Source organism: Lactuca virosa, chromosome 7 (genome assembly GCF_052849685.1).
Source record: "Lactuca virosa cultivar CGN04683 chromosome 7, Lactuca_virosa_CGN04683_v6, whole genome shotgun sequence".
Classification (NCBI taxonomy): domain Eukaryota; kingdom Viridiplantae; phylum Streptophyta; class Magnoliopsida; order Asterales; family Asteraceae; genus Lactuca; species Lactuca virosa.
In genome coordinates, this window is record NC_136432.1 from 98,390,800 (window position 1) to 98,462,888 (window position 72,089).

The window sequence follows — 72,089 nt, forward strand, 5'->3', positions numbered from 1 at the left end:
GATTCAATAAATATCTATTGGAGGAAGCTTGATATTTCCAATATGACGCCTATAGTAGACGATAATATTTCTTGCGGTGATGTAGTTGAAAAATTTAAAGAAAACTTCAACAAGCAATCAACAGCCGGGAAAAAAGCTTATTTGAGAAGGATAAAATAGGTATATGATCTTCATACAACTAACGTTGGAGAACCTACAGTTAAAAAAAAACTTGTGGACAACCAAGTGTGAAGTAACAACAGAAAAAGAAAGTCAATCCTCCAAATCAAGCTCCTCGTACGTGCACCTTCTCAACTACACCAGAGTTTGTTGGGTTGGATTTAAACAAAGAACCTGAAAGACACCACTATTCGTACGAGATTGACTTAAATGATGAACCACCGAGCCATGCTCCATTTCAAATGGAAAGTATTCCAGATATATTTCATGATTACATCAACGATGTACAAGATGTAAATAGTGATGAAAATTATAGGTTCAAGCAATAGTTGTTTGTCTATGGTACAATGAAGACTGATGGCTATACATTCGACTAAAAATGCTTGAAGAGTTAGAAAGCCGATATAACGAATACCATGATGTTTTTATTGCCGGATTCAATGAGGTATACAAGTCATTGCATTGGTTTGAATCACCCGCACCTTTGCGATATTGGTTGCATATGTCTTTGACTGGTTATCTGATTGCTAACAAGTTTTGTGCGATTGTTTATTGTTTAAGCCACGCACAATCTACGACTTGCTTTCCTCTGTGGAGAGGTCCTGAAACAATCCATTACATTGGCACATGTTAATGGAAACCATTATATATCGGTGTCTTTGAAAAGAAATTACCAAATGCCTCATCTCATAATGTATTGGAATAACCACATAAACCCGTAAGCATCTGCATGACAAACTATGTATTGGTTGTGTTTTGAATTATACAATCAACTTAGGTCTCGTAATTTTGTAACACCTTAGATACATATCAAAAATTAAATGCGAATGTATTTGAACTTTTTTATTATTCATTGCATCGAAATATTGTTTTATTATTGTTGTGTCTATTTTAGTTTTTTTTTTAAATTAAATATAATTCTTTTATATAAAATAATTTTATTAGAACTTTTTTTTTTAAAAATCGCAAATCTAACCTACTTTTACATTACTTCTAATTTCACGTAATTTTATTAGATGCATATAATAATATATAATATAAGTTTTTTGTTTTATTAATTTAAAATATAATTTTTTTATTAAATAGATTAAATAGATTGATATAAATAATATATATATAATACATATTTTTTGTTTTATAAATTTAAAATATAAAAAATATTTTATTAAATAGGTTAAATAGATAATTAATTATTTTTATATTAAACAAAATTTATTAATTATCACTTTATTATTACCTAATAATTATAAGTAGAAATATAATCATTAGTAAAAAAAATAAATTATTATTTAATTATTTTAATAATATAATGATTAAGGATAATGTTAGAATTTGAAGAGAGTATTGATATCTTTACCATTTCAGATTTTATAAAGACTAAATTGCGCAAATGGTCCCTGTGGTTAGCTCAAAATTGCCTCTTTGGTCCAAAAATGTTTGGACTAGCACCACAGGTCCAAACTTTTCATTTTGTTGCGAGTTTGGTCCAATTTGTTTTAAACTTTTTTCAAATGACGATTTTACCCCTATTTTTTATTTTTCAGTTTTTTATTAATTTCTTTTTGAACAAATTACATGAATGGTCCTTAATGTTTTGTTTTTTTTTCCTAAAGTAGTCCTTACGAAACTTTTTCCCTCAGATGGTACCTACAGAGCAAACCTTGCACACAAATGATCCTTATGACTAACTTTCTTAATAGATTCTGTTAAGTGTGTGTGAAAAGACGAAAATGCCCTTTGTTTTTATTTATTTATTTATTTATTTTTAATATTTTGTTAATTAGAAATTAAAAAAAGTGGCTCTCTCTCTCTAACCTATAGATCTCATCCACTTACCCCTTTTATCCCGTCTCCTATTGAGATTTGTTCTTGCTTGATTGTTAAAATCTAAACCTGAAAATCAAAATTGAAAAGCAACTGATTTGGGTTTGTTCTTTCTTGATTTCTTTGTGGAAATCAAAGCCTAGATTGCAGAACCTGCTCCACCGGCGATCTTTGAAGTCATGGGTGAAGATAGTGACGCTGAATGTTGAACTACAGATCCATCTTCTCCGGCGGCGGTCCTGAACCACAAAATCGTTGTCTCCGCTGAATGTGGCTTGATGTCTATTTTATTGTTGAATGTGTTGGATTAATGTCTAAGTCCATAACTATAATTGGTAAGACTTGACCCGACCCAGCATGGTCCATTTGGGTTGCATGGCATCATGCATTTGGATAGACTATAATGAGAGAAATAACACTTAAGGTTGGTTAATATATTATAAGTTCTAATATATTAATAAGGTTATTTAATTAGTATTGATCAAGAATTAATTTGGAATTAATTAAGTGATCAAAAGGAGACTAATTAAATATATGGGTTGATTGTGTAAATCATTCATTCTTATATATGTGGGCTTGGGATCCAAGATTCCTTAAGTTGGACTAAGTCTATGGGGTGACCCATGGATACTCCATGGAGGTTAAAATCCATGGAGCATAAGGAATGGGTAAAGTTATGAGTTACATGGTGTAACCCTAATAGCCACCATATAAAAGAATCCCATGGCTCAAGAAATCGTGCACTAATGTGTGAGTGTGAGGGCTAGACGATTTCAAGGAGTGTTCAAGTTTCTCTCAAGTTATTCCAAGTGTATTTGGTGTTGTGTGAACCATTTGAGGTGTCACACTTGGGGCACTAGGCACTCAAGCTTCATGAAGACATTCTACATCAAAGAGGTATGTATTCTATCTTGTTATATTTATTATTTTGTATGCTAGATTAGGATAATACCTTGGATGTTCATAATTGTATGTATAATAGAGAAAACATAGATCCAATGTATTTAGGGTTGCATGTACACTTAGGAGTGTTAGAATGCTCATAACCCAACAGAATGGTCGATGCTGCAGAAGGTGGCTTGAAGAGAACAAATGAGATCGATGGTGGTGGCGCATCCATTAGAGCAAAAGTGATTTGAGGGCTAGGGTTCAACTTCCCTGACGTCTTTTTTCCATATCAGCTTCTGCTTCTTTCAATCTTCATCATCTTCTCTTCGATCTTCTTTTCATTTCAGTAATTCCTCAAACTCCATTTTCTGTACTTGAACTCTTGTTTTTGTTAGGTTTCTACCGGTTAAAGATCAAAATCTCACGATTTTTTTATTAATTGGAGCTTTTTCTAGTCGTGATCACATCAGATTAGAGAAAAATTCTCTATTTTTACTTGTTGCTTGTTGCTCAAGACTAGATATTCTGATTGCTTGATCTGATTTCGTTTATGTAAATGGAAGAGAGTGGGGGTGAGGGTTTTTCTTTTCATCTGCTCAATTTTGATTTCCTTTTCTCAATTGCAGGTATGGTTAGAGTAGCTTGGTTTCGTGGATTTAGAAAAGGAGAAGAGAAAGGGAACTAGTCGGGCGGGGTGGATCGCAAACAATGATTTTGGTTATAGGGAGTATAGTTTTTAATGTCTGTATATGTGTTCTTCAAGATCGAGAGAGAGAGAGAGAGAGAGAGAGGACCATCTGTGTGCATAAAACAAAGGGTATTTTTGTCATTTAAAAAAGCTTAGCAGAATCTGTTAGCAAAGTTAGTCACATGGGCCTTTTGTGTGCAAGGTTTGCTCCGTAGGTACCATCTGAGGGAAAAAAGTTTCATAGGGACTAATTTAGGGAAAAAAACAAAACCTTAAGGACCATTCGTGTAATTTGTTCTTTCTTTTTCCCTTTTTTTATATGACAACAACTAAGAAAAAAATATTGAGTGTTTATCCCCAACCCCATTCCTTCTCTCTCTCTACATTACATATGAAGAACACTGAAACTCTAAGCGTGCACATCACCGAACCTCCGACTCCGACAAAGGCTGAATCGTCGGACCATCGCCCTTCTCGCCGGACCTCCCTCTTCTCACCGGAATGCGACCTGAACCACCAACACCATCCGGAAACCGCCACCACAACCGTCGTTCTCTCTCTACTCCGTCTCTCTTTCTCTCCACAGTCTCTCTCCTTCTCCGGCGTTACCTAACCGACGTTGAAACATCTATTTCTGATTTCGTTGGAGTTTTGCTGTGAAAACCCTTATTGCCGATCTTGTTTGAAGATATTTTCGTCATAGATCTAGAACACCGACGATCTGCAACACGACCATCTTCTTCTGAGCTCTAACTCCCTACCATCTTCGGAGACGAACAAATCTGATTCGAGGCAGCAACGGAACCTGAGGCCAGCGATCGAGGAGGAATCCAAAGTGGTTTCCGGTGAAGTCGAGTTACAGAAGGCGACAAAACTGCCCCCCTCCCAAACGACGAAGACGATGACGCTGTCAATGACGAAGGAGGGAGAGAGAGAGAGAGAGAGAGAGAGAGAGAGAGAGAGAGAGAGAAGGGGAGCCCTTCGTCTTCGCTGTTGCCCAGATCTATAAATAGAACCATCACCACCAGCCATTTAGGGTTTTCTGACGGTAGATTTGAAACCCTCGCTCTTTCCGACGAGCATTTTGACTCCTCTGACGGTTGTATAGAGAAGGTGATCGAAGCAGCAGAAAAAAGAGAAAGAGGGTGGCACCGGGAGTGGTGGTTGTGGTGATGGTTTCCAGCAGGTGGCGGCGATTTATGGTGGGTGGTGTTTTTTTTCCGGCAGGTGGTGGTGTTTTCCGTCTGGTGGCGATGGTTTCCGGCTACATAGTGGAGTGAGAGAGATAGGTAGTATGTATGTTACAGAGATAGTGGGTGGGTGTAGTAGTATGGGTGGGTTTTTTTTCTTAGTTTTTTTTTTTAATCTGGAAATTAGATAAATAAATAAGAAAATGGAAAAAGAAATTAATAAAAATAATAAAAAAACTGAAAAATAAAAAAATAGGGGCAAAATTGTCATTTGAAAAAAGTTTAAATCAAATTGGACCAAACTTGCAAAAAAAATGAAAAGTTTGGACCTGTGGTGTTAGTCCAAACCTTTTTGGACCAAAGTGACAATTTTGAGCTAACCACAGGGACCATTTGTGCAGTTCAGTCTTTTATAAAAACAAAACTTATACAAAAAGAAAAAAAAAATTAACACAAAACACATTAAAAAAAAATCTGTTTTGGAACGAGCGTCAGAATCCTAATCCGGTGTTCCTAAAAGCGCTCCAGAATGTTTACCACCCTCATAGTACAAACCAAATATATATTTATAGATATTGTTGTTTTTTTAATACTTAACTGCTTAATACTAGACACATGGTAAAATAGGTTATTTAATATCATTCAAATGGTTTTATTTGTTCAATAAAAAAACATTTTATATAAACAAATATTATTATCCATTCAGCCACCGCCACTTTACCATTACATAAGTGTCGGTCGGCAGGATGACATGATTACAATAATCGGGTAACTGTTATTTTCGTAGTGGAAAGCAATTTAATAGGATGACGACACAAATTTATCACATCTCAAACAGTAACTTATAACGTTATAATAATACTTGGTCTGTGTGTGTGAGAGAGAGAAATATGTGTTGCCCCTATATTAAAATAGGTTCCTACTACTCTACACAAATCTTTAACCCCCCCCCCCCCCCAAAAAAAAAAAACGTTGGCCTACTACTCTACAAAAAATCTTTACCCCCTCCCCCCCCCCCCCCCCCCAAAAAAAAAAAGCCTAGATTCAAATATCCTATCCAAGATTTTGTATAGAATCCCATGGATAACGAAAAGAATTGGCTGAACCTTAACATGGGCAAAAGCTTCAAGATTCACATTCAAGATCAAAACCAATTTCAAGGAGGACATGCCATTTTGCAAGAAGTTGTATAGCCCACAATCACTTGGGGGCACGAAAATGCTCACAAAAAAGAGAGATGGAGCAAGAAGATACCACTTGCTCACACAATGAGTTTTCAATTCACCGAACACTTGGTGTGCATTCCCACTTACTTAATGAAGGAAGGCCGAATGATAAGGAGGGAGTGGGTTTAACAGATTATTTGAAAGAAAAAAAAAGCCTTTTTTGAAAGAGCTTACTTATATAGATTAAATTACTTAATTTCATTTTTTTTAACTTCAAGGACCAATGATCTAATTATGTCTTACAATTAACTTTTGTATTTAAAAGTAGATTAAAAAATGTATTACAAAGTCGATATAGTCATGTATATATCTATTATTAAACAAAAAATTAATACAAACAATTTTTTTAATATGATTATTAAAATTCAAATTCCAAACCACATCCAGAAAATTACATACCAAAACAAATCCAAAATATTCCAGAAATATGTACAAACCAAAAGATTGGGAATCTTTATCAATGCAAATTACCTCTCCAAAATCATCGATGATTCAGTGATCAAAAAAAAAAAATCGATCTGTAACTTGTAATAGAATCAAATAGGATGATTAAGAAAATCAAAAAACAATCTTGGTACAAAACAATTAAAAGTGTAAAAGTATTTCCGAAGACCACATATTCGTTAAAATGCAGCAAAAAAATCCAAATTAATATAAGTGTAACCAATGAATCAACAATAAGGGGGTGTTTGTTTTAACTTTTAAAATGACTTTTACTTTTATCTTTTAGAAAAAGTCAAAAAGATGTTTGTTTAACGCCTTGTTCCCCAGTTTTTTTTTAAATTTATTAAAGGAAATGGAAGAAAAATTTTGACCGAAAGAAAAGGAAGGGAAGGAAAATATTCGTTATACCGTGTTCCCGAGTTCGAAGGAAATGAAAAGAAATGAAAGTAAAATTTTAGACAAAATTGCAAAAATGGTCCCCATGGTTTCTTATTTTATGTGGTTATGGTCCAAACGTTTGAAAAGTTGCATATTTGGTCCTTTTCAACAAGTTTTATTGTGGTTTTGGTCCCTCATCCGTTAAGTTTAACTGGTTGGCTGTTAACTTTTTTAAAATGACAATTTTACCCTCAGGGACCATTTTCGTAGTTTTGACTTTTACCATACCATAAGGACCATTTTTGCATACATTCTTTTTTATTTTATTGAAGTATTATATATTAATAAATATTATTTTTATTATATAATATTATATATTAATAAATATTGTTTTATTGGATTATTAATTTATTATAGTTGATTTTTTTTTTTAATTTTTTTTTGTTAGAGTAATTCTTTTTATTGAGTTATTATATATCAATACATATAGTTTTTAATATATAATATTTATATCATAATAAATATATTATTAGATTATTAATTTCTTTTAGTTAATATTTTTAATTCTTTTTATTTTAAATTATTTTTATTGGATTATTTAATTTATTATTTTCTTCATATACTAAATATTGTTTTATTGGATTATTAATTTATTTTAGTTAATTCTTTTTTTTAAAAAAAAACAATTGTCGAAGTAATTATTTTTTATTGAATTATTATATATCAATAAATATAGTTTTTAATATATAATATTTATATCATAATAAATATTATATTATTGGATTATTATTATCTTTTAGTTAATTTTTGTAATTTCGTTTTTTAAACTATTTTTATTGGATTATTACTTTTAATTTATTATTTTCTTCATATACTAAATATTATTTTATTGGATTATTAATTTATTTTTAATTATAATAATAGTTCTTGTTAATTTTATTGGTTCCACCACAAAGTCATGGGATACGCAAAACCGTCGTCTCTCATCATCGAAATCGTTAGGATCGCTGCCAAACACTTTCATTTAATCTAGCTTATAATGAGAAATCATAGGGAAAATACCACCACCATCACTCGGTCACCACCACCACTTATAAATGTTATAGGGGTTTGTTGCGCATTATGTGGGATATGAAGGATTCCAGTGGATTATGAAGAGGTTGTCGCATGTGGCTACCATAAACGCTAGGTGGAATAGGGTAGGGTATCTATTGAACCTCCAATGAAGGTGTTTGGAGGTGATCTTGCCAATTTTTGACGATGATAAGCGACACTTTTACGTATTTCGACGACTTTGTGGTGAAACTAATAAAATTAAAAACAATTAATATTATACATTAAAAATAAAATAATAACCCAATAAGATAATATTTATTGTATTAAAAAAATAATAAATTAAAAGTAATATTTCAACAAATTAATAATTCAAAAAAACAAATTACAAAAATTAATAATCCAATAATGTATTATTTATTATGATGTAAATATTATATATTAAAAATAATATTTGTTGATATATAATAATCTAATAAAAAAAATTGCTCCAACAAAAAAGAAATTATAAAAAGAATCAAGTAAAAGAAATTAATAATCCAATAAAATAATGTTTTGTAATATATAATAATCGCATAATATAATATTTATTATGATATAAATATTATATATTAAAAACTATATGTACTGATATATAATAATTCAATAAAAAAATTACTCCGACAAAAAAATTAAAAAATATATAAATAACTAAAATAAATTAATAATACAATAAAACAACATTTAGTATATGAAGAAAATAATAAATTAAAAGTAATAATACAATAAAAAATAATTAAAAATTACAAAAAATTAACTAAAAATTTGATAATCCAATAATATAATATTTATTATGATATAAATATTATATATTAAAAACTATATGTATTGATATATAATAATTCAATAAAAAAGAATTACTCTAACAATTTTTTTAAAAAAATCAACTAAAATAAATTAATAATCCAATAAAAAATATTTATTAATATATAATATTATATATTAAAAATAATATCTATTAATATATAATACTTCATTAAAATAAAAAAGAATATATGCAAAAATGGTCCTTATAGTATAGTAAAAGTTAAAACTGCGAAAATGGTCCCTGGGGTTAAAATTGTCATTTTAGGGAAGTTAACGGATGAGGGACTAAAACCACAACAAAACTTGTTGAAAAGGACCAAATCTGCAACTTTTCAAACGTTTGGACCGTAACCACATAAAATGAAAAACCACAGGGACCATTTTTGCAGTCTTGTCAAAATTTTAAGTTTTTGTGTTCTCGAGTTAGGAGGAAAAAGAAAATAAAACATGAAATTTTTCTTCCCCTTTCTTCCCAAATCCGCCCAATTTGGGAGGAAAATTTAGAAGGAAAATATGACTCCAAAATCCTTCCCCTCCCCTCATTTTCCTTCCATTAATGAAACTCGGGAACACGATTTTTCCTTCGACACCCCTCACTTTCCCTCCGTATCCTCCCATTTCTCTCCTTAAGTAGAACTCGGGAACAAGGCGTAAGTGAAAATGACTTTTGGAAATGACTTTTCCAATAGAGTAAATTGAGCATTTTTGAAAAGTCACGATTATGTGACTTTTCCCAAATTTTCAACAGTAAAAATATTAAATTACCAATATACACCCATCTATCTTAATCAATTCTTCATTCACAATTCCCTACTCTCTCCTAAAAGTTAACCCAAACATTTTAACTTTTGACTTTTCCTTTCAAAAGTTAATCCAAACACATTTTAAAAAACAACTTTTATAAAAAGTCCTTTTACAAAAACGACTTTTGCCCCACAAAAACTAAGCCAAACACCAGGTTTAACTTTAGAATATAAATGAGGCTCAGATCTGTTTTACTATCGGAACAAGAGGATTAAACCGCCATGGCTGCAACGACAGAGGTTGCATTCTTAAAATTTGCCTTCCTCCGATTATGCCCTGCCAAGCTGCAGATAATCTCAAATCATGTCCCGATTTTGACTCGGATCACTTTCAATCATCATAGCCTCGTACATTGGGTCTCTCTCTAGTCTCTATCTCTCTGTATATGCATACAGATACACATACATACTTGCATACATTCATACATTATATGGTTAGATTACTCAATTTATCTTTATATATATACATATATCATTGCTACAAAAGAAAGGCGAAGCCTTTCATGAGAGCTAGACTTGTCAGCAAAAGCTGAAGTAGAGGGTTGTCGAAGTTTCAAAGAAGACGCTGGAAATCATGCGTGGAGAGGCGGCAACCACCCTCAGAAACCTTTTGTTCCTCTCAAAGCCTCATTCTCTGAGTCGTAAAACAATATCCCTAATTTTGACTCGGTTACTTAATTTATACTACGGGCCTCCGATTTGGGTTTCCAAATGGATTTCTGATCTAATTTGTTATTAATCTTTATGTAATATAGTATGTCATTAAATATTTGATAAAAATAATTAATTAATAAATTAATTAAAATTATTTAAAACTAGAATATAATTAATGGGTAAAAAGAAATATGATTAAAAGATGAGGAGGTTAAATATACTAAAAATGAAAGTATATTGACCGCTCAATAAATTTATTGAGTGGTCAATATAAAAAAAGCAAAAAAACACTTAACTTTAATGATAATAAGTGATAAAAAAAAACATAAAACAAATAGTAATAAACTCTCTGAGATGCTCTTAGTTAGGTGGCTAATATGAAACGTAATGTTTTTTTTACTTGGTTCTTGGTTTTTTTTTCTTTTAGGTGGCTAATATAAACAATTTTTTTCTATTCATAAAAATTTATGTTTTATAGAGTTGTACAATGAAATATTTTAATACATAAATTGTTATGTATGAAAAAAAATTATTGTGTACAAATCAGTTCTCTTATCTTAGTGAGTATGAGTCATCTCCTTCATATTATTTATCACTCTCCAAACCACACTATTTTTGCTAGGAAATGTCGAAATAGTCATTACAACACCACACCAAAATAATTTTCATGTCTTTTTTGTTAGTTTAAAATTTTTATTTTTTCTTGATAATTTTAAAAATAAATTAAATAATTTCATAAAAAACAATTTTATCTTAGCCACTAAATTCTAACACTTTAATCTAGTTTTAATTTTTTTTCCAATTAAAATATCTAGTTATGGGGCTGTTTGATTTATTGATGTCCGGGTTTGATCAGTCTAGTCTGATCAGATCTTTCTAGCTGACTCAGTTGGTCAGTACATTTAATAACCCCAAACAAACCACTTACTCGGTCAACTAATCTCCTAACCATCTCTTACTAGGTTCGAGAAAAATAATAGTTGAATGGGTCATTTGTCTTGATTGCCCCTTGCTTACCCGAACGCTTCACTTCCACATCAATCATCACACTTCCAATGAGGCTTCTACTCTATCAACCCACTAACAACATGTACACTAACTCATCCCATCCCCAACCTACTTCTTCGTCCGCTTCCATATGACGCCGTCTCGTCTGAGATCCGAGATCCGACCTTCTTTTCAGCTGTATGAAAAACTCTTTCTTTTTTCCCTTCTCACGCCACTGAACAGTTCCATCTATGTATATTTTGATTGCATTTGTTTCATCTTCAACTGCATCGATTAGTGTGATCAATTGTATTTTTTAGCAGTCTTGTGTGTGTTGAACATTGATTAGTGTGGCATTGCATTACAAATACTCCAACAAGTGATAAAATAAGGCTTAACCCTTAATTCTCTTGAAGGTGGTCATGTAGGGGGCAAATTAAAGCTTTCCATGTTTTTTGGGCAAGTAAATAAAATGTAAGTGGAGATTAAACTTTATATAAATAAACAAACCCGTTGAAGAAAAATGATGTCCCTAGAAGCAAACAACCCAAACAAGTTCCTGCTACAGAAACCTTAAGAAAAAAAAATCGATTTATATGTTTTGGTTATTACTACATTTAACTTTATTTGTCCAATGTTAGTCAAAAAGAGTTAACTTATTGCAACTCACTTCCATTTACTTCTTTATTAGAGCATCCTACTTTAATTTATGTCTATTACTTTCAATTTGTTAAGAGTATAAGGTATGGGGCATGTTGCATCTCGTTGTTGCTGAGGTGGAGCATCCACAACGCCGTTAAGATGCATCAACACCACCCCCCTTCTTGTTGTATCTAGTTGTGTTGCTTCTTGTTGTGGCCATGACTAGATGAAACGTGATTTTCTATTGGTTGCACAAATTCTCTCTCTCTCTCTCTATCTCTCTCCTCTTAACATGATGTTATAACACCATGAACATCACCCCCTCTTCTTGTTGCTTCTTGTTATAACACCACTTCAAGTTGCCCATACCATATGCTCTAAGGCACTTTACGTTGAATGTTGTAATATGACAAAACGAAAGTAGGATTAAAAGTTTGTTAATTGATTATGCTATATTAGTATCCATCTACTTGTTTATGCCACTCATTTCTAGTATTTGTTTTTTTTTAATTCATTATCTTTTTCTATTTATATCACTTATTAAGAATTAATAGTTGGGATCAATTTCTTATCAGGTAGCAACAAGTAAATTGGTATTCTTTTACCACAAGAGAGTTTTGGAAATTCGAACTAAGTCCTTACATTTGTAGAAAATGTGTTTATGGAATTAGAGGTGGATAGCTAAAATAGAACTAATATGGCTGGAAGATATAAGCGACATTTTCTTTGCTATTTGGGTCTATTAGACCATCTGCTATACTCTTCACGACAACGGTTGTGGAGAGCTTCCAGACTGGCCACCACGAGCCACCACTCTTCCATGGAGTACTCTTCACGATGAAGAAGAAAATAACGAAGAGAGAGAGAGAGAGAGAGAGAGAGAGAGAGAGAGAAGAAGAAGAAGTAGAAGGGTGAGAGAGAGAGACGCCTCCGTTGTTGTTCGTCGTCTGCATCACGACCTATCACGAACACGCCTAACCACTCATGGTCGGGGTAGTGTGCACGGGCGTTTTTCGTGGCCACGTAGACCATGAGCCGGTTCGTGTAGTGTACACCGGACGACCTTAGTGTGTTAATAACTTGAATGTATAGTTGTTTATGTTTAATTTGGAAAAGTTATAGACTTTGAAATTGTTTATGTTTAATTTGGATTTGTGTGATATTTTGTATAACTATTCGTATATTTTATGGAATAAATACATTTTATTCGGTACAAGGGTAAAATGATCATTTTCAACAGTCAACCCTGATATGTAATCAAATAAAATGGTTTCAGTTAGAGGCAAATACAATTAGAGCTTCAAACCCACTCTTGATTTAGTCATATCAGTCAGACTTAGTCAGCAACTATCAAACAATCTCTATCTTTCAAGATCCAAACAAAAAACAGTTAGTGAAAATTTTAAAAATATAAATATATATCACCCTCTAATTTTAATGTTTTTTTTTCTATATCATAATATATTCATTTCATTTATAAATTATTAATAAATATGATATTAATAAATTTAAAACTGATAACATTTTGATCTTGTTAACCACAACATTCCAATAATGTAATTTGTGAAAACTAATACACACTTTCATATGTTATTAACTAGGTAATAAGTCTTGTACTACATGTTTAGTTGATGGAGTAGAAAATATAGAACTATAAAAATCGTAATCATTAACCATACATTCGCAAACAATTTATTTTTATACATAATTTGACCTTTTGTCCGTAAGTATATCATCGTTAATTTTAATAAATATGTAAAATAGTTTCAAAATATTAAACCATGCTCTTTACTCCAAGATTAATAATAAAATTATCATGTTGTATAATAAAATTGATGTGAAGTCGATCACCGAATTTTGCTTCGTTAGCATAACGTCGTGGTGAATTCGAGATCTAGATCACAATAGAAGGGAATCCGTTAGCGTGATCCGAAAGGAGGTATCATGAGAACATTTTGACGGTTAAGTTAGTCTCCGGTGGAATGCCAAGCGAGCAAAATGTGAAAATTTGTTAGATCCAAATCACATGTATCTTGCTATTATGCTTAAAAGCCTATTTTTATAGAATGTGTTCCCAAAAAGACAGTTGCATTTACTTTTTTCCACAATTCATTTAAGTCAAGTCTCACTTAAAGAAAAAATAACCCTTTAGTAAATCGAGCGAAACAAAAATCAAATAAGAGTTGCTCGCATGAAAATACAAAGAAGTAGATGCGGTGAAAGTAAAATAAGCATAGTTTTATAAAACTACAAAGTTAAATCAGATTTTTTTTATTTTTATTTTTATTATTATTTTTATTTTTTTTGTTTTGTGATTTCTACACACATAGATCAATTTACAAAATCAGACACACATGACTTAAAGAAAATAAATAGAAATCATATTCTTAATATACAATGCTTTACTTATTACATTTTTTTTATGATTCTTAGAAACATATAGCGAGTGACAAAATGAAACAAACATGAGTTTAAAAAACAAACACAAATCGTTTTCTTAATAGTAAAATGCTACAGTTATTAAATAATACAGAGTATAATGGCATGGTAATCAATGGTATAGCGGTAATAGAAGAATTGTTATTACTAACATGAAGGTCATGTTTGACATGTAGCGTTTGAAAGTGTTTGGGGACTTCTGGCTTCTAGCGTTTGACAAAACGCTCAATTTCAAACAAAAAATCTCGTCTGGCACTACAACCTTTTAGCGTTTAGTTTAAACAAAACGTCTCAAATTTAAAAACTATCTCACATAACTTTTAACAAAACGTTATCAGCTACCAACTAATAACTTTCTTTTACCCGTTGGTTTTCCAAACACATCTGAAATCAAAGGTAGAACGAAAAATTCTTCAAATCAATGTCATAAATCTATTTTAGTCAACTTGATATCTTATTTATATAATAACAAAGTATATAAACAAAGGAATGAAACCTAGTATCGTTTTTAATTGTTGATAAGATTACAATTCATGATTTATTGCCTAAAATCCTTTGAATCAGTAGATAATTACTTTCATGATTTATTGGTAAAAGATTTCATGCTTTATTTCCTAAAACTAGCTCTGAGACCTATATACTATACAGGTTGATTAAAAAAAAGTTATATATGAAGATATAAATATTAAGTATTTTTTTTAAAGAAAATGTTAAATATCAAGGTGTAAACATTAATTATTTTTTAAAGTAAAATTTTAAAATAAATACAAATAAAATGATGATGAAATAAATAATTCAATTTATGCTAATAAAACTAACTATAGAGAAATAATTATATTTTTGTCATGTTTGTGGTTTAACCATTTTTTTTAGTTTTATCAATGAAAAATAACGAAGTTTGATTATTTTTCCTATGTAGACCATTTTTACCTAAAGTGACAATGCACTTTGAAAGAAACATGTCAATTTTGAATTATATATATTGAAGGAAACATATTAAAATTTGAAAATATAAAGAAACAAGTTAATGACACATTAATTACTTTCAATAACCTAAAATTAGAATAGTTAATTAAGAAAATTGCTACCACAAAATGACAAGTGTAAATTTATTTCTAAGAATTAACCACAAATTATATGTGTCAAAATTAATGAGAGTGTGACCTGTGGCAAAAAATATATTTATTTATTAGAGTAGATAATAATTACTTTCAATAACCTAAAATTAGAATAGTTAATTAAGAAAATTGAATACTACCACAAAATGACAAGTGTAAACTAATTTCTAAGAATTAACCATAAAATTACATGTGTCAAAATTAATGAGAATGTGACATATGACAAAAAATATCTTTATTTATTAGAGTAGATAATTACTTTCAATAACCTAAAGTTAGAATAGTTAATTAAGAAAATTGAAAACTACCACAAAATGACAAATGTAAATGTAACACCCAGAATCCAGAAGAACAAGAAAGGAAAGAAAACCCTAAATCAAGAAGGCTACTCGTCGAGTCCAGGGAGGAACTCGACGAGTAAAAGTGGATTTTGGGTCGCGGGTTAAGTGATCTACTCGACGAGTTGGAGGACCAACTCGACGAGTAGGTCTGGGTTTGGGAAACCCTAATTTCGGGCTTATGTACCCTATTTAAGCATCTCATTCTCTACCCCTTGGCCTCATTTACAACCCCTATTGTCCAGAACCTAACCCACGAAACCCTAGAGTTCTTATTGAGTGTGTGAGCCATTTTTGGGTGATATAAGTTGTTCTTGAAGCATAGAAGAAGAAGAAGGAGTTTGAAGGTTCAAGGAGAAGTTGTAGATCCAGGAATCTCGCCCCATTCTTATCACTTTCTGGTAATCAAGCTCCTATCTTGCCTTGTAGTTTCTTAGATCTCCTTATGGTCACCTTTATGGAGTTTTTGTCCAAGAAGTATGATTTATGAGTCATGGATGCCCCAAATTGATTATACTTTCAGATCTGAAGTCTTTGAGGGTTGTGAAGGCATAAAGGTGCAAACTTTATGCCATTGGAGTTCCATGCAAACCCTAAGTATGTTGGTATGGCCTTTTAAGCCCCAAAGGGCCATGCATGAAAGTAAAGGTTGAGGCTTTACGTGTTTACTGGGTGTTTAGGGCTTAGGTCTTGGTTCTTCTATTTTGGATTGGAGTAATAAGGTTGTTGGACAAAGATTTATGCCTTAAGGAGCTAAGGTTTTGAGCTAAACCCATTAAGAAGGATTTGGAGTGGGTAAAGTTACCCTTAAGAGGTCATTTCTAGCATGTAGAGGAAGTTTGGGATTTAGATATGGAGTGTAGGGGCTTAATCTATTAAGATGGTCCAATCAAACTAAGGGACTCGTCGAGTCCAGGAAGGGACTCAACGAGTCGAAGTGGATTGTTCCGTTTTCTGTTATGTTAGAACTCGACGAGTTGATGTGATAAGTCGCGACCATGAGTAGTCAGGGAACTCGACGAGTCAGGGGCTGACTCGACGAGTTGGATCGCGAATTCAAGAATCTGAGTTTTAGAACTCGACGAGTTGATGGAGCAACTCTGCGAGTTGAGTCAACCCGGAGCGTTGACTTTGACCGTTGACTTTGAATTTGACTAAGGATGACCTAGTTTGACTTTGAGGGCATTTTGGGACTAAGTGTCGTTTTCGTTACTGATAGCTCGGGGAGCCGAAGGAGCAGCAGTTCGGGGAATTGCAAGTTAGCAGCCAGAGGAGTATCAGCAGGACTTCAGCAGTGCAAGGTGAGTCTCCTCACTGTGTGCATGGGTCTACGGCCACAATGCCGACCCATTATGTTTGTGTATAGTAGGAAGACCCGGGGGTTATCCCTAGGACTTTTTATGATATATGTTCCGGATTACGATCCGATGCCGGGCGAGGCCCGAGGTATGTTAGTATGCTAGAGGTCTTTGTGATTCTTGCATGTGTCGATATTGTAGTTTCCGGACTAAGGTCTGATGCCGGGGTAAGCCCGAGGAATGCTTATATGGTAGTATGTTCCGGACTAGGGTTCGATGTCGGGGCAAGCCCGAGGAATGTTAATACGTTGCATATTAGATTATACCTGTTGTCTACGTGATACTTGTATGTGCCTGCTAGGGAGGCGAGTGTGGGCGAGGTCCCGTATCTCATCACTAGCTGAGTATGGACGGGGTTCTATATCTCATCATTAGCAGAACAGGGGCGAGGCCTATGGTAGGAGAGAAGTGAGTGTGGGCGGGGGCCCGTATCTCACTTACAGCAGGAGCATGGATGGGGTTCCATGACTCATCAGTAGCAGGACAGGGGCGATGCCCAAGTTAGGCGAGGCCTTATAACAGGAATACATTAGAGTATGTTTCTTTATGTGTTAGTATGTTTATGTTATTGTATGTAGATAGCGGGCGAGGCCCAGAGACAGGTGGGGCCTAAGAGAAACAGATCTGTATACCGAGCGGGGCTCGATGCCAGGCGGGGTCTGATGCCGGAGCAAGTCCGATGCCGGGCAAGTCCCGATGCAGCAGGCGGGGGCCCAGTGTATGTGATTGTATGTATGGTATGTGGTAGATTGGGGAACTCACTAAGCTTCGTGCTTACGGCTTTCAGTTTTTGTTTCAGGTACTTCCGGTAGCGGAGGGAAGAGCTCGGGATGACTGCATTGCACACACCAAGATGTTTTAGCCTGAGATGTTTTACTCTGATATAATGAACATTTGTTTTGATATGATACTCTGATTTGATGTGGTGACTTATGATTTTGAAGGAATGATTTTAATAACTATGGTTTTATTAATGATTTGAAATGAAATTTTTGGACCGTATTTTAGGGATGTTTCATTAAATTAATTTCTAAAAATCAACCACAAAATTACATGTGTCAAAATTAATGAGAGTGTGACATGTGACAAAAAATATCTTTATTTATTAGAGTAGATATTAATTACTTTCAATAACCTAAAATTAGAATAGTTAATTAAGAAAATTGAAAACTACCACAAAATGATAAGTGTAAATTAATTTCTAAGAATTAACCATAAAATTACATGTGTCAAAATTAATGAGAATGTGACATGTGGCAAAAAAATATCTTTATTTATTAGAGTAGATAATTACTTTCAATAACCTAAAATTAGATCAGTTGATTAAGAAAATTGAAAACTACCATAAAATGACAAATGTAATTAATTTCTAAAAATCAACCACAAAATTACATGTGTCAAAATTAATGAGAGTGTGACATGTGACAAAAAATATCTTTATTTATTAGAGTAGATATTAATTACTTTCAATAACCTAAAAGTAGAATAGTTAATTAAGAAAATTGAAAACTACCACAAAATGACAAATGTAAATTAGTTTCTAAAAATTAACCACAAAATTACATGTGTCAAAATTAATGAGAGTGTAGTATGCCACAAAAAATATTTTTATTTATTAGAGTAGATTCATAATAAGTTTCGTGGGATAAAAAAATCGTTTTAAAAAATCAATTGCTTATTTTAAGGGAATAGTAATTGAGCAAAAAACAAAGCTCGGAGTGAAAAGAGGGAGAAGTGGCGGTTAAGGTACTCTTTACTTAAGTAAAAATGTTTTGGCATAAAAGAAACTTTTGAGAAAGATCATAATGAGAAACATTCTGTAAAACCAAGGGTTATAAATGAAAATTTGAACACTATGTGCAAAATACGTGTGCGCCGGCGGCGCTTGAAGCTGGTTTATCAATTTGAACATCGCAAATTGGCAAATCGACATTAATGGCATGGGCCCTGTAATCCCCATGCCACTAGAATGCTTTGATTTGTTTACCACATTCATGAATTTGGAAATACTGGATGCTTTTATAAAACTTGAACTACATCTACTTTAAACATACCTAGCTTTTCTCCATCGATTTATCTGTATACAATGGCAAGCTCATCAAACCCTCTTCCTCTTCCTTCCCCTCCTTATGCTTCAGAACAAATACAAGACCATAACTACTTGTACGCATCAATCGCCAACGTTTCCAACTTTGTTTCTGTGAAGCTTTCGAGTGAACGCAACTACCATATTTGGAAGACACAGATGCTTTGTCTCATGAAGAGCCACAATATGGTTAGCCTCGTTGATGACTCAATTGTGGGTCCCAGAGCTTCAAGCAATGAGATTATGGACCAATACGACAGTCTTCTCAAAGGTTGGATCTTTGGTTCAGTTAGCCAAAATGTACTTGGTGCTGTAGTTGACCTCATTTCAGCCAAAGATGTTTGGGACAAACTGAAATCCTTCTATGATACAACTCAACAAGGTATGTGCTACTTATTCAATACATCTTCATTTTCTTCTATATAATATATCCCTTCAACATGGTGTTCAGATCAAACCCCAACAAAACTAGAAGAAAAAATGAAAACCGAAGACATAGATCATAAGGTTGCAACAGAAGCAAAACTAAATGTCAAAGACACAATCACGATAGATGTAGAAACAAACGATAGTGACAAAGAAACCAAAACAGAAGGCTTAAACAAGGAAGAACTCGAGGAGTTGCATAGAGCTGTTGTGAAGGGGTATTGGCATCGAGCAGAACCCATACTGAAAAAGAATAAAGATGCAGTGAGAGTGGCAATCAAGAATGACGGAAGCACAATAATTCACCTAGCGGTTGCAATAGGTGATACCTATTTTGTGAAAATATTACTTTCGTATGTAAATGATGAAGATGTACTTGAAAGGAGAAGTTCAGATGGAAGCACAGCCCTTCATATCGCTGCAATTGTTGGGAATAGATATGCAGCGCGTCTCTTGCTTGAAAAGAACAAAGACTTGTTACGAATTAAAGACCATAAAGGGGATGAAGCTTTGCATAAAGCTTATGAACATATGCATCTTGATACCATTGGATATTTGTTTAAAGCTATGGATGATGGTGGAAAGACCAAGTCAGCATCTTTTCATTTAGGGGACACTGCTCACCCTGATCCTGGTGTTGAAGTAGGCGTTGACCTTCTTGTTAATGCTATTTTTGCAAAGGAATACAGTAAGTAGCCGAGTTAACATATCACATAAGAGCATCTCCAACCACAATCCATTTTTAGAGTCTAAATTAGAGTTTAGAGTGGTCATTTCTAACTACACTTTAAATTCTGTTTTACATTCTATTTTTAAAATGTAAAATAAAGTTTAGAGTGGTTCATCTTCAACCGCACTCTAAATTCTGTTTTACACTCTAAAAATAGAATGTGTGGAAGATTGTATAGTTTACACTCCAAATTGAGAGTGAAACTATTAATTTCTCTATTTTTAAAGTGTAAAATAGAGTTTAGAGTGGTTTAACTCCAATCTTTCTCTAAATTTTGTTTTACACTTTAAAAATAGAGTATGTGTAGTTTACACTCCAAATTTAAAGTGTCACTATACATTTCTCTATTTATAGAGTGTAAAATAGAGTTGGGTTGAACCTTTTACTCTATTTTACACTCTATAAATAGAGTGTAATACCAAAAACAGGGTGGGGTTCTAGATGCTCAAAATTTTCATTTATTTTATGCTTACAGATTTAGCCTCAGAGTTGATTGAAAATTTTCCTAAATTTGCTGTGATAAATGACGGTGTACTTATGGCTATCGCTAAAACCTTTCCAAGTGGGTTGGACTATGGAGAAACACTTATCTATCCCTGTAAGTTTCTAATATGATAGAAGTGGTTTCATTTTTTTACTATTATTTATTTCTGTTTTTATTTTAAGGGTAATAAGGGAGGAGGGAGTCATTCCCTCCCAACCCACTGGACCCACTGCCACATAACTTTTTCTCTAATATTTTTTCTTCATTTTTCCGAACCCACAACACACGGAAATCCTATCTTTTTGAACCCACTCAATTAAAAAAAATACAAAACAATCAAATGTAAAATCTTAATTAGCAATAGAGTTATCGGCGGTACCACTCCCGCTTCAACGAGTGGGTTGATTGGTTTCACTAACCCACTTCATCATCTCTCTCTACTTTCTCTTTCTTATTTACTCTTGTACCATGTGTTTTAAAACTTGTACCTTAGTTGTTTTGTATTTTTTTTAATTGAGTGGGTTGAGTGGGTTCAAAAAGATAGGATTCCGTGTGTTGTGGGTTCAGAAAAATGAAGAAAAATAAAAGAGAAAAATTGATGTGGCAGTGGGTTCGGTGGGTTGGGAGGGAACGACTCCCTCCTCCCTAAGGTGAGTGATTGACATTTTTCTATTTAGCTTTGAGCAATTTTTGGCAAACGACACGTTATGCAGCTGTAATGGTTGGGTCTGCGGTTCTTTGCATCCCGATAATGATATACGAATTTATATGGGGTGACCCATCAGAAGATTTCATACTGGAAGTAGTCATAATGGGTGAGCAATTTATTTATGTTTTAATTCGAAGTGAATTTTATTCTACTAATAATTTTTTATGCGTATGCAGTTACACTAGCTATACCTACATTCTTCTATTACTCCATATACCTCCTCTTATTGATGTTCTGTTTCTTATTCCTTCTGCCCTATTTCGCCTTGTGGAAGGCTGCATCGAAACTCGGTAAGAACCACATGTGGGTTTATGCATGAGATTTAATTTCTAACATAACGTTAATTGTTGTTCTTTTAATCGATAATTTTCTAACTTGTAGTTGCACCCATAAAGCATATTGAGAAAAAGAAGAAAGAATGTGAAGAAGCAGAAAAGGTTCTAAGATTGGTGTGTGATGAAATAGACAATTTAGGATACTCTGGAACACATCATCCCTATTACACTCGACCAATTCTTGAAGCCGCATGTCAAAATACTTTTAAGGTTGTTCATGAGATTTTGTCTAGATCACCTGAAGCAATTCAATGTACAAATAAAAGTGGATATGACATCATTCAGTTAGCAGTTCTACATCGTTCAGTTGAAATTTACAACCTTATCTATGACATTGGGGAACGTAAGAATCTTTATAGAACAATTGTTGATTCTTCTATGAACAATATCTTGCATTTGGCTGGAAAGTTGGCTCCTTCACATGAACTCAATCGTAGAACAGGTGCAGCATTACAACTACAACGAGAACTTCAATGGCAAGAGGTAAGGATTAAGGTTGCGTTTAGTTATGGAAAAACAGTTTTTCGTTTTCACTTTTCATTGGATAATTCAGAAAACGTGTTTAGTTCAAACTTATTCCTTTTTCATTTTTGGTTTTAGAAAATTAGAAAAAGTGTTTAGATGTGTATTTTTCTATCGGTTTTCTTTTTTAGAAAACGTAGTGGAGGTGTGCGGGTGGGGTGGTGGTGGCAGTTGTGGGTGTGGGGGTGGGGGCGGCGGCAGCAGTGACAGTGGTGGTGTGGATGATGGCGACGGTGGTGGTGGTGGTTGTGGTGATGGATAGTGGTGGTGGTGATGATAGGTCTGATTGTGGTAGTGATGGTGGTGTGTGGGTGTGTGTTTGTGGGGAGTGGGGGTGGAGGTGAGGTAAGGTGGGGTGGGGTTTAGGACTGGGTGGGTAGGAGTGTAGTAGGTTGGGGATGTTGTGTGTTTATATTTTTGAAAATTTTTGGAATTAAAAAAATATCGAAAACAATAATTATTAGTTTTCTTAAATTTTCTAAATTCCTTGTAATTTTGGAAAACGAAAAAAAATTTATTTTCCATGAAAAATTTAGAAAATTTTTAAAACTAAACATGTTTTCAAAATTCTCATTTTTTCTTAGATTTTTTTTTTTTCCAAAAAACGACTCAATTTTTCCATCACACACCCTAAATAATTCATAACATCATAATGTAAAAGAATTTTGTATAATAGTATAAACAAGTTAATCTAATATTCCAGGAGGTGAAGAAACTCGTGTTTCCTACATACATCACTCAAGAGAACATTTTTAAGGAAACACCAGATATGGTGTTCACAAGGGAACACGAAAACTTGTTGAAAGAAGGAGAAAAGTGGATGAAAACCACAGCAGAATCATGCAGCATCACTGCAGCATTAATTACCACAATTGTATTTGCAGCAGCAATTACAGTACCCGGTGGGACCCATCAGGAAACAGGGACTCCTTTGTTTAGAAGTGATATCGCGTTCACTATTTTTGCTATATCAGATGCAATCTCACTATTTACATCTAGTACAGCATTACTAGTGTTCTTATCGATCTTAACTGCACGTTTTTCTGAAAAAGATTTTTTAGTCAGTCTTCCAAGACGATTGCTTATTGGTCTTTGTGCTTTATTGCTCTCGACAACTGCTATGATGGTAGCCTTCAGTGCAACATTGTTTCTTGTCTTTTGTGATAAAAAACCATGGATGCTTGCTCCAATATGCGCATTGGCTTTGATCCCGATTTCATCTTTTGTTACTCTACAATTCCCCCTTATAGTTGATTTATTTTGGTCGACCCATGTGCGCATCTTTGGCATGAAAAAGAAAAGTGGATTCAAAAGGTTTGATCCGGACAACAAATATAAGGTTGAATTTTGGTGAGTGGAATTAGTGTGTTCTAATTAGATCCTTGGCTTTTAGGGATAATTTAAATTTAAATATTTAATTTGTATCAATTGTATTTGATTATATCTTTTTGGAATTAACTTCAACTTTTAAACTTCAAGCAATATTGTCTTCCTTTTCTTCAAGTCTTCCAAAGATTGTTGCAATTGGATAAGTCTTTACACCAAACATCTAGACATCAGTTGAAGTTGTTTACAACATTAACCCACATTAAAATATATACTACTTTTGCTTTAAGATGTTTACAATAATTCCCAACGATGTTTTGTTTTGGAAACTTTTGGCCCACTTTGGAAATGACAATTTTGGACTGCTCTTTTTTGACTCAACTAGACTTATAACCTGTTAATCGACTTTAGTAAGTAGAAAATGATTTAAATGAAAAGCAAAGCTACATCCTTGCATACTTCATATAGACCTAAGATGTAAAATAAAACTCCATCCTTCCCCCAAATTATATCTCTTTCTTAAAAGCTTGTGGTGTATAATCATTATTGAGTAATCACTCGTTATTAAACAAGAAAATGAATAATCAACAAACCCACTGAGCTGTGGCTTAAAAAGCTACTACAACTGCAATAAAACATAATCTTCCATATATATATTTATCTTGACCTTGATCTTTTCTTCATTTTGTTCTATTGATAACTCTGTGTGTCAATTCTATAAGGGCCCGCCTAGATCTTTGAACGTCCTCGTCATCATTTTCAGGCAAGGAATCAATTGCAGCAGATGCCAGGCTGGCATGCTTTGCTGCTAGTTCTCTTGTTCTTTGTATTCCATGACTTTTTCCAAGATACTCCAGAGCCTGTATTAGTATTAAGTATAAGTATTATACACAAATCAATTAAAAGTAGTAAAAGAAGCTTACAAGATTCACGTTTTCAGGGTCATCCAATCCCCTGTCGACAACTGTCTGTAGTTCGGGAAACTCCTCCATTGCATATAATATTGGAGCTGTCACAATTCCCTAGAATATACAAATAAACAAAATTATCAGAATGTAACCTCAAACACAATCTATAAAAAAGCACACAATAAGAAATGTAAAATTATTACATGGTGAATGTCAGATAATGCACCCTTCCCTAGAGATGATGATGTGCCAGTGAAATCAAGTACATCATCAATTAATTGGAATGCCAAACCCTGCAAACAAACAAAAAAACAAAGATAAATCAGAGTTACTGTGTACTGAAATAAAGATAAGTCACGAGTTAGTTGTGTTCTAAAACAATGATAAGTTTGAGTTAATGTGTATTGTGTATTGCATACTATAACAAAGATAAGTCTGAGTTACTGTGTACTAAAACAATGATAAGTCTGTGTTACTGTGTATTGTGTACTATAACAAAGATAAGTCTGAGTTACTATGTACTAAAACAATGATAAGTCTGAGTTACTATGTACTAAAACAATGATAAGTCTGCATTACTGTGTATTGTGTACTGTGTACTATAACAAAGATAAGTCTGAGTTACTGTGTATTGTGTACTGAAACAATGATAAGTCTGAGTTACTGCTTCAATGAAACAATGATAAGTCTGAGTTACTGCTTCAATGAAACAATGATAAGTCTGAGTTACTGTGTATTGTGTACTGAAACAATGCTAAGTCTGAGTTACTATGTATTGTGTACTGTGTACTGAAACAAAGATAAGTCTAAGTTATGTATTGTGTACTATGTACTGAAACAAAGATAAGTCTGAGTTACTGTGTACTGAAACAATGCTAAGTCTGAGTTACTGTGTATCGAGTGAGATACTTACAAGATTTTTTCCGTACTCATATGCTAGCATGGCAACCTCAGCAGTTTGGCCAGTAAGAAGAGCAATGGATTTACAGCTGTTTGAAATTAATGAAGCAGTCTTGTAATACGTCTTCTGCAAATAGTAATCCATGCTGCAACCAAAAAATATATATATATTGCAAGAAAATTTGTTATACATGACAGGAGTTAGGAGAAGCTTCACAGGGGTATTTTCGGAAGAAATGAAAGTATGATGCTATAAATATAATACCTACTACGCTGCTCTGCTGACGTGCTCATTTGCATTGTTTCACCTGTCACAAGATGCTCCACAGCTGTTGCTATTAGTGATACAACCTGTACAATTTTTTTAAAAATAAAAAAAAGTAGAATATAATGAGAGGTTATTAAAAATTAAAAATTAAAATAAAAATAAAGATATTAATGGAGTGGAATAGTGGATTATGGATACCTCTGTGTTTTTTAAGGAGGCGAGGGTTATACAAGCTCTAGAAAGCAAGAAATCTCCAGCCAATACTGCAAGCTGCATCGAGTGTTTCATTAGTCAAATATACAAGTGTTTCATATTTACTAATTTGCCCTTGTTTATTTTATTTTTATGATAAAGATTTAACACCTTATTTCCCATTACAAAGTTAAGAGATCCAATCCCACGTCTTGTATCAGCATCATCCAATACATCATCATGAAGGAGACTAGCAACCTGAGATTAAAAAAAAAAATTATTTTCTTTCTAAGAAAATACAATTGTAAAAAGAAATATTAAAACCAATATTCAAAAAAACCTAACATGAATCATCTCTGTGATTTCAGCAATCGATTGTTGTCTCAACCTCAACTCTGTTGAGAACATATCCACAACCCCTTCTGATGCTGGTTTAGAAATTTGAACATTTAAAGCTGTTGCCATTAATAAAATAACCTGAAAAAAAAAAATAAAACAATTTCAATATTTTACAACAATAACATGATAATATGATATCAATAATCAAAGAAATAAAAATAAACTTACAGTGGGTCGAAACCTCTTCCCTTCAACTCCCATTTTAAAGAAGTACTCAGCTGCTGAAGCAAGCTTTGGCACCTGTATAATTCGGTTAATTACAAATATACCCTTTGAGGAAATAATGTTGAAAGAAAGTAGTTATTAAAGATATACCTCAGCAACCACCATTGATCGCAGCCTATTAGCTACAATTGATAGTTCATCAGCAACTAGAGAAAACGGATCCACTTGATCCTGAATAAAAAGAAAAAATATAAATAAACAAGGGCAAATTAGTAAAATGTGAAAACCTTGCATTCACTTACCTCAACTGAAGATCTATCATATTGGGGTTGAGGTCCACCAGAACTAAAGGGGCGTGAAATCCAGGGGTAGATTACTCTGCAACCCAAAACCTACTAATTACCCAAAACAATAACAAGATTTACATAAAAACCATGAGATAAGAACTAGAAGCACCAAAATAAGATATAGTTAGTGATCTTTATACTCTTTTAGAAATCTTTTACATGTTGGTGTGATAAATTGAATATGATAAAAACGTAATCGCCTTTGCAAAACTTGAGCTACAAGTTATCTCAAGCTTACTAATTTCCAAATTCCAAAAAAAATGATCTTTGTCCCACGAAAATTGGAAAGCTTGAGTTGTGAAATTGTTCCAAATATGGCCAATAGCTGAATTCCCTTGCGTAAAAGAAAGTAAAGGAAACCTGATACCTAAATCAATACAATACCATAGAAACATTTCGTATTTTGGAATTTTGATGCGAGGAAGGGGGAATAATGTTTACAAATCCATATCATACTTGTTATCAAAAAAAAAAAAAAAAAAAAAAAAAATCCATATCATTTTCACAAAATTGAACAGGTCAATGGCCATGGAACTTTTTCGATCGAGGGAGAATAAGGCAGGATTAAACAGTAGTTTGCAAATTTACAACAATTTCACAACGATAGCTACCAATTTGTTATGGTTTCAAAAATAGGAAAAGCGAACGTTCGTGAAAGGGTTTACCTTTTCAGAGGGCTCCATGGGAGACTTGAAGGGACTGGAGTGAGACAATTGGTGATGCGGAGAAGAGTTGTGCAACCATCGACAACGGTTGTAACAGCTCGTTATTCTCGACATGCGAGAAATTCCTCTATAGATGTTCATCTTCTCAAATCTCGAAGTTTAGTAAACAGCGGCGGAGATCAGTGAGATGGAAAGAAATATATGGAAAGCTTGGAGGAGGAGGCGGAAATGGTGGAGGCGGAGGCGGTGGCGGTGGAGAAGAAAAGAGGAGGCTTGGAGGGGTTTGGGGGGATTAGTTAAAAAATCAACCGACCTTGCTGATTCAGGAGTGTGACACGACGGCGATGGTGAACCACGTGCATAACCCTAACTAGACAAATCCTCCATCGCTAAATTTTCATCAAGGTAACCAACCATTCTAAACCACCTCGTAAACACCTAAAACTAGCAATTCAATTTGTTTCCTTAGAAATAGATTGATTTACATCAAGTTTTAGCCTATTAAATCAATAAAATCCAATAAGGTAAGGTCAATGACTGAAATGACAAAAAATAAATAAAAAGCAAATATCACACTATAATCAATAACTTTTATAGAGTTTATAAAGAAATGATTGTGTCGAGACGATTATATTCGTGAAAGAAAACAAAGGGTATTCGCATTGAGTAGGGACTGAATATTCTTGCCATCTTGAAATTTTTTTGTTAAATGTGAATAAAGAATTAAAGGCTTAAAATGAGAGTCGGAGCATTTGAGGATTGGAGGGAAAATAACATTATAGCCATATGCACTTTTAGGAATTTGTCTAAATAGTCACTAAAGTATTTTTGGCTTTATGGGTATGAGGTTGGAAGCGATCTGTCTTTTTAGTCACTAAATTTTATTTTAGCTGGTTTAAGTGGTCACATCAACAAATCTAACCACAACAGCTGTAAGAACCCAAAATTTAGAGATATTTGACTTTGAGCCTATCATATGAGATTTGACTATTGTGTCTATAGAAGAGTAGAATGTTGAGGCATGAGAAGATGATAATAGAGAGATGGAGTGTAAGAAGAGTATGAGAAGGCATGCTAAAAGTAAGAGACATGAGAAAAGCAGAGTAAGAATAAGAGAAAGACATGCACAAAGTATAAGAAGAGAAAATATATGAGATAAGAGTAGAGAATGGGAAAAGAAGAAGAGACGATTATATTCGCGAAAGAAAACGAATGGTATTCGCATCGAGTAGGGACTGAATATTCTTGAGTACATACCATCTTGAAATTTTTTGTTAAATGTGAATAGAGAATTGAAGACCTAAAATGAGAGTTGGAGCATTTGAGGATACGAGGGAAAATAACATTGCAGCCATATGCACTTTTAGGAATTTGTCTAAATAGTCACTAGAGTTTTTTTTGGCTTTATGGGCATAAGGTCGGAAGTGATTTGTCTTTTTAGTCACTGAACCTTATTTTAGCCGATTTAAGTGGTCACATCAACAAATCTAGCCACAACAGTTGTAAGAACCCAAAGTTTAAAGAGATTTGACTTTGAGCCTATCATATGAGATTAGACTGTCGTGTCTATATGAGAGTAGAATGTTGAGGCATGAGAAGATGATAATATAGAGATGGAGTGTAAGAAGAGTATGAGAAGGCATGCTAGGAGTAAGATACATGAGAAGAGCAAAGTAATAATAAGAGAAGGGCATGCACAAAGTATAAGAAAAGAAAAGATATGAGATAAGAGTAGAGAATGGGAAAAGAAGAAGAGTATAAAAGAGGTAAAGATAGAGAAAAAGATAGACTATGTGTAGAGTATGAAATGAGCCTAATAAGAGGCTAAGTAAGAGTATGAGATGAAAAGGTAAGATCCAAATAGAAGATTATGTGAAGAATATAACATAGTAAATGAGATGAGAAGGTATGAGAAAAGAATAGAAGAGATAAATACGATGCGGAAGAATTAGAATATAACAGAGTATGAGAAGAAGATAACAAAAAGAACATGTAAAGAAAGATAGAAAGATTAAAAGAAGAGTAGATAAACATGAAAATGGAAAGAATATCACTCTTTGGACATTGTTGTCTGATGTTGTAGAGATGTTTAATGTTTTGTTGGTTCAGGTAGCAGTCGTGGTACGTGAGAAGATAGGAGCACAAGGAGCTAGATTAAGAAGAATAAATTTTATTCTTTGTATGTAACACCTGTAAATTCGGGCTAGGCAATAAAGTTATTATAAGCCATAATAATGACTTTTAAATAAGAGATTATTTAGGATAAATAATCTTAACCGAGTTATAGTATATTTCGTAAATAGTGAGTTGGAGATAGGTTACTTATTAGCCCTAGTGATCTAAACGAAAGTCGTAGCATTAAAAAAAAAGCGAATCTGTGCATACAGGGAACGTCCGAAACTGACTTCAATAAAGGAATTTATGACTTTTCTAAGATTTCAGTGTAGCAGTGTGCGCACAGAAATTGAGTTTTAGATCGGTTGATTTTTGGCCAAAACAATCTCAACAAGAATTGAAGGTCGCGTTAATAGGATTCCAAAAATATAAAAACCATCGAAAACGGACGCCGGATGTGAGAGATATTCATTTTATACAGGCTTTAATAGGCTAAGCTTGTGTAAATAAAATGAAGTCAAAACTAGCCGACGGAGTCTAAAGGAAAGTTGTAGATCTCATCGAGAGCTGTCTGTTGATATAAAGAACGTCAAAAACGGAGCTTGTATGAAGGAGATACGCAATTTCTAAATTATAAAAATCGGCACACGCAACGCGAAGCGTGTAGCTTAGGCGCGAAGTCAGCCACGCTACTCCAGCCGACGAGTGGCACATGTCAGCTAACCGATGTATTGACATGTTTGAAGTGCGCGACGTGCATATGTGTTTTTGGCCCTATAAATAGCCAACCCTCCCTCATTCATTCCACACACTCTTATAGACACTTTCTCTCGATTATCCCTCCTGTAAACCTATTTTTTTTTGTTTCTAGCCTGAGGCGAAGCCCTGCGACACCCCAGAGTACACGTTCGAGTAGGAGACCCTGAGTCAAAGTTCTGTCCACTTGGACCCTGGTTCTCATCCATAATCTGTAAGTGAGCTACACTTACTCTGCCTTCACGTAATATATAATTATAGTCATATTTGTTGTTATGAACCTATAATTAAGATTTATCAGTGATTCCAAGTCATATACTGATTGGATCTACTCACGGGAGAGGTGTCTAGAATGGTCACATCGACTTGGTTGTTGGATTTCAGAAAGACTATATGTCGAAATGGTCCTGCCTCCCGACTGTCCTGCCTGACTGATCCTTATTTGATAGAACTATCAATATTAATTAGAATGATTGATAGGTCTAGATTCCATCTAGTCTCGTAGAATATTAGACTAAGACTTAGTGATAATGATACTAGGCCATGTCAAAGGAAAGGTCAGTTACTAGAAGCAAAATTCTGCTCAAATTTTGAGTCATCACTTTAACAGGTGAGTGCATAGTTACTTTCAAGCTTACGCATAGATATAAGTATTCCAAATGCTTAACTACTATGTGCGCTATCATTGATGTGTTTAATGTAGTTGTACAAATATGATTACTACTTGATTTATTGGTATGTTTAACATACTTAATAATATGACTGTGTAGTGAGGGGGCTATGCAAAATAATAAATGAGAGGTTGTGATAGGGTTGTATGAAATAGTGGTTGCGATAGGTTAGAGAGAGAGAGAGAGAGAGAGTCGTGTGAAATAATAAGTCGTGCCTGCCTTGTCTATCTCAAGTACTTTGTATTGTCGTGCAAAACCCAAGTACTTTTGTATTGCCGTGCTAAACCCAATTACTTTTGTACGACCGTACTAAGACGAAGTACTTTTGTACCGACGTGCTAAACCCAAGTACTTTTGTACCGCCATGCTAAACCCAAGTACTTTTGTTCCGTCGTGCTAAACCCAAGTACTTTTGTACCGCTGTGCTAAACCCAAGTACTTTTGTACTATCGTGCCAAACCAAAGTATTTTGTACTGTCGTGCCTGTTGTGATTATACAAAAAGTACTAATGTATTGTCGTGTTGCCATGATTATTATCGTACCGTCGTGTCTAATCACCTAGGAATTATAGTTGTCCGCTGATAAATATCCTTTAGGAAAGATCCCTCAAGAGCATCGTAATAGGATTAGTAAGTGGGAGTGATGGTAAATGGGGTAATTAGGTTATTTGAATGTTGATGGTTATATAATTAAAAGTTATAATATTGTAGGTTGAAAACCGTATGTATCTCACCAGGTTTCCCAACCTAACCCACTCAAGTAATTTGCATCACAAGTATCGATGCGAAGATACATTATACAAAGAGATTAAAATAGATGTTGTAAGTCTTCGTTTATGCTTATGTTTCTTGTATCGACGATGAAATCCCGATTTTTTAATAAATCAATGAAAAAATTCCTTCGGGAATATTTTATGGGACAAATTTCGCATTTGTAAATTAAAACTCTGATTTTAAAATAAGCATAAACTTGTTTTTTCTGGCCGTGAAATATGCATGTCACTGTTGGTATCAATGTATTAGTTTAAGCGAACTAGGAGTAATGATTTATATATAGACTTAAACTTGGAATGCTAAGCAATGATTGTGAGATGAGTGTCTAGTATATTTTAGGTAGTACACCTGAATAGACACGAGCACTAGTTTACTTTAGGATAGATGCCTAATTTGCTTCTATGTGCTAAATGATTTACACATGCTATAACTATAATCTGCCTTAGGATGCTATAGGATGCCTTTAAATGCTTTATGTAACACCTCAGTTTTCAAGTACTTTTCAATTCATCCCTTGGGTTTTAATTATGTAATTTTGGCCCTTGTATTGGAAAGAAGTTACCATAAGAAGCCCTAGTGGCAAGATTGTAATTTTGTGGCAGGAGGTGTACGCTAAGCGTACATGTGGGTACGCTAAGCGTACTAGGGCGCGCCCTAGTACGCTGGGCATACTCATGTCCAAGAGAAACCCCAAGTTTTAGGGTTTGAGGGGTATTTAAGCATCTTTATGGCTCATTTACCCCCACCTTTCAGCCTCCAAAGCCTTGAGTCGTTTTTGGAAAACCCTAGTCCATTAAGAGTGTTTTTGAGCTAAAAGTATGTTCTTGATGTGCTTAAGGAAGGAGTGGCATCAAGGAGCTTAGAAGTTGAAGCAAGCTTGTGGATCTTGGATCATTACCTTCTTGGGAATCTCCAGAAGGTAAAAGTCTTCACCTTGATGCTTTGTTTGCTTGGATCTCATTTTTGTGACTTTATGTTGTTCTTCTTATCTCAAAAGTCCCATTTCATGCATGCTTGGTATTAAGACGTTTTGAGTTGTCCTTTCAGACCATAGGAAGGGTCCTAAGCCATAAAAATGAGGTCCCTTTAGCTAGTTTGGCTCCATGCATCTTGTAGAAGGTCTTAATGGATTAAGACCTTGTGTTAAGGACTTTATGGACGTGTAAATTCATAAATTTGGAAACTTTATGACCCTAGTATGCCTCTGGACCTTACATCTGAAGTATGAGCTTAAGTGCTAAAGCCTTTAAGCACTTAATGAAAATTTGGGATATGTGAGGGTACGCCCCACATACCTGGTCAGTCACCTTGATGGTGGTTTCTGTGAATCTTCATGTATGCTGAGCGTACCTCTGGAGTATGCCCCACATACTCGCACGGGCCATCCCATGTTGAGTTAACTCGGTTAGGTTGACTCAGTGGTTTATGGACTTTGACCAGTTGACCTTGACTTTGACCAAGTTTGGCTTTGAGGGTATTTTGGGATTCTGACGAAAATTGGTCACTTGGTGGATGTAGGAATTGAGTAGAGAGCTGAGATTCGGAGTCGGGCCTTAACAGTTCTGTTTAGCTTGTGAGGTGAGTCTTCCTCACTGTACTTATGGGTCGAAGGCACCAAGGCCGACCCTTAGGATTGTTATCCTGTTTTTTCATATGATTGAGTGTTATAGTGATCTGTTAGATCTGTATCCTGGTAGATAGGATGATGCTATGCTTAATGATCTGTAGGATCTGTCTGCTTGTTATTGGCTGATTATTTGTATGCTTGTCTGTTATATATATATATATATATATATATATATATATATATATATATATATATATATATATATATATATATATATATATATATATATATATATATGTATCGACACGGTGTATGTGTGGTTGGGTTGAGGCGGTCCTGCTTTGTGCTGAAGGCCAACAGACCCAGGGCATCCCGGATAGACAGAAGGCCAATGGGGCGTACCAGTCAGGCTGAAGGCTCGGAGAACAGTCCAGATGGGTTGAAGGCTCGGTGTGGCGTACTAGTCATGCTGAAGGTTCTGTAAGCGTACGAGGTAGACTGCAGGCCGGTGGGGCGTTCCAGTCAGATTGAAGCCTCTGTATGCATGTTGTTTATTATTATTATTATGTTGGTTTGGTATTGGGTTGGTATTTTTGGGGGAAACTCACTAAGCTTTGGGCTTACAGTTTTGGGTTATGTTTCAGGTACCTCAGATCATCGCTGGAAGGCGAAGGCTTGATCGTGCACCTCCTTATATTTTGTTTATGATTTTGGAAAAACTCTGATAATAGACATGTTTTGGAAAACTATCTTGTAAACAAATGATGATTTTGGATTGTTTAAAAAGTTTAAATTTTTCATGAAATTTATGGATGTTACACTTTAGGATGTTCGGATCTATGGTCTATTGCCGACTGGATCTAGAAATTTTATGTGTTCAGTTTTCTAAACGTTTAATTATGGTATTAGAATTGGCATATAACTTTTTGGAGTGATAAGGAGATTTATACATCTATCTTCCCTATCTATATATTCTCGTCACTATACACTGAACGCATGCTTCGGTGTATAGAACGTCATGGTGAGGACACGTGGTGGACTAGGAAACGATAACGAGAGTCGTCAGCTCGAGCCCCGAGCAATTGAGCGTGCGCCTAAAGCAGTTCCGGTAGCTGAACCTGTCACAATGGAAATGCTTAGAGCTCTGTTAGCCGAGTAAATAGAGGAAATGAGGCAGCTGATCCAGGAAAATGGAAGAGACCCCACGGTGCCTGTTGAGCATCCCGAACTGAATGAAGGTTAGTCAGAGGAAGGGAACTATAAAAGGATCGTAAGTCAAGCAGATGTTTAAGTATTTAGGAGGAACAACCTGGATGAAGGAGCTTCTAGGAACAAATGCAAGCATAAGGACTTCATGACTTGCAAGCTCTCATCCTTCACCAGAAAAAAACCCGATGGAAGTTATAGATTGGATTTCAGAGATGGAGCACACTTTCATAATCTGTGATTGCACAATAAGGTTGAAAACCATCTACACGGTGAGACAGTTTAAGGGATCAGTTGTTCGCTAGTAGAACACATTAGGAAAGATAATGAGCCATTACAACTAACATGGGTAGAGTTCCTGGTGCATTTCAAGCGGGAATATTATTCTGTTCAGAACATACTGGAACTAGAGAACCAATTCCCAAACTTGAAGAAGGGGAGTTTGACTGTAGAAGAATACACTAATGCCTTCACCGACAAGATGGAGTTCACTATGCACATTGTTCCGGACGAACTAGCCAAGATTGATAGGTACGCTAAAGAGCTACCTTTGGAGTACACTGTGCTAGTTGAACAGGCACCTACCTTCGAAGCAACATTATGGGCGGCATAGTATGTGGAGGATATGATCAAGAAGTGAACCACCAACAAGACTAAAGTTGGTGAGAAAAGGAAAGGAGATGGACTCTCAAAGTCCGATAAAAAAAATCCCATGGTCTGACCCCGACGACAAGAAGTCTGGGGGTAGCGATGAAGCTGAATGGTGCAATAAATGCAAGAGTGTAACGGTCGGAATCCAGGTATTTACCTTTCTTTCCCTTAAAATGAGATTTTTGTGCATATTTGCTCCCTTCGTACGCTGGGTGTACTTAGGAGTACGCTTAGCGTACTGGTGAAGGTTGATCGCGGAGGTTTACCACGTACGCGGGGCGTACGTGGCTGAAGACCAAAACCATAATATTCGGATTTGTGACCTCTATAAACGTCCTTAAGTCATTTGGAGCTTTCCCTAACTAGCCTCCATCACTTTCAATCGTCCCTAAAACCCTAAAATTCTTTGTGTGTGTGTGTGTGTGTTGAGCTTGTGAGTGCCTCAAATACCTCCTTTTGGTGTTCTAGCAAGGAGAAGGAAGTGGAAGCGAGCCTTGGACGTTGAAAAGCTTTTGGATCCTGCATCTGAAGCTCATTGGCAAGCTTGTGGAGGTAAAAAGCTCAAACCTTGCCATCTCTTTTGCTAGTTTGAGTTAGGGTTTTGTTATGAAGTCCATTTTTGGTTCTTAGACCCTTTTTTGTGAGTTGTGCAACTCCAGAGGCTAGGATTGTTATATCTATGCTCCTTGAGCATGCTTGATGCATAACGTTGCCATCTTGAAGGGTGTATTGAGACCATGCATGAGTTTAAGGTCTTAAATGTGGTCTTAATGGGAGAAATGAAGTATTGGGGACCCATGTGGCATGCAAGGGCATAAAGTTTCCAACTTTATGCCCTATGACGTCTTAATAGAATCAGATCTAAAGTTGGACGTTGAAATCTTTAGAATTAAGCACTTAATAGACTTTTGTGCAAAGGATGGTTGTATGTTGGGCATAAAGTCGCGTACGCAGCGCGTACAACCAAAGGGTCTAGTACGCTAAGCGTACTAATGTGGTACGCTGGGCGTACGCACCTCAGGAGAATTGGGCTTCGTTGGGCTTGCAAGCTTATTGGGCCCTATTCGGTCTTGGGGCTGGCCCCATTCAGAGATATTGGACTTTTGTGCTTGTTAGGGCATTGATGTCATGTTTGGGCCTTATTGGGCTATATGGCCCATTGTAGTTTAGACTTTATGTAACATCTCGACTCATAGGTATAAAATTAAATTAATTTATATTCATTTTGATAGGGCAACTCCGAGTTGGAGGCCCCAACTCGTCGAGTAGAAATTGAGATAGCCGCGCGGGTTTTAGAGTCAACTCGACGAGTTGGAGGACCCAGCTCGACGAGTAGGATTTGAGCGAGAAAACCCTAATTTTCAGGGTTTACACCCTATTTAAAGGACCTTAATTCCTTTACCCCGCCTCCCTCATCACCTTATCACCCTGAGAGAAACTCTAATCGAGCTATCATCCACTATGCGAGAGAGTGAGGCTAAGAGTGTGTATTTTGGTGCATTCTTTGAATGAGCTTAAGGAGTAAAAGGCTTGGAACAAGAAGGAGTCTTTGGATCCAACATTCTTTCAGTGTTAGTTGTCATTTGGAGGTAAAAAGCCACTATCTTGATCACTTGAGTGCTAGATCTCACCATTAGAGAGTTTATGGCCATTTTAGCATTTCCTTGAGTCGTCATTGATTTTGAGCATGTTTTAAAGATGAGACTTCAGATCTTGACAATACTAGGTCCCTTAAGCCTAAAGATTGAAGCTTTATCAAGCTTTGGCCAACTTCCATGCCTTAAAACCTTTGTTGAGCTTTATGTTGGCAAACTTAGCCCTAGATGCCATGCATGGACGTAAATCTTGCAGCTGTACATGGTATTTCAGCCTTAGAAGGCTATATCTAGAGTTTGGGGCCTTAGTCTCGCTTAAAAGTGTCTAAATGAGTGATTGAGCTGAAGGAACTCGACGAGTTGGTGAGCCAACTCGACGAGTTGGTTAGGGTTTTCCCCGATAGTCTGGACGCGTTACAAACTCGGCTAGTTGGTGAGACAACTCGGCAAGTTAAGTTGGATTTTCCTAATATTTCAGAGAAACGAAGGAACTCGACGAGTCGTATAGATGCACTCGACGAGTTGGGTCAACATGGACTGTTGACTTCCATTGACTTTTAGGGTTTGGTCAAGTTATGGACTTAAGAGACCATGGTGGGGTAAAATGGTCCTTCACCTTTTCCGAGAGTTAGTAAAGGAATAGTTTAACATCCTTGGAGTTGTTATTATAAATTGTTAATAAGAAATGATTATGATATATGTAGGCGGGGTCTAGGACTACTGTTGAGTACGAGACGTACTTGCTTACTTTCAAGGTGAGTCTTCTCACTATACTTATCTGAGTGGTAATACCGTGTGACCGGAGGGTCTTATTGAGTTATTGACCGGAGGGTCTTATGTGCTTATACTGAGTTATGTGATATCATGCATTTTGTCTTTGTGATTTACGTTGTATATTATTCTATGCCTTATTGAGTTAGGACCGGAGGGTCCAAACCGAGTTGTGAGATCGGAGGGTCCTCACTGAGATACCGGACTGGAGGGTCCAACCCGAGTTGTGAGACCAGAGGGTCTTCACTGAGACACATGACCGGAGGGTCCTTATCGAGATATAGCCATGAGATGCTAACTATTTGTGTGTGGTATTTTGGGGAACTCACTAAGCTTGTGCTTACAGTGTTGTGTGAAATGTGTTTCAGGTACCTCTCAGGATCGCGGGAAGGCGTCGACATGATTGTACACACCGGCTTGAGATTATGTTTTGAGGATTCTGGGATATCGTCAAACATTTTGTTGTCTTGTGTTTTGAACAACTTATAAATTTGGGTTTGAGAAATGTGAAATTGTGTTTTGTGTGGTTTTAAAAATGAAAAAATTATTAATTTAGGGTGTTACACTTTGATTTTGGGCCCATTAATGTAGGTTAGGAATTTGGGCTTTATTGGTGGGCCTTAGATTAAGATGTTGGGCCTTTGTCTAGTTGTGACTCAATTCTAATTAGGGTGTTTTGTATATTGTTTAGTGTGAGATTTTAGGCTAGTAGTTGTGCAGCTTTTGTGTTCAGCAGACTGAGGTGAGTTTTCTCACTATACCAATGGGTCGAAGGCACCAATGCCTGCCCATTACTTGATAAGTGATTTCTAAAGTTGAATATGCAATGGTTTGTTATTTGGTATGTGTTGATTTATGTGAAGACCATGGGGGGAGCCCATGGCACTTGGAAAGACCATGAGGGGGAGCCCATGGCCCTTGGTTATAAGACCATGGGGGTAGCCTATGACATCCCGGTTGAAGACTATGGAGGGAGCTCATGGAAATTTTATGTGTATATGTACATGGCATTATATGATTATGTGATTTGTGTATTTTGGAAAACTCACTAAGCGTGTGCTTACAGTTTTGTTGGGTGTTTCAGGTACTTCTGGTTCTAAGGGAAAGGGTCCGGCTTGATGGCGCAGCGTGCACTCTCCAGTATTCCGCACTAGTTGTTTTGGATACTCTGGTCTTTTGAACAATGTGTTATGTAATGGATTTTTTGGAAAACAATATGGATGCCATTTCTAATTATTAAATAAAAAATTTTACCTATGTTTTTGGGATGTTACAAGTTGGTATCAGAGTCTTGGTTTGAGGGATTCGGACACACTCTTGGGTGTGTCAGAAATCAGACCGGGGAAATGGTAAACCCTTTTTCAAAAAGAAACCAAAAGTTAAAGTTTTCTTGAAAACGGTTTTCATAAGTAAAAAGGGGATAATGCAATGCGCGTAATCGACCGAGCTCATGTAAGTGTTCCTAATATGCTAGCCATGCTATAGTTATATTTGGAAATTGATGTTGAAATGATTATTTGCTAAGTGTATGCTTTCAAAGTTGTATATGTCTAGGATTGCATAGCCCTAGAATGATGGATTTTGCCTTATTTATGTTCCTTGTTTGGTTGTGGTTTAGGGTAGAAGCTTATTTGACAGTCTATGTGATTCTATTTGTGTACAACTTGCATGCATAGGGCAACCTGCTATGATTGATTTGAGTTTTTGGGTCGGTAAGGTTTGAGAAATCCTAGAATAGTCTAGGATTTGAGTTCATGATGTCTTTTGTGGCCATGTTATTTTATTTAGGTAATCTAGAGGTATTAGGTATGTCCATGAGGAAGGTACAAGTAGGTATGGAAGGTAGCATTGGGCCCGTACTACTAAAAGCACAAGACATGTACCTGAAATAATGCCAGACCTGGAAGCTCTAAGGATTCCGATGAGGATGACCCCCTTTGAACTTACTTATCAATTTGTATTATATGGTATTTTTCGGTTGAGTATGGTGATGATCACGCGAGGTTCGGGTTCAGGATCAGGATCAGGATCAAGTTTAGACTTTGGTGCAGAGCCCATTGATGAGAGGCTGCACGATCTCATTGCAGCCGAGGTTACTCGTGGCATCCTTGACGCTACCCAGGTGATCTTTGGTACCATCAAGAAGGGCATCATGGAGACCATGGAGGAGCGGATCAGGTATTTTCAAGCCGAGATTGTTGCAGGCCATATTGGGGGGCCTGAGCTCCCTCGTTCCGGGAGTTCAAGGCGTGTGGTGCGCCTGAGTTCTTTGGGGTTAGGGACCCCATTACTAGTCGACGTTGGGTGGTAGACATGGAGAATGCCCGACGCACGAGGTTTTGCCCTGAGGCGGCAAAGGTGGGGTTTGCATCTTGTATGTTGAGGGACCGAGCACGAGACTGGTGGAAGGAGGTTACCCGCGAGGTGGGATCAGCGGGTGTGGCTGAGATGACTTGGGAGGAGTTTGTGAGGAGTTTTGATCGGGTGTTTTCACCAGCCATTGAGGTGCAGCGTTTGGTGAGAGAGTTTTAGGATTTGCAGCAGACTACCGAGACTGTGGCGGAGTGTTGGGTTTTGAGCATTCTAACACTCCTAAGTGTACATGCAACCCTAAATACCTTGGATCTATGTTTTCTCTATTATACATGCAAATATGAATATCCAAGGTATTATACTAACTAGCATACAAAAACCTTTGATTCATATGAAATATAACAAGTTAGAATTACATACCTCTTTTGATGTAGAATGATTTCATGAAGCTTGAGTGCCTAGTGCCCCAAGTGTGACACCTCAAATGGTTTACACAACACCAAATACACTTGGACTAACTTGAGAGAATTGGAACACTTCATCAAATCGGCTAGCCCTTTCTATCACATAGTGGCCGATTTTCTCCAAGAATAAGATCATTATATAGTTAGGGTTACACCATGTAAACCCTAATTGTCATGGCCTTTCATTTCCATGATCCATGGGTACAAATACACCATGGAGCATCCATGGAGAATCTTATGGGTTTTAGCCCAACTTGACAATTCATGGAGCATTAGCCCACTATATAAGTATGGATGATTTACATAATCAACCCATATATTTAATTAGTCTTCTTTTGATCACTTAATTAATACTAGATTAATTCTTGATCAATACTAATTAAATAATCTTATTAATATATTATAACTTATAATATATTAACAAACCTTAAGTGTTATTTCTCTCATTACAGTCTATCCAAATGCATGATGCCATGCAACCCAAATGGACCATGCCGGGTCGGGTCAAGTCTTACCAATTATAGTTATGGACTTAGAAATTAATCCAACAGTCTCCCACTTGGATAAGTCTAAACTATTATTGCGTATGACTTCAAGAACCGACTGGCAATCGTAGCTCTCAAAAGCTTCCGTCGAACTATGACCTTGCCGATGATCTCTGACCTCTGTCAATGACTTGTCCATTAGATAAGTGATCATATATTCCTCCATTCTAGATATCATATAGACTGAGACATGGATTATAAATCATTCTCTCTGTCCATTTGTTGTTTCCCGATTTCCGATTCATGATGACTGACTAATTGAAGAAATCAAATCAGTCCTGGCTTGGCCTAGCACTCACATGTGTCATCACTAAATCATCGAGGGGCCCACAGATATTGCTTTTATCCCGAAGGTAAAAGGAATGGATAAACTTCGACTCATATGGCTTGTTCTACTACTTGTTGAATCATACACAAAGACACGTTTTATAACATCGAGTTACCAATGCGTTTTCGTGCAATCAATGTATAACCAACTCATAGTAACAACTCATATCTCTAGGTTTGAAGAATATAAGATATTATCGTCTCATGATTACTCATAAAATCCATGAAGTGATTCAAATGAGCATGGGTTGAATCCAATACTCAAGAACTTATGAGCACTCATGAGTGTTGTAGCACCACTTTGTCCACCAACTTGGACCTTTACAAGCCAACTCATGACAGTCTTGATTCATATCTACTTCCAACATATGACCGACTGTGGATGGTTTGAATAACTTAATCGTTCAGGAAGAGCGACTTAGTTATTCTGGAAGTCAAAACATGCAAAGAGAAACACAAGAATAAAAGAATCAAATATGGTATCAAACCCTATGAATATAAATAAACACTTTTATTTATCACCATACTGATTACTCATTATTCATTGTTTCGGTTTTATCAACTTTATACTTGAATTAAAAACACTAGTTGTCCCATGCTCCAAGCATGTACACTATGTTTTTCTTAAACAATAGCTTTGCCATACACCAAGTATGCACTCTATGTTTGTCTATGATCCGTACTTTGTGAACTAGATCGATTGAACATACTTTCAATGATTCTCTTTTCACACTCCCAAATCCTTATCAAAAAATGTAAGAATTCCAAATTCCTATCATTTATCGAAATTTGTTTAGATTTTAAACTTATATGCACTGACCTCTTGTAATGAAAGTGTACAAAGTTACAAAGACTTGTCAGCAGTCATTATAAGGTATTCCAATGGAGTTCAACTCCATGGAAACTAAGTCTCATATTCAAAGTACATTGCTTTGAACATGCTTCTTGCATTAAGTTTTCTAATCTTACACAGATAACTTCCACCTATGGAGACAACTCCATATTCTCATTTTGACTATCACTTCTGAACAAGAGATGCCTCTTTTTTCAGAATATGTCAATATGGTCCTTCCAAAATTAGCACTATACTTCCAACTGTCCCTGAGCAACCAATCTTTGGTAAACCTTAGATTGTCCTCGACAATTGCTTAATCCTTTTAGTCATATCCAATTCTAGACCTTTTCCCTTCTTAATGCCTCTGGGCATTTGGAAAATTTAGAAAGGACAAATACTATAGCACATGCAATCGATCCTGTGCCCAAAGCAAATGGGACACGATTCATGATGTCTCACATAAAGACATGATTCTAGACCGGTCTTTTGCTACAAAAATTTTTATTTGCCATGTTCTCTAAATTTGACTATGAAGAGGGATGCCATAATCATAATCGAATTTTAAGAACGCAATATATGGAATTTCCTTAAGTTGAACCAATCCAACATGAAATTTATATATATATATATTCTTGACTAAAGATGATTAAGGTCTCAATCTAAGCCTTTAGAACTGAAATGAAGTATATCCTCTCCCTTAATTATAGCAAAACAACTTTTTCAACCCCTGCAACTTCACGAATTGAAACTTTTGTTTTCTATAATTAACATTGCTAACTTGCAATACTTATCATAATTATCATGCTCCCACTAACATGATGATTATTAGCATAACACTTATGCTCCCACTAGCTTTGACATGTACTCAGAAATCAGCTGGACTTCTAGAAATCAATACTTTATTGACTTTCTTACCAAAGATCAGACTTCTGATACGAGATTGCTTTGATAAAACTTTATCAAAATCATACACCTTTCCTTAGATAGCATGCATGTGTGTCTAAACAATTTCAGAACTATGAAAAGGGATGCCGTAATCATAGTTTCAATTGTTTAGACCTTTTGCCATCTGCTTCAAATCTACTTGGTGGAAGTGTTTCCTTACCATCATTTTCATGAATCGGAGAGAAACCTTATGACCCTTAGATTTTATGGTGTATGTGTTCTTATCCATGTGAATCGTCAAAACCATAGTCACATGACAAGGATAATGACAAATCCAAACACATATGGACTGAACTCAATCTTAATTTCTTACCACCTGGCAGCTCAAGGGCCTGCCATTGCTTCCAAGTTGTTATGCAACCAACTGAGAACTCTTAGAACTCATATGCAAAGCCAACTTTAACTAGAATGGGCACATAAATGTCAACACGATAGGTTATAAACCTCACGTTGTGTTCTAGTGTTAAACTACAGGTTTTTATTTATTTATTATTATTATTATTGATTAGATCTTGAAATCCTTTTCAGGATCTTTAAGACTCCCACTGTCCTCTTGACATATAAGACTATCTTGCCAAATATTCAAGAGATAGTTTGGATTCTTTATCAAGACAAACACTTCACACAATTGGCCTTAGTTGGTCTTTGTTTTATCCAAAACATCATAACTTACCAATTTCAAATGTACAAGAGTAGGATACTTTTACTCTTACATTTGACTAGTGTTAAGAAACCTTCCTTTAAATATATGTCACTCAAATTACAATCTTGGGGTATGACTCTAAGATTTGCTTTTGAAACAAAGTATGACTCATCTTCTTGATTTAACCATTTCAACAATTCATGACTCCTCTTCTTAGTCATAAGAATGCACTAAGAAGTCCTTAGAAGACCAATTGTGATGTGGTTCTTTAATCATTAAGATGATCACAAAACATTATACTAAAGTACTCTCCCATCTTTTCAGATTTGAGAAACTTTAATCTTTCTGCCTAATTTGATTCTTCCCATTCGTTTTGCCATACATTGAGACTTTTCCAATGTTTCAGAATTATACTTAAACTTGTAAGTATAACCATTTTTACTAAACTTTAGTAAATCATGACGAATAGTCTTATCGATCTTTGTGGTGGACTTGACCAGTGCATAAGAATGTGTACTCGATCCCTTAGTCCTTCACTTGACTCACATATACATGTGAACAAGGAATTAGTCTTAATTTTCCAAAGCTGAAAGTTCTCATTCATCATACTATACAACTTGCATGATTCCAAGTTTCTATCCAACTGAAGCCTTGGGTGATGAGAATCTTTCCTTATTTGGTAAATTTAGACACTACCACAAATGAAAGAATCAATTTCATATTCCGATGTTGCTATCAATGGAATCATATAAGCAACAATTTTCCACAAATGCCACTGTAAGGATATATATATAAAAATAAATAAAACACAATTTTCTTTTATTTAAAACTTGCGGAAAAACTTATCCTTACAATGCAAATGCATATGAAAACTATGTTGTTAACTATTCCTAAGCAATCTATCACAACTCTTAAGCAGTAGCTCAAAAATTCTGATCACCGAACCATGCGATCGAAATCTATCTTTGCGATCAGAATCAGCATATATTTCCTTTAAGTTTCTTCACATTTCTTTGATTCTTAAAACATCAACATGTGACCCAGTCACATCATGTAACAAGAATCATCATATACTTCCTTTAAGTTTCTTCACATTACTGATGGCCGCCTGATTAAGGCGGAGGCTCCTGCGGTGAAGGGCCGCACATTTCAGCTGACCGCAAAGGAGGCCCGATCAGCACCAGACGTCTTGATTGGTATGTGATCTATTCTTGTATTATTTATTTATTTATTTTATTGTTATGCTTACATTGTTATGATCTCGTATAGGGACCTTTTTGGTCAATGGATTGTTAGCTCATGTTCTTTTTGATTCGGGGGCTACCTGATCATTTATATCTCTTGTGCTCAACAAGAAGTTTCAAGATGCTCTGGGGACTTTGGATTCCCCACTCGAGGTGGAGATTGTGGATGATCGTACCGTGAGCATTGTGAGGGTATTTCGGAGGAGTGTTCTAAATATGTTCAACGAGAGGTGTCCTATTGATTTGGTCCCTATTCCTTTGAGAGGATTGAAAGTAATCATCGGGATGGAATGGTTGGGGCCATGATAGATTGCGAGCGCCAGCTGGTGAGAGTTCGAACCCTAAGTGGGGGAGAACTGGTTATTCATAGAGAGAGAACCTCGCATGGGCCAAGCCTCTGTTCGGCTGCGAGGCCTAGGAGACTCCTTCAACTGGGTTGTTCTGGATTTTTGGCTTATGTCTCGGATGCGAGGGTAGAGGCCACGACATAGATGAGCAGGGTACCTATTGTGCGAGATTTCCCCGATGTATTTCCAGATGAGTTACCTGGGGTGCCTCCCGAGAGGCAAGTGGGGTTTTGTATTGATTTGGTGCCTGGTGCGGCTCCGATGGCCAAGGCGTCGTATCGTCTAGCCTCGCCTGAGATGAAGGAGTTGTCTACGCAGCTCGAGGAGCTACTAAACAAGGAATTTATTCGTCCGAGTAGTTCCCCGTGGGGAGCACTAATCCTGTTTGTGAAAAAGAAGGATGGGTCGCACAAGATGTGCATTGATTATCGGGAGCTGAACAAGCTAACGGTGAAGAACCGTTATCCGCTTCCGAGGATTGATGACTTATTTAATCAACTTCAGGGTGCATCTTGGTTTTCCAAGATTGATCTTTGGTCGAGATATCGTCAAATGAGGATCAGGGATGAGGATATACCGAAGACGACTTTCAGAACTCGTTATAGTCATTACGAGTTTGTGGTGGTGCCATTTGGGCTCACCAATGCTCCAACGACGTTCATGGATCTCATGAACCGGGGTTGTAGGCCGATGCTGGACCGGTTTGTAATCGTTTTTATTGATGATATTCTGGTCTATTCTAAGACCAAGGAGCAGCACGAGCAGCATTTGAGGAAGGTGTTGGAGACCTTGAGGAGGGAGAGGCTATATGCCAAGTTCTCCAAATGCGAGTTTTGGTTGCGTGAGGTGCAGTTTCTGGGGCACATCATCAACCAAGAGGGTATCTTGGTGAATCCGGACAAGATTGAGGCAGTGATACGTTGGGAGATTCCGAAGAACGCATCCGAGATCCGGAGTTTCTTGGGTTTAGCGGGGTACTATCGGAGATTTATTAAGGATTTCTCAAAGATTATCGTGTGACCTTTCGGTGGGGTCCAGACCAGCCATTGGCATTCAAAACTTTGAGACAAAAATTATGCGAGGCCCCGATTTTGGCGCTACCCGAGGTATTGGATGATTTCGTGGTGTATTGTGACACTTCTATCTCGGGTTTGGGAGTTATTATGATGCATAGGGGGCATTGATTGCTTACGCCTTGAAGCAGCTGAAGCCTCATGAGGCGAATTACCCTACTCATGACTTTGAATTGGGGGCGGTGGTGTTTGCCCTCAAGATTTGGAGGCATTATTTATATGGGGTCAGATGCACCATTTTCACCGATCACAAAAGTTTGAAATTTTTGATGCATCAGCAAAATCTGAATATGAGACAGAGGAGATGGTTAGATGTGGTACAAGATTATGACTACGAGATTTTGTATCATCCTGGGAAGGCCAATGTGGTAGCCGATGCCTTGAGTCGCAAGGCGACAAATGCTCCGATCTGAGATGTATGTTTGAGGATAACGGTTACCTTACCATTGATGGATACGATCAAAGGAGCATAGGTGGAGGGTTTGAAAAAGAAAATTGGAAGACTGGGCGGATTTGGGGGCAGATTCCATTGTTCGTTCGAGACAGTCAGGGATTATTGACTTAGTGTGGTAGGGTTTGGGTTCCGACATTTGGGGGAGTGAGGCAAAAGATCTTGGAGGAGGCGCATAAGTCCAAGTTTTCTATTCACCCGGGGCCACGAAAATGTATCGAGACATGAGATTGAGCTATTGGTGGCCCTGTATAAAGCGGGAAGTTACGTGGTTTGTTGAGTGGTGTTTGACCTGCAGGAAGGTCAAATCTGAGCATCAACGATCTCACAACAAGGCTCATCCGCTACCCATCCCCATATGGAAATGGGAGATCACCATGGATTTTATCATGAAATTGCCTAGGACAGTGCGAGGTGTTGATCCCATTTGGGTTATCGTGGATAGGTTGACCAAGAGTGCTCATTTCATTCCGATTTCCGAGAGTATCTCCACTGAGAAATTAGCAGATATCTACATGTGGGAGGTGGTGGTCAGGCATGGGCTGCCGATATCTGTGGTCTCGAACCGCGATGTTCGATTCACCTCTAGATTCTGCAGGAAGTTCCATGAGGAGTTGGGTACTCAGTTGCATTTCAGCACTGCTTACCACCCCAGACTGATGGTCAGAGCGAGCAGACGATCCAGACACTCGAGGATGTGCTTCGGGCATGTGTATCAGACTTTGGAGGGAGTTGGAATACTTATCTTCCACTATCAGAATTCTCATACACCAATAGTTATCATGCTAGTATTGTCCAACCACCATTTGAGATGCTGCATGGTCGGAGGTGTAGGACTCCAGTTTGTTGGGGAGAGGTTGGGCATCGAGTCATGGGAAGCACCGAAGTGGTGCTTAAGACCACTGAATTGATTCAACAGGTGCGTAATAGACTACGGATTGCGCAGAGCCGTCAGAAAAGCTATGCTGACCGGTGCCGATTAGATCTCGAGTTTCAGGTGGGAGATTTCGTGTTGCTGAAGGTGTCACTTTGGAAATGTGTCATTCGGTTTTGGAAGAGGGGCAAGATGGGGCCCCGATTTATTGGTCCATTCAGGATTTCTTCCCGATTTGGCAGGGTTGCTTATCGGTTAGATCTTTCGAATGAGTTGAGTCAGATCCATAACACCTTTCATATGTCTCAGCTTCAGAAGTGTGAATCAGATGAGGCTGCAGTCATTTCATTGGATGATATCTAGGTGGATGAGAGCATGAACTATGTTGAGAAGCCCATTGCAGTTCTGAACAGAAAGACTAAAGCACTTCGAAATAAAGAGGTGAAGCTAGTGAAGGTGCAATGGGAGCATCGGAGGGGCTCTGAATGGACCTGGGAGCCGAAGGACGAAATGAGAAAGCGTGATCCACATCTTTTTGTTGGATTAGTGTCTAAGTCCATAACTATAATTGGTATGTACTTGACCCGATTTGGCATGGTCCATTTGGGTTGCACTTCAACTGAAAAATTTATATGGATAGTCTTTTGAGAATAGTATGTTTATGATTTATATTAATATATTATAAGTTCTAATATATTAATATGAAATCATATTATTTAATTAGTATTTATCAAGAATTAATTTAGAATTAATTTGGTGATCAAAATGAACTAATTAAATATGGACTCTTATATATAGGATGGGCCAAGTTCATTTAGGTTGGGCTAAGTTTGCATGGATAGTCCATGGAGTTTTTAACCCATGGATCCTATGGAAATGAAAGGTCATGGGTATTAGGGTTTACATGAATGTAACCCTAATCATCCATACTATATAAAGAGGTCCTTGGCACATGAAATGACACTAGTGTGTGAGGATACAAGAGTGAGCCAATTTCTAGTGTGCTTACTATTCTCTCAAATTTTCCAAGGTGTTTTGGTGATTTGTGATTCCACTTGAGGCTTCCACACTATTAAGGCTAAGCTCTTAAAGTTCAAGACTTCAAGCTTCATTAAAAGGTATGTCATCTAACTAGGGTTTTGTAGTATTGTTGGTTCATATTATGCTAGTTAGGATGAAACCTTGGAATATTGAATATTTGCATGTATAATTGAGAAAACATAGATCCAAGGTTTATAGGGTTGCATGTACACCATAGGAGTGTTAGAATGCTCAAAACCCATCACTTTTCGCATCAGCAGACTTTGAGGATGAAGTCTAGTTCAAGTAGGGGAGATTTGTAACGGTCGGAATCCAGGTATTTACCTTTCTTTCCCTTAAAATGAGATTTTTTTTGCATATTTGGTACCTTCGTATGTTGGGCGTACTTAGGAGTACGCTTAGCGTACCGGGGAAGGTTGATCGCGGAGGTGTACCATGTACGCAGGGCATACCAAAGGGGTACGCGGGGCGTACGTGGCTGAAGACCAAAACCCTAATATTCGGATTTGTGTCCTATATAAACGTCCTTCAGTCATTTGGACTTTACCCTAACTAGCCTCCATCACTTTCAATCGTCCCTAAAACCCTAAAGTCCTTTGTGTGTGTGTGTGTGTTGAGCATGTGAGTGCCTAAAATACCTCCTTTTGGGTGTTCTAGCAAGGAGAAGGAAGTGGAAGCAAGCCTTGGACGTGGAAAAGCTTTTGGATCCAACATTTGGAGCTCATTGGGAAGCTTGTGGAGGTAAAAAGCTCAAACCTTGCCATCTCTTTTGCTAGTTTGAGTTAGGGTTTTGTTATGAAGTCCATTTTTGGTTCTTAGACCCTCTTTTGTGAGTTGTGCAACTCCAGAGGCTAGGATTGTTATATCTATGCTCCTTGAGCATGCTTGATGCATAAAATTGCCATCTTGAAGGTTGTATTGAGACCATGCATGAGTCTAAGGTCTTAAATGTAGTATTAATGAGAGAAATGAAGTATTGGGGACCCATGTGGCATGCAAGGGCATAAAGTTGCCAACTTTATGCCCTAGGACGTCTTAATAAACTCAGATGTGAAGTTGGACGTTGAAATCTTAAGCATTAAGCACTTAATAGACTTTGTTGGGTCAAAAATATGGTTTATACTTTGCTTTTCTAGTTGATTGTAATTTTCTGTAATATTTATGAGTTTACGGTCAGGTTTATGGCCAAGGGGGTGTTTACGGCCGTAAACAGGTTTACGACCGTAAACCCTGTTTACGACCCAATGGGTGTTTACGGCCCAATGAGTGTTTACGGCCGTAAACCCATTTACGGCCGTAAACCCATTTATGGCCCATATTCCCCAAGTATATATATAGGTGTTAGGGGTGTGAGGAACAGATTGATGAACAAAATAGAGGAGCTTAAGTGTGTGCATTTGAAGGTGTTCTATAGAGAGAGAAAAGAGTGTGTGTTAGTGTGTGTGAATCTTGTATCCGGATCTTCATTCATATCAATACATACAAGATTCATCATCTTCTTCTTCTCCTTCTCTTCTATTTGATCTGACATCATCCGTTTGATTGGGATTCCACACCATCAAACGGATCTGATTGATACACAAGCAGATTAGGGACTTACAGGTGGTATCAATCAGATCCGTTTGATGGTGCGGAATCCCAATCAAATGGATGATGTCAGATCAAATAGAAGAGAAGGAGAAGAAGAAGATGATGAATCTTGTATGTATTGATATGAATGAAGATCCGGATACAAGATTCACACACACTAACACACACTCTCTTTTCTCTCTCTATAGAACACCTTCAAATGCACACACTTAAGCTCATCTATTCTGTTCATCAATCTGTTCCTCACACCCCTAACACCTATATATATACTTGGGGAATATGGGCCATAAATGGGTTTACGGCCGTAAACCTGTTTACGACCGTAAACACTAACCGTAACACATATATGGCCGTAAACACTGAGCTGTTTATGGTCCTAGACATAAAAATACATTTTCCTAGAAAAGCAAAGTATAAACCATATTTTTGACCCAACAATATCCCCCTTGGTTTATAGCTTTCTTTTCTTAATTGACCCAACAAGCTCCCCCTAAAAAGTAGCTGGCTTTTCTTGTTAATCTTCAGTGGGAGCGTGGCTTCAACATTAATCTTCAATTTCTTCACAGCTTCCAGATGAACTTGATGAATCTTCAATGAATGACTTCATCTTGAGCAGTTGGGCATTTCTTCAAGATTTGACTCTGAACGCACATTGGGTGAGGAGGCTTGATGTACTGATTCTTGAAAGATAGCACTTTCATCTTGAGAATCTTCAGAGAGAACATCAGAGAGAACAAATCTTCTGGATCACTTCAGCAGGTTCAAGATAGCAGCAGACTGATTGAGGAGACTTCAATGCAATCTGTCACATAGTCTTCAAGTCAACTTCACCTTGCTTATGGGGTTGAAAGATTGAATGGCGAAAGAATAATCTTCATTTCTTGCTCCTTCGAATGAGAATTCTTCGATGCTCACGGATGAAGCTTTGGCTCAGAAATCTTTGACACAAACTTCCATGAGTTTCATCTTCACCTGAATTCAGTATTCAAGACAAAACAAAACTAAAAGAAAAATTTAGCACACAATATTTTTGGATTTTTCATATTTTCTGAAAAAGAAATAAAACAGAAATAACACTATTTTTGGATTTTTGATTTTCTGATTTTCTAATGTTTTTGGATTTTTTAAACTTTTCTAATTTTTGTTTTATTTTTATTTTATTTTGAAAAAGAAATAAACAGGTTTACGGCCGTAAACCCATTTATGGCCCATATTCCCCAAGTATATATATAGGTGTTAGGGGTGTGAGCAACAGATTGATGAACAGAATAGAGGAGCTTAAGTGTGTGCATTTGAAGGTGTTCTATAGAGAGAGAAAAGAGAGTGTGTGTTAGTGTGTGTGAATCTTGTATCCGGATCTTCATTCATATCAATACATACAAGATTCATCATCTTCTTCTTCTCCTTCTCTTCTATTCGATCTGACATCATCCGTTTGATTGGGATTCCGCACCATCAAACGGATCTGATTGATACACAAGCATATTAGGGACTTACATGTGGTATCAGAGCTTGGTTGTATCAGTCAATTTTGTTAGATCTGGAGCTTATTTGATCTTATTTTTGAAAGATTTCTGCGTTTTTGGATAGATCTCTGAAAATTAGGGGGGGGTTTGTTCTTCGTGTTTTTGATAAAAATGGGTTTTTTGATTGAGTTTTGGAGCTTCAAAGTCGAAAAAACGCTGTTTTTGGTCGTAACCAGCGAGGGGGTGGCGGCGTTTACGGTCAGCAGCTAGGGTTTCCGAGGTTTACGGTCCGGAGTTTACGGCCCGAGTTTACGGTCCGGAGTTTGCGGCCCTTGGAGTTTACGGCTCGCACGTGTTCGGTCTCGTTTACGGTCAGCAGCATCCTCGCACCTCGTCCTCGCATCGCATCTTCGCCTCGCACCTCGCACCTCAGATCGCATCGCATCGCGCCTCGTCCTCGCATAAGATCCGAAGTTCGCACAACGTGCTTTCATTAAAGAAAGGGAGAATCGTTTTTGGGGCTGCCGTGTTTCGAACTCGGGACCTCTGATTCTTCAACATCAGCGCCTTACCAACTAAGCTACCAAGGAACTTGTTTCAATCCTTCCAAATTTAATTCAAAAGAACTCATTCTCGGTTCCAATTTCGCAAATTTGTCACTTTTAACCCAAAAATCAATTTCTTTTATTTTAAAATTCCATTTTCAACCAAAAATTTTAGTTTTTAATTTTTGACTTTTATTTTTGACTTTTTACTTAAAATTTTGACTTTGACTTTTAAAGTTTGACCTTTGACTTTCTCGTTTAACTTTTAAATTTTCAAATTTAGCTTTTCGGTTTGACTTTTAAGTTTGACTTTTCAAGTTTGACTTTTGAGTTTGACTTTTTAAATTTGACTTTTAAGGTTGACTTTTGAGGTTTATAGTCAAAGGACATTTTTAAATTTAAGTTTGACTTTTAAGCTTGACTCTTTAAATTTGACTTTTAATGGTTTTTGAGGTCTACAAGGGAATTGAAGACATGAAAGAGAGTCGTCAGGATATGTTAAGACAAAATTTCAACATGTTCGATTATATCCCTGGAGAAACCCTGGAAGCTCAGTTGCAGCGATTTATCACACTCACAACTGAGATGAATATAGCTGGGATCTTCTTGACCAAATCTGAGATAAACAAAAAGCTATTGAATTCACTTCCGAAATCGTGGGATATGAACGTAGCTGTCATCAAGAAGACACAAGATCTCAATCGTCTTAGTCTTGCTGATATAATTGAAGAACTTGACGCTTTGAAGTGTGGAAAAATAATGAGTTCCGCAAACCTTCCGGTCAATGAAGTTTCATGTTCTCAATCATGTGAAGTTTCATGTACACTATCTAGTGAAGATACGATTAAATTTCTTCGGGAACAATTGATTTATTAAAAAGAGAAGTTGAGGACCTGAGATATGAAGGATATCAACTCAGGAAAGGACAGAAACCCCTGAAGGCTGAATTAGAAACAAAAATAAAGGACTTTAAGAGAATTCAGCAAGACTATAGTGAAAAATGTGAACATTATGATTATATCAAGAGACAGAATGCTGAGTTAATTACTGAGCTTGATACATTAAAAGGGCAATTTGAAACTGCAAAATTTGATTTTAAAAAGTTTGATGTATCAAGCGAAGTAGTTGCCAACATGATAGACCATTGCATGCAATTTAAACATATTCAGTCAAAGGGTTTAGGATACGATAATGTACCTCCTCCTTTTAATCATACATATCAGTATCAACCTTTGTCTAAAGAGGAGATTGCCAACGAACCATTCATGGTTTATGGCAAACCATCTGGTTTTGTTTTTGGAGGATTTATTAATGTTGAAAATACTAATGTTTCTACGTCATATGCAGGTGAAGTAGCAGAAGATGAGAACAAGGAGAACACCATTGAACAAACCAACATCTCCTTGAGCTCTAAATCTGTTGCTTCGAACTCAGCTGCTTCTGATCAACCTGCTGTTGAAAAATACATACCACCAATTCCAATGAAACAGAGTGCCTGCTGTAACTGTGCGTGTGGGAAAAGCAAGAAACAAGGCAAGGTTACGCCACCAGGGGCAGGAAGAAACAACTTCCCAGTGAAGAAAAAGACTTGCTTTCACTGTGGAACACCTGGACACTTTGCCAGAAATTGTCCTAATCGCGCATACGTTCCCTACTATCCACAAGGGTGGCAGAACGCACCAAGAGGGAGATACTCCAAAAGAAACCCCTCGAGGTCACGTTCAGACAATGGTGACTGGAACGCGCAGAAGGCCAAGAATCAAACCCACAAGGCCAAGAATTCGAATCCCAAGGGCAAGAAGGGAATGCCGGCCAAGATGTCCAATCCAAGAGATGCTCCAGCGAAACCAAGACCGGATAGGTCAAAGTCATCTCAAAGGCCGACATCAAGATCAAAAGCAAGTACTGAGCCACCCATCGGATCGAAAAAGAAATGGGTTAAACCCAACTACAAATGGGTTCCAAAGGCTCACTCTCCCAAATCTTCTGATGACTCTAATATTTCTACATCTTCTGTTTGTGATAAACAGGATATGTCATGGGAGAATGTTACTTGCAAAGATGACAAAGGTCGACCCAGTTTCAAAATGGATTGGGTTCCAAAGACCAACTAATCCCGCTCTGTGTCGGAGCAGTTATGGAGGCATATCATCAGACTTCGGTTTGTTGGTAGTGGCTGTTCCAGGCACATGATAGGGGACATCTCTCAACAGTACAACATTCAAACCTTTGTTTGAGAGTATGTGTCCTTTGCGGGAAAGGAAGAAAGGAAGAGATCATAAACGGGGTTAGTGCTTAATGACATGAAGAATTTTCGGATCTGTTCTGAGATTATGCCTGCTGTTCTCAGACCTTCTGGATGCAAATTCAATCTGTAAATTACGATTTGCGTTTTCTTCTCTATACTCCTGAGTTTATCTTACTCTGATTCGCTTTAAAGACAAAATTTTGTTTTAGGATAGTTTAAATTTGCGCATTTACTTTCGTTTCTCTCCTATGCACAAATTTAGGGGGAGAAATAAAAATAAAACAAGAATTAGAAAAGTTTAAAAAATCCAAAAACATTAGAAAATCAGAAAATTAAAAAATATGTTGGTTATGAAATGTGCTTGCAAGAGATGTTTTGGGAAGTGATATAATCATGTGATAACAGGCACTCTGAATCTGTTGAAGGGACTGAATCTGAATTGTCTAGGCTCTGTGTTCGATGCGCTGGTAGGCACGAGAGATTAAAATGGACTTGACTAGGCATTAATAAACTTAAGGAATATAGAGATTTGAAAAAATCTTGACCTAGATAGATCCATTTAGCCTGACAATACGACGCCCAGATAGGTTGAGCAGGGAGATATACATGATAATCCACCGGTCACACTAAAATAATCTGTATCTAGAACTGTGGCTTAACTCTTCCTCGATGTACGGACTTTGTCCTTAATTCCGGTATTGATGGGGCGACTGGGGAATTCGATAAAGTAGGTCTGTAGGAAATTATTTTCTTGCTTTCTTTCTGTTAGTCATATGTTGCCTCCTCTGCGTGATTGAAATACATCCGACCTGGACTGCAACATATGCAATTCTATTTCTCTGCATCTTCTATCTATGCAATTCTTCCTGTCTGTTAGCCATATGTTGTCTCCTTTGCGTGATTAACCATCCGACCTGGTACACAACATATGCACCATTCTACTTCTCAATCCCTCTAAATCTGGTTAGTCATATGTTTCACCCTCTGCGAGATTGGAAGAGATCCGACCTGGGTGTATAGCATATGCACTCTAAATCTGACTTCTCTCATAATAATTGTTTGCTCACCTAAAGTAAGGAGTACTTTGGAAGTTCCTGGTTATTGGGGTATGTCAGGAAGCGGGAAATATGTTCTAGTACATTTAAAATTGAACAATCACTAGGTTGTCTGTAGATCTCGCTGCTCAATTTAGGTGGACAACAATATCTTTGGTCGTTGTCAGCTGAATGGTCCTTAAGGAATATTATCTAGGAACTTAGGATCACATTGTCTTGTCACTTATAGTATGTCCTAATTTTGTCACAATCTCTCGTGTTTAAGTGGACCACAATACCGGCGATTGACCAGATCTATTCATGAAGGGAGAGGTACTGATAAACGGATAAAGGCTGTCTAAAAACTTTGATCCCAAATCACTCTTAAAGTTAGATATCATTTTATTTTTGTTAAATTTGTTCATAGTTTCTTCTAATTTAAATATTAGGGGAGAATTAAAATTTTAAAAACCAAACCAAAATCAGAAAATTAAAAATCCAAAAATAGTGTTATTTCTGTTTTATTTCTTTTTCAGAAAATATGAAAAATCCAAAAATATTGTGTGCTAAATTTTTCTTTTAGTTTTGTTTTGTCTTGAATAGTGAATTCAGGTGAAGATGAAACTCATGGAAGTTTGTGTCGAAGATTTCTGAGCCAAAGCTTCATCCATGAGCATCGAAGAATTCTCATTCGAAGGAGCAAGAAATGAAGATTATTCTTTCGACATTCAATCTTTCAACCCCAGAAGCAAGGTGAAGTTGACTTGAAGACTATGTGACAGATTGCATTGAAGCCTCCTCAATCAATCTGCTGCTATCTTGAACCTGCTGAAGTGATCCAAAAGATTTGTTCTCTCTGATGTTCTCTCTGAAGATTCTCAAGCTGAAAGCGCTATCTTTCAAGAATCAGTACAAGAAGCCTCCTCACCCAATGTGCGTTCAATGTCAAATTTTGAAGAAAAGCCCAACTGCTCAAGATGAAGTCATTCATTGAAAATTCATCAAGTTCATCTTGAAGTTGTGAAGAATTTGAAGACTAATGCTAAATCCAAGCTCTCGATGAAGATTGACAAGAAAAGCCAGCTACTTTTTAGGGGGAGCTTGTTGGGTCAATTAAGAAAAGAAAGCTATAAACCAAGGGGGAGATTGTTGGGTCAAAAATATGGTTTATACTTTGCTTTTCTAGTTGATTGTAATTTTCTGTAATATTTTATGAGTTTACGGTCAGGTTTATGGCCAAGGGGGTGTTTACGGCCGTAAACAGGTTTACGACTGTAAACCCTGTTTACGGCCCAATGGGTGTTTACGGCCGTAAACCCATTTACGGCCGTAAACCCATTTATGGCCCATATTCCCCAAGTATATATATAGGTGTTAGGGGTGTGAGGAACAGATTGATGAACATAATAGAGGAGCTTAAGTGTGTGCATTTGAAGGTGTTCTATAGAGAGAGAAAAGAGAGTGTGTGTTAGTGTGTGTGAATCTTGTATCCGGATCTTCATTCATATCAATACATACAAGATTCATCATCTTCTTCTTATCCTTCTCTTCTATTTGATCTAACATCATCCGTTTGATTGGGATTCCACATCATCAAACGGATCTGATTGATACACAAGCAGATTAGGGACTTACAGACTTTTGTGCAAAGGATGGTTGTACAATGGGCGTAAAGTCGTGTATGCAACGCGTACGGCCAAAGGGTCTAGTACGCTAATCGTACTGATGTGGTACGCTGGGCGTACGTACCTCAGGAGAATTGGGCTTTGTTGGGCTTGCAAGCTTATTGGGCCCTATCCATTCCTGGGCCTGATCTCATTCAGAGATTTTGGACTTTTGTGCTTGTTGGCGCATTGATGTCATGTTTGGGCCTTATTAGGCCATGTGGCCCATTGTGGTTTGGACTTTGATTTTGGTCCCATTAATGTAGGTTAGGCATTTGGGCTTTATTGATGGGCCTTAGATTAAGTTGTTGGGCCTTTTTCTAAATGGGACTCAATTCTAATTAGGGTGTTTTGTATATTGTTCAGTGTGAGATTTTTGGTTAGTAGTCATGCAGCTTTTGTGTTCAGCAGACTGAGGTGAGTTTTCTCACTATACCAATGGGTCGAAGGCACCAATGCTGACCCATTACTTGATAAGTGATTTCTATAGTTGAAGACCATGGGGGTAGCCCATGGCATCCCGATTGAAGACCATGGAGGGAGTCCATGGAAATTTTATGTGTATATGTGCATGACATTATATGATTATGTGATTTGTGTATTTTGGGAAAATCACTAAGGTAGTGTTTGTTTTTTGTCTGCAGATCTGCGTGGTCTCTTCTGTCTGCGCCGCGCAGACCACGCGCAGACATTAGCCTTCGCAGACTGTTTGTTTTTTTGAAAACTGTAGACCTAAAAATGTCTGTGCGCCCTCTTCTTGGCGCAGATGTGGACCAGAGTCTTCTAACATCTTCAGACATCTTGTAGCCTAAAAAAACATATATATTTATTTTTTTTAAGTTTTTTTTTAATTTATATTTTTTCCAACTTTATTAATGATAAAGAATTTGAAAAAATATTACAAAACTTAAAAAAAAAACGTTCGACGATACAAACATGATATTTTTGACAAATTTATAAATAAAGATTTATTAAAATAATAGTCATTGAAGTTGTTTATATAAATATGAAAAAAAAATCATAATATATTCTTATATTTTTTTGCCAAATTTTGTAAAACATTATTTAATACAGTATCGTCAATTTCTCGAGAAAAAATATTTATGGTACGTTTTTAATGGATTTAATTGAAAAAATCGAAGTTTATTTCCATCCATTTATGTATCAAATTCTTTGATCACCAATTATAATGTTTAGTTATAAATTTGCAACCAAAGTTGTTGTTTTTTATCAAATATATATGTTAATTCATACCATTTTTATTTTTACTTTTTATACAATAATACATAAAAGTTGACTAGATTCGTTAATTATTTATAACAAAGTCATAAAAATATTAAAAAATCACTTTGAAGTTTAAAAAAATCAGTTTATTTAGATTTGAGTTTATTTTAGTAGCCCGCAGATGTTAAAAAAACAAACAGTATTCTTTTTTCAGACTGCAGACGTTTGGTCCACCTCTTCTACTGAAGAGGTCTACGGATGTGGTCCGCAGACTGCAGACATTTTGCCTCAGAAAAAACAAACAGCACCTAAGCGTGTTCTTACAGTTTTGTTGGGTGTTTCAGGTATTTCTGGTTCTAAGGGCAAGGGCCCGACTTGATGGCGCAACGTGCACTCTCCATTGTTCCGCACTAGTTGTTTTGGATACTCTGATCTTTTGAACAATGTGTTATGTAATGGAATTTTTGGAAAACAATATGGATGTTATTTCTATTTATTAAATTAAAATTTTTACCTATATTTTTGGGCCGTTACAAAGAGGAAGCATGATGGGCAATGCAAGAGAGAAGTGACATGTTACAGGCATGGAAGACTTGGTCCTTATTCCAACGAGTGCCGGTATGATGGAAGAGTGTGATTCGAATGTAAGAAAGAAGGGTATGTCATGAAGGACTATCCAAAGAAGAAAGAAGTTGGAAATGTCCCGTCTAGGCCAAAGACAAGAGCATATCATATGACCTTTGATGCAGAAAAAGGTGAAGCCGATTACCCATGAGGAAGGCCAGGGAGAAAGTCGTATATTAGATAGTATAAGATCGAGTAGCCCGATGTTATAGGCATGAATAAGTATTTAGGTAGCAATGTAATTTCCTAATTTATGTTATACGTTGAGTTTTTGTGTGGTTTTCTTTTACAATAACTCAGTGAACTACGAGACAATACTTGGGACAAGTATGAGTAGGTGTGAAAGGTTGTAGAGGCCTATACTACCGGAAGAACAAGACTCGGACTTGAATCAAGGAAAGTCACAAAGTTGCTAAAATCTGGTAGTTGAGTTGTTTTGTTCATTTCCATCATTACCTTTGTTTCGGTGATGATTCATGTTCCGACCCTAGTGGTCATATGAAATCAAGTCCGACTAGTCTACAAGGAAAGTTCGACATAGTATTCGAATTTAGTCAAAGATTGAAGTAGTAAAGGATCGATGTGATCGATAGACAGATCGCAGTCGTCAAGATTAAGTAGCTGGTAGCTAGGAAAGCTACCTACAAAGATGTGGTAGTACCACATTAGAACATGGAGGAAGGTACCATCAGGAGTAGGCATTGGACTCTTAGAGACAAGAAGTCAGCCACGCAACGCGACGTGTATAGCTTAGGCGCGAAGTCAACCACGCTACTCTAGCGGACGAGTGACACATGTCAGCTAACCGATGTATCGACATGTTTGAAGTGCGCGACACGCATATTCGTTTTTGGCCCTATAAATAGCCAACAGTCCCTCATTCATTCCATACACTCGTATAGACACTCTCTCTCGATTATCCCTCCTGTAAACCTATTTTTTTTGTTTCTAGCCTGAGGCAAATCCCTGCGACACCTCGGAGTACGCGTTCGAGTAGTAGCCTTCGAGTAGGAGACCCTGAGTCAAAGTTCTGCCCACTTGGGCCCTGGTTCTCATCCATAATCTGTAAGTGAGGTACACTTACTCTGCCTTCACGTAATATATAATTATAGTCATATTCGTTGTTATGAACCTATAATTAAGATTTATTAGTGATTCCAAGTCATATACTGATTGGATCTACTTACGGGAGAGGTTTCTAGAATGGTCACATAGGCTTGGTTGTTGGATTTCAGAAAGACTATATGTCGAAATGGTCCTGCCTCCTGACTGTCCTAGCTGGCTGATCCTTATTTGATAGAACTATCAATATTCATTAGAATGATTGATAGGTCTAGATTCCCTCTAGTTGCGTAGAATATTAGACTAAGAGTTAGTGATACTGATATTAGGTCATGTCAAAGGAAATTTTAGTTGCTAGAAGCAAAGCTCTGCCCGAATTTCGAGTCATCACTTTAACAGGTGAGTGCATAGTTACTTTCAAGCTTATGCATAGATATAAGTATTCTAAATGCTTAACTGTTATGTATGCTATTTTTGCTATGTTTAATGTAGTTGTAAAAATATGATTACTACTTGGTTTATTGGTATGTTTAACATACTTAATAATATGACTAGGTAGTGAGGGGGCTGTGCAAAATAATAAATGAGAGGTTGTGATAGGGTTGTGTGAAATAGTAGTTGCGATAGGTTAGAGAGAGAGCCATGTGAGATAATAAGCCGTGTCTGCCATGTCTATCTCAAGTACTTTGTATTGCCGTGCTAAACCCAAGTACTTTTGTACTGCCATGCTAAACCCAAGTACTTTTATACTGCCATGCTAGACCCAATTACTTTTGTACTATCGTGCGAAACCCAAGTACTTTGTACTGGCGTGCCTGCCGTGATTATACAAAAAGTACTAATCTATTGTCGTGTTGTCGCGAGTATTATCGTACCATCATGCCTATTCACCTAGGAATTATAGTTTTCCGCTGTTAAAGATGCTTTAGGAAAGATCCCTCAAGAGCATCATAACAGGATTAGTAAGTGAGAGTGATGGGAAATAGGGTAATTGGGTTATTTGAATGTTGATAGTTATATAATTAAAAAATTTAATATTATGGGTTGAAAATCCTATGTATCTCACCAAGTTTCCCAACCTGAACCACTCAGTTAATTAGCATCATAGGTATCGATGCACATATACATTACACAGAGAGATTAAAATAGATGTTGTAAGTCTTCGTTTATGCTTATGTTTCTTGTATCGACGATGACATCCTGAGTTTTTAATAAATCAATGATAAACATTCCTTCGGGAATATCTTATGGGACAAATTCCACATTTGTAAAATAAAACTCTTATTTTAAAATAAGCATAAACTGGTCTTTTCTGGCCGTGAAAATGGGGATGTCACATTGTATTTACCTTATTGTTCATTTATGGTTAGACTTTACCTTAAACCCAATTTTAACCATGTGATGTAAAGTGTTTTAATTTTAATAGAATTCTGCATTTTTTTTGTAGAAAACTATGATATATCACTTAAATATTTGTATAGAAAATATGGGTCATTAAAATTGGTATCAGAGTCATAGTTTGAGTGAATTAGGTTTGGTATGTGCACACCTATACTTAAATTGTGGGAGATGAAGAAGAACTAGAGAGTATGAGTTGGTTTTGTGATAAAGAACTCAAGAGTATGAGTTTAGTGGATTGACCAACCAAGGTTTCGGTCTAGTATGTTGAGAAGAAAGAAAGAAATTTCATATTGTGAAGTGACATAAGAAAGGGGTCTCTAGTTAAAGAGATGCCAAGTGTATGTAGAAAGAATGATAATGTGATTATAATGAAAGAAAGGATGTGTTAGATATGATGTGTTATAGTAGATGGACAATAAATAGAGTATGTATCCTTAAGATGAAGAGATAGTGAAGATTAGAGGAAGAGGGACATAAAAATAGAGATAGAAAATGGAAGAAAAGTGGCAAGAAAGGGGATAGAAAGAGTAAAAAGAGTAAGCGGGTTGGTATACCCAGAGAAAGAAAAGAAAGATAGAGAGAGTTTATCTTAGAAAGGCCCTCAAATCACATAGTCAAATAAGGATACTGATGAGTACAAGAGTAGATTGGTGTTGCTCAAGAGCAAGTATCCATGTAGAAAAGAAAGTCCATTGTTATATGAAGTGTGTATGAGATATGATGAGTAGAGATTGCACTTTGTCATTGCTGCTATAGTGATAGCACTGACCATAGATAGATTAGAAGAGAAATGAGATAGATATATTGATAGAGAAAACGGGTGGAACATAAGTCAGGATTGATACATAAGAAAAATATAGTAAAAATGATCTACTCTGGCTGTGTTAAGAGCTAATGTACAAGAGAAAACGGTTCAAGACTTCTGAGGAAGTAAGAGATGTAGTGTATGTAGAGTAAGAGGACACTGGGATAGCGTGTCAACAAGAGATAAATAAGAGGAGATGTAGCTCCTATGGTAATAAAGATAGACCCATTGTAACATCCCAAAAACAATGATAAAATTTTCATTTTTTAAATTCATCAATCCCATACATCAAATGTATCGAAAACATCCAAGATACAAAATATCCATAACATCAGAGTAAAAGAAATCATAATCAAGGAAACATGAGGGGGAGAATGTTGTGCCATCACGACGGGCCTTTCCTTTTCGTACGGGAAATACCTAAAACCATAAACATAACTGTAAGCACAAAGCTTAGTGAGCTTCCACAAAATACCACATAGAACATACACATAAATATAACAACACGTGGTTGTGTCGGGTCCGTATAAACCCCATGTAACAACAAGTAGTTGTGTTGGGTCAGTATAAACCCTGCGTCCATAATGACTCCGAGCCTAGATTGGCTCCATGCATATATAATACAATCATATCAGTAACAATCACATTGTCACATACATCTTACACATACGAAATAGTGGGCCGATATTGGTGCCTTCGACCTACTAGTGTTGCAAAAAGACTCGCCTCACAGAAAATGCTCAACTGCTACAACTATTACTGACTGCGTACCGTTGATACACACCACCTAATCAGTCAAACCTAATAAACCTTGAGCTCTTCCTCAAAAATAGGTGCTTGACCAAAATTCAACTCAATTCAAAGGTCAATGGCCCAAACCAATGGTCAACGTTGACTTTAGTCAACCGCCACGTCGTGGCCCCATATGGCTACGCTGTGGCCTTCCAGTAACAACCAGTCGCGATTTTCCACATCCTCATGACGTGGTGCCTGAGCGACGCCATAGGCACTGGGTTTTCAGTAACTTATAAGATTAAGCTGTTTTCTTCGATCCCAAGGGCTCCAAATTTCAGATCTGGTCTGAAACAAGGTCTAGAAAGATAAAGTTTCCAACTTTACCCGATAAGACCATCCACAAGGTTAAAATCTCAAACCCTAGATTCAAAGGAGCTAAATATGACATGACTTTCCCCATTAAGCACTTATTCCAAAAGTCCATAGCTCATTTACTCTAGAACAGATTCTAACACCTAATCCAACATAAAATGTGGTGCTTTATAGACATGCATGTCCAATGCATGTCTTGAAGCCATAATGAGCCAAAAAGAGGGGTTTTTTTTATGGAAATCTCATGCATAGCTCAAAACCCATCAAGAAACTAGATCCAAACCAATAATTATACCCAAAGTCCCCTAGATTCATTGAGTTGCAAACTTTATGGGATCCCATCATTCCAACTCACAAAACATGAAGATTAAGGGACAAAACATAAGATCTAGCAACCTATTTTGATAAAAATCGAGTCTTGGACACTTACAAGAGTCCAAAATATTATTAACACCAAGGATGAGGACTAGCTTGCTGAGTCTTAGCCCACTTCTTCTTCTTTCTTACTTCCAAGGCTTTAAGAACACCAACAATGGCTCAAAATAAGGGAGAGAGATTTAGGGTTTCACAGGTCTAATGGAGGCTGATGGAGGCTGAGGGTGAGCAAAGCCTAGCCTCCATATTACTTTAAATAGGGAGAAAAACCCGGAAAATAGGGTTTCTTGTTTTCTAACTGTCACATCGTGGCAACTTAAATGAAACACGGACTGACCTTGACTTGCCATGTCGTGATGCCTCCCCACCACGTTGTGGCGATTATATAAAATGTCAAAATTTCAAAATATAAAGTACCTCATGATCCGAATGTTACAACTCTTCCCCACTAGAATCAGATTTCGTCCTTGAAGTCCGCCTCCGCAAATAATTTGGAGTAATGCTCTCTCATCTCATCCTCTGGCTCCCACGTCCAATCAAAACCCCTTCGGTGGTGCCATTGCAACTTCACCCATTTCACCTCTTTGTTGCACAAAGACTTTCTCTTTTTATCAAGAATCGCAATCGGTCTCTCTACATAATTCAGACACTCATCGACCTGATTGTCATCCAAAGGAACCGCCGCAAAATCATTGGCTAAACACTTCCGTAACTGAGAAACATGGAAAGTGTTGTGTATTTGAATGAGATCATGAGGAAATTCCAATCGGTATGCAACCTTGCCTAACTGGGCGACAATCCTGAAAGGACCGATAAATCGAGGACCTAGATTTCCAAGCTTCGGAAATCGGATGAGACCCTTCCATGGTGACACCTTCAAAAGCACTAAATCCCCCACATGTAACTCGAGATCCGAACGACGTCGGTCATCATAACTCTTCTTACGACTTTGCGCGACCCGCAACATATTACACACCTACTGTATAATATCGGTGGTCTTGAGCACTACATCAGTACTCCCTATGACCCGATGCCCAAACTCGCCTTAACAAACTGGGGTCCTACACCTCCTCCCATATAACATCTCGAAAGGTGGTCAGTCCATACTGGCATGGTAACTATTGTTGTTGGAAACTCGGCCAGTGGAAGATAAGTATCCTAACTCTCGCCAAAATCTAGCACACACGCCCTGAGCATATCTTCGAGTGTCTGAATGCTCCTCTCACTCTACTTATTGGTATGGGGATGGTATGTTGCACTAAAATGCAGTTGAGTACCCAGCTCCTCATGAAACTTCCTCCAAAACCCGGAGGTAAAACGAACGTCTTGATCCAAAACCACCGAAACAGGCAGTCTGTGTCGAACTACCACCACATTTCGTCCTTGAAAACTTTGTGATAAAGTCCATTGTGATAACTTCCCATTTCCACATGGGAATGGGTAACGGGTGCATTATGTCATGGGGTATCTGATGTCAGGCCTTGACTTTCCGGTATGTCAAGCACCGCTCTACAAACAAAGCAATGTCCCTCTTCATATAGGGCCACCAATAGTTCAACCTCAGATCCCTACACATCTTTGTGGCCCCCGGATGGATCAATATTTTCGACTTGTGAGCCTCTTCCAACACTATCTGCCTAATCTCACCAGTATTGGGACCTAAACCCTCTCACACTGCATCAACAAGCCCCGACTATCCTTGACAAATAATGGAATATGCCCTGTGATTCGATCTGCCTTCCAATTTTCTTTCTTCAAACCCTCCACCGGAGCCTCTTTGATCATATCGAAGAGTGGAGAAACAATAACCATCCTCATACATAAGTCCTGAATAGGTGCACTCATCGCCTTGCAGATCAAGGCATCGACCACAATATTGGCCTTCCCACGGTGGTACATGATTTCATAATCATAATCCTTTACCACATCCAACCATTACCGTTGCCTCATGTTCAAATTCGGTTGATCCATCAAATATATCAGGCTCTTGTGATCAATGAAGATAGTACAGCTAACTCCATATAGATAGTGCCTCCAAATCATGAGAGAAAAAACTACATCTCCCAACTCCAAATCATGTGGCGAAAAGACTTACCTCACAAAAAATGCTCAACTGTTACAACTATTACTGACAGTGTACCGCTGCTACGAATCACCTAACCAGTCAAACCTAATAAACCTTGAGCTCTTCCTCCAAAATAGGTGCTTGACTAAAAGTCAACTCAAGTCAAAGGTCAACGGTCAAAGTCAACGGTCAACGTTGACTTTAGTCAACCGCCACGTTGTGGTCACCTATGGCTATGTCGTGGCCTTCTAGTAACAGCCAGTCGCGATTTTCCCCAACGTCATGTCGTGGCCACCTGAGCCACACCTTATGCACTGGGTTTCCAACAACTTATAAGATTAAGTTGTTTTCTTTGATCCCAAGGGCTCCAAATTTCAGATCTGGTCCGAAACAAGGTCTTGAAGGATAAAGTTTCCAACTTTACCCAATAAGACCATCCACAATGTCAAAATCTCAAACCCTAGCTTCAAAGGATCTAAATATGACACGACTTTCCCCATTAAGCACTTATTCCAAAAGCCCATAGCTCATTTACTCTAGAATAGATTCTAACACCTAATCCAAATAAATTTTGTGCTTTATAGACATGCATGTCTTGAAGCCATAATGAGCCAAAAAGAGGGGGTTTTTAATGGAAATCTCATGCATGGCTCAAAACCCATCAAGAAACTAGATCTAAACCAATAATCATACCCAAAGTCCCCTAGATTCATAAAGTTGCAAGATTTATGAGATCCTATCATTCCAACTCACAATACATGAAGATTAAGGGACAAAACATAAGATCTAGCAACCTATTTTGATAAAAATCGAGTCTTGGACACTTACAAGAGTCCAAACGATTGGTGACACCAAGGATGAGGACTAGCATACTGAGTCTTAGCCCACTTCTTCTTCTTTCTTCCTTCCAAGGCTTCAAGAACAGCAACAAAGGCTCAAAATAAGGGAGAGACAAAGATTTAAGGTTTCACAGGTCTGATGGAGGCTAAGGGTGAGAAAATCCTAGCCTCCTCATTACTTTAAATAGGGAGCAAATCCTGAAAAGTTAGGATTTATTATTTTCCAGCTGCCACGCCGTGGCGGCTTAAATTTAAACGCGGGCTGACCTTGACTTCTCACGTCGTGGTGCCTCCCCACCACGTCGTGGCGATTCTATAAAATGCCAAATTTGTAAAATATAAAGTACCTTGGGATCCGGATGTTACAACTCTTTCCTAATAGAATCATATTTCATCCTTGAAGTTTGCCTCCGCAAATAACTCGAGGTAATGCTTTATCATCTTATCATCTGGCTCCCACATCCACTCAAAACCCCTTCGGTGCTGCCATTTCACCTTCACCAGTTTCACCTCTTTGTCGCGCAAAGACTTTATCTTTCTATAAAGAATCGTAATTGGTTTCTCTACATAATTCAGGTGCTCATCCACCTGTATGTCATCCAAAGGAATCACCTTAGAATCATCGGCTAAACACTTCCGTAACTGAAAGACATGGAAAGTGTTGTGTATCTGACTAAGCTCATGAGGCAATTCCAATCGGTATGCAACCTTGCCCACCTAGGCGATAATCCTGAAAGGACCGATAAATCAGGGACCTAGCTTTCCACGCTTCCGAAATTGGATGACACCCTTCCATGGTGACACCTTTAAAAGAACTAAATCCCCCACCTGAAACTCGAGATCTGAACGACGTCGGTCAACATAACTCTTCTGTCGACTTTGCGCGACCCACAACCTATCACACACCTGCTGTACCATATCGGTGGTCTTGAGTACTACATTAGTACTCCCTATGACCTGATGCCCAACCTCGCCTTAACAAACCGGGGTCCTACACCTCCTACCATATAACATCTCAAAAGGTGTTAGGTCAATACTGGCATGGTAACTATTGTTGTTGGAAACTCGGCCAGTGGAAGATAAGTATCCTAACTCCCGCTAAAATCTAGCATACACACCCTGAGTATATCTTCGAGTTTTTTAATGCTCTGCTCACTCTACCCTTCGGTCTGGGTGTAACATCCCAAAAAAAAATCACAACAAATTTAAACTTTTAAAAACAACCCATAGTCATAAAATGTTTACAAAATCCTTGTTCCAAATTGTTTATCCATATCAGCTGATCCCCAAAATCATAAATCCATAAACAGAGGATGTCTACGGTCACACCTTCGCCTTCCCGCGATCATCAGAAGTACCTGAAACAACAAGTAAAAACCATAAGTCAAATCTTAGTGAGTTCCCCCAAAGTACCACCACATACCACATATCAAAAAAAAACATGCATAACTGAGCCTTCAACCTGACTGAACCGCCTCACAGGGCCTACAACTTATCTGGACTACTCTCGAGCCTTCGTCATGATTGGACCGCCTCGTAGGGCCTACAGCCTATCCGGACCACTCGTCGGGACTTCGGCCTGACTGAACCGCCTCGCAAGGCCTACAGTCTATTCGGATCGCCCTGCATATCTTTGCCTTTTAGCACAAAGCAGGACCGCCTCAACACAACCAACCACAACATGTCGACATACACATATCAGATAAACATATAACCAGGCATCAGACAAACAGGCAGATTCACAAATCACTATTGCATGCTTACATCCTATGTACCAAGATACCGATCTAAGAGATCTCTACAACATAAAAACATACTATCATGTAACAAGATATTCAATCCACTGTGCCGACCTTGGTACTTTCGACGCGTAAATACAATGAGGTAGATTCACCTGAAGCAACAATCACATAATAAAACTATTAAAGTGGCTAAGATGTGCTTCCAGCTCTATCAACACCTACAAGCATAATAATAATTCTTACTTAGATTACGCATCAACTATTACTTATTAATACTTCTTACTATACCCCCTTTTTATAGCAATTGATTCGGGAACTGATATATCAATATTATATCTATTTTTTACGCAAAAATAGAAACTTATATATATTGCACTTGATTAGAATTTTTATTATTTTTACTAGACTGTCATCTATTAAATTTGGATAACATCACATGAGCTTATAATACATGTTAAATTCCATAAGGCCCTTTATTTAATTTATCAGTGCATCAAGCCACTATTTTGAAGCCCAAAACGTTAGACACAACAGCCCAATGGAATAGATAAATGGATAGACCTAATTAAATGAATTGGGTGATAAAAATATCAAATGACATATACCTCTAAAGGTTCATCGCATGATTCTCTATTTCTTGTCCCAATCAAAATTAGAAGAACATGAAATATCCAATTAAAGTCGAACCCGCTTACATCCCATCGATTAGCTTCACAAGAAAAAGTCGAGCATGCGAACCTAGAAATCTCAGTTGTCGCCGATGATCTGCTCACCATAGATCAATAGCTAGCCGGACTTGTAACTAATCTCTTTTGCTAGAAATATGATAGAAACATATCTACTAAAAAGCATGTCTAGACCTATCGGTCCTCAACCCAGAAGATGAACTAGCATCTGTTGGAGATAGTGTCTAAGTCCATAACTATATTTGATATGTACTTGACCCGACCCGGCATGGTCCATTTGGGTTGCACTTCACCCGAACAATTTACGGATAATCTTTTGAGAATAGTATACGTTATGATTTATTAATATATTATAAGTTCTAATATATTAATATAAAATCATATTAATTAATTAGTGTTGATCTATAATTAATTTAGAATTAATTTAGAGATCAAAAGTATGACTAATTAAATATGGGCTCTTGTATTTATATAGTGTGGGCTAATGCTTATTTGGAATGGGCTAGGCTTGCATGGAAAGTCCATGGATACTCCATGGAGCTTTAACCCATGGATCTCATGGAAATGAAAAGACATGGGTATTAGGGTTTACATGGATGTAACCCTAATCCACCACACTATATAAAGGAGGCTTTGGTTCTTGAAATCACACGAGTTGTGATGAGTAAAGTAAGAGGGCCGATTTCAAGAAGGTGATTACTATTCTCTCAAAGTTCCAAGTTTGTGGTGATTTGTGATTTCCATTTGAGGCATCCACACTATTGGTGCTAGGCTCTAAAACTCCAAGCAATCAACTACAACTACAAGGTAAGTAATTCTACTAGCTTTATTTGATTCAAGTTCCCCATGCCATGCTAGATAGGATAAGAACCTTGGAAAAATAATTATTTGCATGTATCATAGTCAAACATAGATCCAAGGTTTCTAGGGTTGCATGTACACCATAGGAGTGTTAGAATGCTTAAAACCCATCAGTGGTATCAGAGACTGGTTTGTTTATTTGATACTTGATGCAAAAAAAAAAAAAAACTTGAAAATCGAAGTTTTTTTCAAAAGCTCGTATAAAAATTTCAAGTTTTGTATATGTACTTACGATTCTTGAAATTTTTGATATGAACATTCATAAACATATGAGTTTAGAAGATTATAGAAATTATGTGCTAATAATTGATTAGATTAATTCTTGATCTTTATGTGTTTTAATGGAGTCCATAACTAGTTCTTAAGTTATGGATAACCAAAAGTCACATTTATAAATAACCATTAAAAGAACACATAGGTTACAAAAATGAAGAATCTTCATTTTTAATAACCATTAACTTATAAGTTATGAGAAATGAAAAGTTTTGAAAGTTTACAAAACTTGCCCTCAAGTTTTGGAACATGTAAAGTCATATTAAAAACTTTAGTTCCAACCCCTAGAATTTTAAAAGTTAAAATTCAACCCTTAGACTTTATAATATTATAAGTTTAATAATATTTATATATGTATAAGATCAAGTCGTCTTACCGCTAGTACGCCTCATTCACGAAGCCGGTCTATAAGGGGGTTATAAGGTTGTTGCCTATAAAATGGCAACTTAATGGGTGTCCACTCTCACCCACCGCTTCCTTGATCGGTGGAGGGTCGTTAGCCGAACGGGTAGGAAAAGGACTTATAAATTCTCATTAAAAGTATAATGATAATACTAAGGTAACTAAACTTTATTGAATTCCCAATCTTAGTTATTTTAGGAAAATGTGAATAAGGTGCTAATCCATGAAATTACACTTTACACTTTGTTTAAGTCGTTAGTGGAGCGTGTGTGGTTAACCGACACACTAACTTGAACTTAACAAGGTAGGTAAAGGGTGACTTAATGCTTATCATAGTATCGATGGAGCATGTGTGGTTAACCGGCACATCGATTGAGGGGTAATACATTAAGGGTACCAAGTAATTTGCATGGTTACTTCACACCTTGTTTTGTGATCCTCGGCATCCCAGTCACAAAACTTGAAGGGCACACTCGAGATTGAAACATGCCATTGAAGAAAGTTCAATGAATCTCAAAGAATATAGGAGTTTCTAAGCCAATTAAAACCTAATTAAATATTTCGTTTTTCATGGTGGAAATTGGTGAATCGTCATTCACCTACCTTCAAATATCTTATAGCTTAGATTACGGCATCCCTCTTCTAAGTTATAAAATATTGTGTTGGGTCCTAGCCTTAATATTATATTTGGGTGTTTTGTTAAGGACTATCTCTATATCTAATCTAATCTATTCCCTCTTCTTTTCAGATGTCTTCCAATAACAATGCTTCTGGCTCAAACCCTACTAGCTCCTTCTCTCTCATGAATCTTTGTGGGAGAGTCATCTTTGATGGGTCCAACTTTACAGATTGGATCAGAAACATCAGGATGGTCACTCGGTATGAGAACAAAGAATATGTTCTCGACAAGGAGCTGAAGGTACCCGAGCCAACTGCTACTCCTGAAGAGCTTGCTGAATATGAGGTACATGAAAGAGATGCTACAAAAGTGGCATGCATCATGATGGCCACCATGACAGCCGAGCTCCAAAAGTCCTATGAGGACTATTATCCTTTTGAGATGCACTAGGACTTGATGGACCGCTACCATCAAAGTGCTCGTCAATAGCGATATGAAATAATCTCCTCCATGATAACAACCTGAATGAAGGATGGTGAACCCATCACGAGCCACATGCAGAAAATGCAAAGGTATGTGGACCGTTTACTGAAGCTGAATGTGAACTTCCCTGAGGAGTTAGCAATAGACATCATTTTGCACTCCTTGCCATCGTGTTATGATCAATTCCGCATGACATATCATATGAATAAGGAAGAAGTCACCCTCAGCAAACTTCAAGGACTCTTGAAGACCGCCGAAAGTGGTCTAAA

At 36.8% G+C, this 72,089-nt stretch overlaps 3 protein-coding genes across 4 annotated transcripts in view; 2 read left to right on the forward strand and 1 right to left on the reverse strand.

Annotated features, from left to right (window-relative positions):
- The window catches only part of LOC145126962 (uncharacterized), a 2,285-nt gene extending 2,126 nt beyond the window's left edge, over positions 1-159 (forward strand). The window contains exon 3 of the mRNA XM_079062226.1: positions 1-159. This exon is cut by the window's left edge and continues 17 nt beyond it. Coding sequence (XP_078918352.1) covers positions 1-159 — 159 coding nt within the window.
- An 18,790-nt stretch (positions 160-18,949) lies between these two features.
- LOC145124592 (uncharacterized) lies at positions 18,950-23,805 on the forward strand. Of its 2 annotated transcripts, none has more exons than XM_079059998.1 (7): positions 18,950-19,503; positions 19,573-20,235; positions 20,753-20,875; positions 21,439-21,576; positions 21,647-21,760; positions 21,852-22,288; positions 23,031-23,805. In XM_079059998.1, the coding sequence occupies exons 1-7, from the start codon at positions 19,122-19,124 to the stop codon at positions 23,679-23,681; spliced, it is 2,508 nt and encodes an 835-aa protein (XP_078916124.1). In that variant the 5' UTR covers positions 18,950-19,121; the 3' UTR covers positions 23,682-23,805. The 2 variants fall into 2 exon arrangements, with proteins under 2 accessions (XP_078916124.1, XP_078916125.1); XM_079059999.1 differs by having other exon boundaries at positions 21,475-21,576.
- A 326-nt stretch (positions 23,806-24,131) lies between these two features.
- On the reverse strand, positions 24,132-27,958 carry GPS1 (geranyl diphosphate synthase 1). The gene is made up of 12 exons (XM_079059481.1): positions 27,498-27,958; positions 26,788-26,877; positions 26,636-26,716; positions 26,489-26,560; positions 26,267-26,398; positions 26,093-26,179; positions 25,928-25,999; positions 25,727-25,812; positions 25,475-25,607; positions 24,765-24,854; positions 24,577-24,675; positions 24,132-24,513 (listed from the first exon to the last, which is right to left on the reverse strand). Exons 1-12 carry the CDS (start codon positions 27,636-27,638, stop codon positions 24,334-24,336), a joined length of 1,263 nt encoding a protein of 420 aa, XP_078915607.1. The 5' UTR covers positions 27,639-27,958; the 3' UTR covers positions 24,132-24,333.
- Positions 27,959-72,089: the final 44,131 nt, after the last annotated feature.

What these genes read in the sequence shown, in the direction of transcription:
- LOC145124592 (XM_079059998.1), top strand. Translation starts at nt 19,122, where the DNA reads ATGGCAAGCTCATCAAACCCTCTTCCTCTTCCTTCCCCTCCTTATGCT. An exon ending in AGAAACACTTATCTATCCCT is followed by an intron (nt 20,876 to 21,438) that starts GTAAGTTTCTAA and finishes TTTTCTATTTAG; the next exon opens with CTTTGAGCAATTTTTGGCAA. An exon ending in GAGAACTTCAATGGCAAGAG is followed by an intron (nt 22,289 to 23,030) that starts GTAAGGATTAAG and finishes CTAATATTCCAG; the next exon opens with GAGGTGAAGAAACTCGTGTT.
- GPS1 (XM_079059481.1), bottom strand. Translation starts at nt 27,638, where the DNA reads ATGAACATCTATAGAGGAATTTCTCGCATGTCGAGAATAACGAGCTGT. An exon ending in GGAAGAGGTTTCGACCCACT is followed by an intron (nt 26,399 to 26,488) that starts GTAAGTTTATTT and finishes TTTTTTTTTCAG; the next exon opens with GTTATTTTATTAATGGCAAC. An exon ending in ACTTTGTAATGGGAAATAAG is followed by an intron (nt 26,000 to 26,092) that starts GTGTTAAATCTT and finishes CACTCGATGCAG; the next exon opens with CTTGCAGTATTGGCTGGAGA.